This window comes from Oncorhynchus gorbuscha, linkage group LG14 (genome assembly GCF_021184085.1).
Source record: "Oncorhynchus gorbuscha isolate QuinsamMale2020 ecotype Even-year linkage group LG14, OgorEven_v1.0, whole genome shotgun sequence".
Taxonomy (NCBI): Eukaryota; Metazoa; Chordata; class Actinopteri; order Salmoniformes; family Salmonidae; genus Oncorhynchus; species Oncorhynchus gorbuscha.
The window spans coordinates 41,425,651-41,497,739 of NC_060186.1; the positions used below are offsets into that span (position 1 = coordinate 41,425,651).

The 72,089-nt window shown below is 43.6% G+C and overlaps 3 protein-coding genes across 5 annotated transcripts in view; all 3 read right to left on the bottom strand.

The window, feature by feature from the left end:
* Positions 1 to 20,681: 20,681 nt before the first annotated feature.
* Positions 20,682 to 37,229, bottom strand: LOC123994944 (translocating chain-associated membrane protein 2-like). The gene is made up of 11 exons (XM_046298079.1): positions 37,011 to 37,229; positions 34,792 to 34,855; positions 34,399 to 34,508; positions 33,160 to 33,276; positions 32,941 to 32,999; positions 32,357 to 32,441; positions 26,068 to 26,138; positions 24,187 to 24,291; positions 22,170 to 22,313; positions 21,907 to 22,064; positions 20,682 to 21,728 (listed from the first exon to the last, which is right to left on the bottom strand). Exons 1-11 carry the CDS (start codon positions 37,128 to 37,130, stop codon positions 21,652 to 21,654), a joined length of 1,110 nt encoding a protein of 369 aa, XP_046154035.1. The 5' UTR covers positions 37,131 to 37,229; the 3' UTR covers positions 20,682 to 21,651.
* A 3,025-nt stretch (positions 37,230 to 40,254) lies between these two features.
* LOC123994943 (XK-related protein 5-like) lies at positions 40,255 to 49,837 on the bottom strand. 2 transcript variants are annotated; one of them, XM_046298078.1, is made up of 7 exons: positions 49,599 to 49,837; positions 47,940 to 48,108; positions 47,184 to 47,368; positions 46,180 to 46,392; positions 44,548 to 44,717; positions 42,586 to 42,697; positions 40,255 to 42,156 (listed from the first exon to the last, which is right to left on the bottom strand). In XM_046298078.1, exons 1-7 carry the CDS (start codon positions 49,723 to 49,725, stop codon positions 41,117 to 41,119), a joined length of 2,016 nt encoding a protein of 671 aa, XP_046154034.1. In that variant the 5' UTR covers positions 49,726 to 49,837; the 3' UTR covers positions 40,255 to 41,116. The 2 variants fall into 2 exon arrangements, with proteins under 2 accessions (XP_046154034.1, XP_046154033.1); XM_046298077.1 differs by having other exon boundaries at positions 47,940 to 48,123.
* Positions 49,838 to 70,825: 20,988 nt separating this feature from the next.
* The window catches only part of LOC123995672 (PR domain zinc finger protein 1-like), a 15,703-nt gene continuing 14,439 nt past the window's right edge, over positions 70,826 to 72,089 (bottom strand). For both annotated transcript variants that reach the window (XM_046299332.1, XM_046299331.1), the window contains one exon: positions 70,826 to 72,089. This exon is cut by the window's right edge and continues 45 nt beyond it. In XM_046299332.1, the coding sequence (XP_046155288.1) occupies positions 71,751 to 72,089 (339 nt within the window). In that variant the 3' untranslated portion in view covers positions 70,826 to 71,750.

The following is a 72,089-nucleotide window of genomic DNA, read 5'->3' on the forward strand; positions in this document are numbered from 1 at the left end:
AGGGCTGCAGAAGGCGAAACACATACATTTTAAACATCACAGACCCCACCACACATATACAGGTGTAACAGTACTCTTCTTGCGTTGTGTACAATCAATCATCGGCACCAGTCATCGAGATTTATTCGGATAGAAACAGCACAAAATTGCACGTCATGCAATGCACAGCTCACCATCCAACTCTGCACTCACGCACTATATACGAACCCACCCACCAGACACAGTAAGTTGCTAGCTAGTATTAGCTGAAATTCTCTAGAACTAAATGCACAACAAATATGCACCAAAAAACACTACATCTCATGTGTGATGTTCGAATAACATTTACAAACTAATTGATAGAAATTGTACATTTCAATCATCACTTCGGAGTATAAAAATCACTTTTGACATATTGCTGTGCAACCAACAACTTACCGCTGGTTTGGTGCTTGTTCACTGGGACGATTCGAACTGAAACATCTTCCCTCGTAAGCAAGCTACGCAAACCAGCCAATAAGATCCCATGTTGAGTAGGTGAAGGCAAGACAAAACTAAAACCAAAAACCCATTGGCTTAACATTAAAGTGGCATTGGGAATCACCAATATAACCCTGTTACACTCCCCCTACTGAATTCCACTTGCAAACAAAAATAATAAAAATACAGAACTGCACTGTGCAAACATATCAAGTCGTAACAGTATAGATATATTTTTATACCTAATAGAGAAAAATAAAAGGTAAAGCTGTGTATATCGATGATGCAGACCCTGCTTTAAAACAGTCACTAAATATTCCCGGCATTAGACTATTCTCCTTGGGAATTAGAGTGAAAAGCGGTTGATCAATCCCCTTAGCCCTCATAGGTAAACATGCCCTGTCACATGTTAAGTACACTCGGTGACTTTAAAAACATCCAAGTAATAAAATAAACCACCATAAGTGACTATCATATCTGTCACATTACCATCCCGCAACCTCTAATCATGGTCACAATGATGTAAAATCAAAACAAATAAAAGATGTCAATACCATTGACCCTCTATTCACATATTAACCTTCAAGGGTTAACTTTCTGCTGATTCATTCATCAGGTAAGGAATGGTCTGCGTTTGGTAGGTCAGTACGGATATCGTAAGCAGACTGGTCAATTATCTCACTCACTACACTGTTACGGTCTCGGTCAGACTCTTGAAGACTATCTGATCGAGGCAGCTGCAGTATATCTTCCACAGATTCCAAAGGTGGAATATCCTGAGCATCCAAGGATCGCACATCACCCTCCAGGCTTGTGTCACCTGTTCCTTCAGAAGGCAATTCTGACACCCACACTCTGGTTCTGTACTCAGCATCATCATCCACTGCAGTGTCCATGGCAGCTGAGACCACAAGGCTGTCATTCATGTCCTCAGAGAAGAGGAAGAATGTTGACTGGCATTATCAGGTTGTGATGTACTGTCTTCTCCTGTCCAGTGGAGCTGTTCTGAATCTTAAAAGTGTGACTGTCAGCATTCAATCCAGTGACAAGTTAGACAGTATCCTCCCAGCGGTCAGAGAACGTCCGCTTTCCTCGCTCCCCCTTGTTGGCCAGCAACACTCGATCCCCAATCTCCACTGGTGCTCCTCTGACTCTTCTGTTATAAAGGTCAGCATGCCTCTTCAACTGCTTCGCGGCAGATGCCTGTGCTGTATTCATGGCTTATTTCAGATCTCTCCTCAAAGACTGAACAAACTGGTCATAGTCGACAACTTCTGGGTTCTCTATGACAGAGCCAAAGACTATGTCAACAGGCAGTCTTGGCGTCCTCCCAAACATTAACAGGAAAGGGGCAAAGCCTGTGGTCCGAGTGTACGGGGGCTGAGTCACTGGCTTGCTGGGGCTCTCTCATGCCGTCCCTGGGGGGGGTGCCTCACCTGGGTGGGTTGATTCACTGTTGTGGTCAGCCTGTCTGGGTTGGCGCCCCCCCTTGGGTTGTGCTGTGGCGGAGATCTTTGTGGGCTATACTCGGCCTTGTCTCAGGATGGTAAGTTGGTGGTTGAAGATATCCCTTTAGTGGTGTGGGGGCTGTGCTTTGGCAAAGTGGGTGGGGTTATATCCTTCCTGTTTGGCCCTGTCCGGGGGTGTCCTCGGATGGGGCCACAGTGTCTCCTGACCCCTCCTGTCTCAGCCTCCAGTATTTATGCTGCAATAGTTTGTGTCGGGGGGCTAGGGTCAGTTTGTTATATCTGGAGTACTTCTCCTGTCCTATTCGGTGTCCTGTGTGAATCTAAGTGTGCGTTCTCTAATTCTCTCCTTCTCTCTTTCTTTCTCTCTCTCGGAGGACCTGAGCCCTAGGACCATGCCCCAGGACTACCTGACATGATGACTCCTTGCTGTCCCCAGTCCACCTGGCCATGCTGCTGCTCCAGTTTCAACTGACCTGGGCCCTAGGACCATGTCCCAGGACTACCTGACATGATGACTCCTTGCTGTCCCCAGTCCACCTGACTGTGCTGCTGCTCCAGTTTCAACTGTTCTGCCTTACTATTATTCAACCATGCTGGTCATTTATGAACATTTGAACATCTTGGCCATGTTCTGTTATAATCTCCACCCGGCACAGCCAGAAGAGGACTGGCCACCCCACATATGCTCTCTCTAATTCTCTTTCTTTCTCTCTCTCGGAGGACCTGAGCCCTAGGACCGTGCCCCAGGACTACCTGACATGATGGCTCCTTGCTGTCCCCAGTCCACCTGACTGTGCTGCTGCTCCAGTTTAAACTGTTCTGCCTTATTATTATTCGACCATGCTGGTCATTTATGAACATTTGAACATCTTGGTCATGTTCTGTTATAATCTCTACCCGGCACAGCCAGAAGAGGATTGGCCACCCCACATAGCCTGGTTCCTCTCTAGGTTTCTTCCTAGGTTTTGGCCTTTCTAGGGAGTTTTTCCTAGCCACCGTGCTTTTACACCTGCATTGTTTGCTGTTTGGGGTTTTAGGCTGGGTTTCTGTACAGCACTTTGAGATATCAGCTGATGTACGAAGGGCTATATAAATAAATTTGATTTGATTGTACAATTGTATGCAAACCTGAGGGCCTTCAGCAACTGAGGCCATCTGTGCGTTGCTCTCGTCGGCAGGGCCCGGATCATGTTTCCCAACGTCCTATTCATCCTTTCGCAGGACCCGCTCCCCATCGGATGGTACAGCGTGGTGTGAGACTTCTGAACACCTGCAACACTCAACAGTTTGGTCATTAAAGCGCTCTCAAAGTTGGCTCCCTGGTCTGAGTATATATGGCGAGGCATCCAGTAGACACAGAAATAGTTGTTCCACAACTGATGAGTTACAGACTTAGCACACTGGTTCGGACACAAGAAGGCATGAGCCAATTTGGTAAAGTGGTCAGTAACAACGAGCACATCCAAGGACTTGTTTGAAGAATCTTCTGCAGACCAGAAGTCTATGCACACTAGTTCAAGAGGCTCAGTTGTTATTATGCTCTCAAGAGGAGCTCTTGCTTCCGGATAAGGAGTCTTGCTCACCACGCATCTACTACAGCACTTCACATAAGCTTTCACCTCCCTCTCCAGGTCATGCCAGAAGAACCTCTGTCTTGTCAGGTAGACTGTTCTCTGTTGGCCCTGGTGGCCAGCTTCATCATGGACACCCTTCAACACCATTGTTTTCATGGAGGCTGGAACCACATACAGATAAGTTTCTCTTTGTAACCACATTCTTCGAAACATGATACCGTACACCCATCTTCATGGTCAACTTGTCCCAACTTCTGAGAAGACACAAAACCTCAACACTCTCATGGGCACGCTCTCTCCAGGATGGTCTTCGCCCCCTCTCCACAAAGAAGATCACTCTGCTGATCATGTTGTCATCACGCTGCTTACTCATCAGTAGTTCTCGACATTGGTCTGCTCTGCTCTGTCTGTGCGCACAGCGTTAGCTTCAGCTAGTAAAGTTTCGTATGGGACCCTTGTCAGGCGATGGAGTGCACTGGGTCGTACGAAGGGCTCTCTGCACAAAGCATCTGCAACATTTATTTTTCCAGGGATGTACTTAATGTCAAACTCATACGGTGCCAGCTTGGCGACCCATCTCTGTTCGCAAGCATCAAGCTTTGCTTTGGTCAGAATGTATGTCAAGGGATTATTATCTGTCCATACTGTGAACTGCTGTCCCCGTAGCCAGTGGTGGAACTTGTCACAGATAGCCCATTTCATGGCAAAGAACCCGAGCCTGCGTGCAGGATACCTCGACTGCCCATAACTGAGGGACTTGCTCGCGAAGGCTATGGATCTCGCTGTAGCTCCCTGTTCCTGCACCTGGGACAGCACAGCACCTAAACCGTTGCTGGACGCATCCACTGAGAGTAGAAAGGGTTTGTTGAAGTTGGGGTGGGCCAACAAAAGCTGGTACAGTAAGGCTTGCTTTAGCTGGAATAAGGCCTGTCTGCATTCTGCTGTCCAGTAGGCAGCCGTCAACTTCCTGACAGGTGAGCTTCGCTTCTTTTTCCAGCGTGGAGCCTTGTGTCCAGTAGTCAATCCAAAGAGAGGCTTTGCGATGGTCGAGCAACCTTCAAGGAGCTGTAGATAATACACCACCAGCTACACCATCCGCACTAATGATATGCCCCAGAAACTTCACAGAACTCTGCAGAAAGTTACACTTTTTTGGCGCCAACTTCAGGTTGTAAGCCTTGAGACGCTCAAAAAACATTTCCAGGCGCTGTATAGCCAGATCTTCAGTGGGCGCATAGACCAAGACATCGTCAAGGTAACACAGCAGGCTAAGAAAGTTCTGATCCCCAAAGATGTTTAGCATCATCCTCATAAAGGTTGCAGAACTATTATATAACCCCTGTGGCATAGAATAGCCAGAGGTAAGGTCCATTGTTGAGAAAAAGGCATTTCCACCTAAAGCAGCCAGCATGTCAGCCTCGTGAGGGAGTGGGTGGGCATCTTTGATGGTGCGAGCTTTGATCAAATGAAAATCAGTACAGAGTCTCAGGTCTCCAGACTTCTTCCATACAAGGACAAGGGGAGAGGCGAACTCACTACTAGACTTCCTTATGATTTCATGTTCATCCATCTCATTCAATGCTTGTTTGAGCTTCTCATATTGATTTGGTGAAAGGCATCCGAAAGGGTTTCTCATCACTCAGTTGAAAGACATACGGAAGCTTTTCCACAATCCAACTAGTGCCTTGAAAAAATGGACTGGTACTCAGCTATGAGCTGGATGAGTTTCTTCTTACCAGCAGGAGACACTTGACAAGATCCTACGTCAATATCAGTCAAATCTAAGTCACGTAAGACCTCAGAACTGCTTGAACTGTTTGGTCCATCAGTATCGTGAAGTTGGCTGGAACCGTCATCAGTCAGTGTCAAGTCATCTTGGCAGCCGTTCTCTGCACTTGCTGCTGTAAAGCTGCTGATGAGTCATCATTCACACACGAACAGTCAAAGTCCTCAAGAGCCATGCAAGGAAAGACATCGGCTAGAGTGCCGTTTCGTCTCAATGTCACTGTCTTCTGAGAAGGGTTTATCACTCTAACGGGGAGCCATCCATCCCCCCGCAATAGAGCTACTGTCCTCCCTACCAGGATTGACCTTGGTGTTGACCTTGAACTGCTGGGCAAAATCAAAACAGCACTGTCCGCTGATAGATTCTGAGTGTTTCGTAGTCTGCCCCAACTAAGTGCTCCTGCATAGGCTCTAGAGTCACAGCCCCTTTTAGTCTCACATTTCCAACTTTGTCAGGTACTTCACTGTCTCTCCAGCTCTCCACATTAGCCATCATCTCGATTAGCTTGCTCTCCTCACCCCCGTCACACACAGGAGTGTAAACCCTCTTCCAGAGATCTCCATTAGTCTTCAGGTGGCGAATCAAGTGCTTTAGGAGATTGCTGCCCAAGGTCATCACTCTGGCCTTCAAACACCAGTGTAGGCATGGCAACACTACAGCCATCACAGCTCACATACTCCCAAAGGCCTCGTCTTCAACCCACCACAACCAACCAAGACTATGTATGTAGGACTCAATGATGGACTTTAACACTCCTGCATGCAGCAGTTCAGGTAAGACCCTAGAGCTCAAGGTACAAGCCATGGATCCACTGTCAAGCATAGCTCTCACTTCTACTTCTCCTCCTATTAACACCTTGGCATAGAATAAATCATCATACGGGGAAAGTCTCTGTGTGTTCTGCATTATGATACTCTTCTCAGTCTCTATTTCGTCACAAACCCTTTTATATACAGACTCCAAATCAACAGCTCTCACTGATGGGGACTCTACAAATGGCCCAACACTCTCCCCTTCTACATGCAGGCCTACTAGTTTTCCGGGAGCTGAGCAGTGGTTACTGTAGGGACTCCACCAGCTGTGCTCAGAGCTGCGGCCTTGGGGCACTGAGAGTGTGCGTGGCCAGCTACATGACAAAGAAAGCAGAGGTGATTGGCCCTGCAGTGAAAGTAAGTATCATGTCCAACATCGCCGCACACGTTACATGGCCCATTAGACTTCAATTTGCTCCTATTCCCTTTTTGGAACTTACGGTCAGACTGTTGTGGCCTCTACTCCAGCCCACACTCCAGCATTGCAAGGATACATTCCATCGGCTCAGCTGAGCCCTGAATAGTCTGGGCTGGGTAAGGCAACGTATTGGGTACTTCCATGTGGGTTCTCACAGCAGGCATGGTGATGGGCATGACATCACCAACTTCTTGCTTCATTGTTGCGATGGCTGGGGTCAACTTAGATAGGTGAGAGTACCTCTGCTTCCTCCTGTATTCATCCAACCTCTCATGAACATCTGCAGCGGTCCATTGCTGTAATGGCTTGCACTTAAAGATAAGGGACAGTTCAGCGTTAGGGCAATGTCTGATGAACATGTCTGTGAGCTCACGAGATGGGTCTTCAACACTTTTTTTTCTGTCTCTTTAGACAATCTTCAGCAACCTCCATAGCCCTGTTCAGTCTGAGCCAATATTCAAATGGTTGTTCATCAGTCAGAGGTAATGTGGCATAAAAGTCAGTGAGGGGCATGCTTGAAAAAGCAGCATCACTAAAATGTTGTTTCAGTATGTCAAATAGATAAATCAACGCAGGGATTGCTGCGTTTGCCCACTTTATTAACAACATCGCGGGCCCTTCCCATAAGCCTACCCAAAACCTCAACTGCTTGGTCCATCACAGATACGCCCCTTTTCCGCATGTAAACCATGACCATATCCTCCCACTCATGCACTGTGCACTTTTCAGAGCCATCCCCCCAAAAGTACACCGGCTCCCTGATAGACTTCAAAACCAGGTTCAGGCCTGACACATTCATACCCCTAAAGCTGCATGCATTCCCCATAACATTGTCCCTAACATATCCAACAATTGCCTTTGACTCCAAACAGGAGGAAATGTTCTCCCCAGACAATGGGAAATCAACACACTAATAAAAATTTAAATAGCAAAAAAAATGTTTTAACCTCACTTCAAAGTCTAACGTAAATCTAGTACACTGGTAAAACTCACCCTACTTACATCAGATACATGTTAGAATTGCAAATAAACAAGTAATACAAAAGTTATCGTTTATCTGTGGAGAGAGTCTCAGCCAGAGAAATCATCAATTCTTGATAATAAAACATTGCAAATGTGATATCGCCATAAACTGCACCGGCAAAGTCTTATCTGATTCTTCAACGGCGAAGTTCTGAGATGGAAATCCAGCGACGGATGATCCGATCCAGGAGAACGGTCACGGAACCACTGTAACAGTACACTTCTTGCGTTGTGTTTAATCAATCATCTACACAAACTCCAACTTGGACAGAACCTACTTCACCCCAATGGAACAGATGGATACTCCCTTCAGGTGGATAAAAATGGACAGCACCTAATTCACCTCAATGGAACAGATGGATACTCCCTTCAGGTGGGTAAAAATGGACAGCACCTAATTCACCTCAATGGAACAGATGGATACTCCCTTCAGGTGGGTAAAAATGGACAGCACCTAATTCACCTCAATGGAAGAGATGGATACTACCTTCAGGTGGGTAAAAATGGACAGCACCTAATTCACCCCAATGGAAGAGATGGATACTCCCTTCAGGTGGGTAAAAATGGACAGCACCTAATTCACCTCAATGGAAGAAATGGATACAACCTTCAGGTGGGTAAAAATGGACAGAACCTAATTCACCCCAATGGAACAGATGGATACTCCCTTCAGGTGGGTAAAAATGGACAGCACCTAATTCACCTCAATGGAAGAGATGGATACAACCTTCAGGTGGGTAAAAATGGACAGAACCTAATTCACCCCAATGGAAGAGATGGATACTCCTTTCAGGTGGGTAAAAATGGACAGCACCTAATTCACCCCAATGGAAGAGATGGATACTACCATCGGGTGGGTAAAAATGGACAGCACCTAATTCACCCCAATGGAAGAGATGGGTACTCCCTTCAGGTGGGTAAAAATGGACAGCACCTAATTCACCTCAATGGAACAGATGGATACTCCCTTCAGGTGGGTAAAAATGGACAGCACCTAATTCACCCCAATGGAAGAGATGGGTACTCCCTTCAGGTGGGTAAAAATGGACAGCACCTAATTCACCTCAATGGAACAGATGGATACTCCCTTCAGGTGGGTAAAAATGGACAGCACCTAATTCACCTCAATGGAACAGATGGATACTACCTTCAGGTGGGTAAAAAAGTTTCCAAGAAAATAGATGATTAGCTGTATTATTTCAAGTATTGAACATTGTAAACTCATACTAATCAGAATTTTGTGGCAATGCACTTTCTTATTCCTTCATTCAGACACAAGTGACCATGATGTCACAACTTGTGGACTTGTTACGTGCTGCTGCTGTGGGGTTTGTTACTAACGTTACTATGTTACCTGCCAACTTTTCGGTTTTTACTTTTTAATTACCGTTTTATATTTTTATTTTTTCCCCCTCGCTCAACTTTTTTCTTTCAACTTTTTCACCCTGGATGCTTTATCTGGACATGGTTTTATACGACCTTCACCAGCCGAAGCTAAGTAATAACATTAGTATTATGCCTTCTAATTGCAGTCGTTGTACTCATAATATATAGGAGAACGATCGCCTTACGGTGAAGATAGCCGTGCTGCAAGCCCAGCTTCAGACGCAATCGTTAGGCAAGGGTAACTTCAGTGTAGGAAAGGATGAAGTACAGATAGTAGTATAAATCCCATCGCAAGGCAGACAACTTTCTCGTGGCTTCTGGAAGGAAATGCTGTAGGAATATTCAACCAGTGTCATTCATTCAGCCGATAGAAACTTTCTACCGGTTTTCCCCATTAAGCAACTAGTCGGAGTCAAAGGCCAAGCCTTCTCTGGTCTCTCCTCCACCTGTTACGGGGTCTGGGACACCGAAGCCTCCCACCATTAGCTCTGACAAATTGAAAACCCTACTAATTGGCGACTCCATTACCCGCAGTATTAGACTTAAAACGAATCATCCAGCGATCATACACTGTTTACCAGGAGGCAGGGCTACTGACGTTAAGGCTAATCTGAAGATGGTGCTGGCTAAGGCTAAAACTGGCGAGTGTAGAGAGTATAGGGATATTGTTATCGACGTTGGCACCAACAATGTTAGGATGAAACAGTCAGAGGTCACCAAACGCAACATAGCTTCAGCGTGTAAATCAGCTAGAAAGATGTGTCGGCATCGAGTAATTGTCTCTGGCCCCCTCCCAGTTATGTGGAGTGATGAGCTCTACAGCAGTCTCACAACTCAATCTCTTGTTGAAAACTGTTTTCCCAAAAGATAGAATTTGTAGATAATTGGCCCTCTTTCTGGGACTCACCCACAAACAGGAACAAGCCTGGCCTGATGAGGAGTGACGGACTCCATCCTAGCAGGAGGGGTGCTCTCATTTTATCTATGAACATGGACCGGGCTCTAACTCCTCTTGTTCCACTATGAGATAGGGTGCAGGCCAGGCAGCAGGCTGTTAGCAAGGCCTGCCAGCTTAGTGGAGTCTGACACTAACTAGCACAGTCAGCGTAGTCAGCTCAGCTATCCCCATCGTGTCTGTGCCTCGATCTAGGTTGGGCAAAACTAAACATGGCGGTGTTTGCTCTGGCAATCTCACTGGAATAAAGACTTCCATTCCTGTCATTATTGAAAGAGATTGTGATATCTCAAAATAGGGCAACTTAATGTTAGATCCCTCACATCCAAGGCAGTTATGGTCAATGAACTAATCACTGATTATAATCTTGATGTGATTGGCCTGACTGAAAAATGGCTTAATTAAGCCTGATAAATTTACTGTGCTAAATGAGGCCTCTCGTCCTGGTTAAACTAGTGACCATATCCACCACTCATCGCGCAAAGGTGGAGGTGTTGCTAACATTTACGATAGCAAATTTCTTCATTTTATTTTTCAAATTTACAAAAATAAATGATAGCATTTTTGTCTTGAGCTTCCAGTCATGAAATCTATACTCACTGCCACAGTCATACTCTGGACCTGGTCCTGTGGAATAAATATTGTGGATGTTAATGTTTTTCCTCATAATCCTGGACTATCGGATCATCAAAAGCCATGCTATAAATTCTCGGACAACCAAAAGATTCCTAGATGCCCTTCCAGACTCCCTCCACCTACCCAAGGACGTCAGAGTACAACTATCGGTTAACCACCTAACTGAGGAAGTAAATTGAACCTTGCGTAATACCCTAGATGCAGTCGAACCCCAAAAAACTAAAAACATTTTTCATAAGAAACTAGCTCCCTGGGATATATAAAATGCACAAGCCCTGAAGCAAGCTTCCAGGAAATTGGAATGGAAATGGCACTACACCAAACTGGAAGTCTTCCGATTAGCTTGGAAAGGCCGTACAATGCAGTATCAAAGAGCCCTCACTTCTGCTCGGCCATCCCATTTTTCCAACCTAATTGAGGCGAATAAGAACAATCCAAAATGTGTTTTTGAAACTGCCGCAAAAAAGCAGCATTCCCCAAGGGAGGATGGCTTTCACTTCAGCAGTGATAAATTCATGAACTTCTTTGACGAAAAGATCATGATCATTTGAAAGCAAATGAGACTTTAAATATGTATATTTCTCCAATGCTCAGCTGTCCTGAGTCTGCACAACACTGCCAGGACCTAGGATCAAGGGAGACACTCAAGTGTTTTAAAAATTAATACTATACCTCTTAACACATTGATGAAAATAGTAATGGCCTCAACTTTCAAGCTGCATACTGGACCCTATTCCATCTAAACTACTGAAAGAGCTGCTTCCTGTGCTTGGCCCTCCTATGTTGAACATAATAAAACGGCTCTCTGTCCACCGGATGTGTACCAAACTCACTAAAAGTGGCAGTAATAAAGCCTCTCTTGAAAAAAACAAACCTTGACGCAGAAAACATAAAGAACTATTGGCCTATATCTAATCTCCCATTCCTCTCAAAAAAGTTTGATTTTTTTTTATATGTAATGCTTCAGTCTTGTTTTAGACCCAATCATAGCTCTGAGACTGCAATTGTGAAAGTGATAAATTACCTTTTAATTGATGATGTCAGACCAAGGCTCTGCATCTGTCCTCGTGCTCCAAGACCTTGGTGCTGCTTTTGATACCATCGATCACAACATTCTTTTGGAGAGATTGGTAACCAAATTTGGTCTACACGGACAAGTTCTGGCCTGGTTTAGATCTTATCTGTCGGATAGATGTCAGTTTGTCTCTGTGGATGGTTTGTCCTCTAACAAATCAACTGTACATGTCAGTGTTCCTCAAGGCTCTGCTTTAGGACCATTATTGTTTTCACCATATAGTTTACCTCTTGGTGATGTCATTTGGAAACTTAATGTTAACTTTCACTGCTATTTGGATGATACACAGCTGTACATTTCGATGAAACATAGTGAAGCCCCAAAATTGCCCTCCCTGGAAGCCTGTGTTTCAGACATAAGGAAGTGGATGGCAGGACATTTTTTAATTTTTAAACTCACAAAACAGAGATGCTAGTTCTAGGTCCTAAGAAACAAATATATCTTCTGTTGGATCTGACAATTAATCTTGATGGTTGTACAGTTGTCTCAAATAAAACTGTGAAGGACTTCGGCGTTACTCTGGAAGCTGATCTCTCACAAGACGTTTTCAAAGACAGCTTTTTTCCATCTACGTAACATTGCATAAATCAGACATTTTTTGTCCAAAGGTGATGCAGACAATTTAATCCATGCTTTGGTCACTTCTAGGTTAGACTACTGCAATGCTCTACTTTCCGGCTACCCGGATAAAGCACTAAATAAACTTCAGTTGGTGCTAAACACGGCTGCTAGAATTTTGACTCAAACCCAAAAATGTGATCATATTACTCCAGTGCTAGCCTACCTACGCTGGCTTCCTGTTAAAAGGCTAGGGCTGATTTCAAGGTTTTACTGCTAACCTACAAAGAATTACATGGGCTAGCTCCTACCTATTTTTCTGATTTGGTCCTGCCGTACATACCTACACGTACGCTACGGTCACAAGATATAGGCCTCCTTATTGTCCCTAGAATTTCGAAGCAAACAGCTAGAGGCAGGGCTTTCTCCTATAGAGCTCTATTTTTATGGAATGGTCTGCCTATCCATGTGAGAGACGCAGACTCTGTCTTTATTGAAGACTCATCTCTTCAGTAGGTCCTATGATTGAGTGTAGTCTGGCCCAGGAGTGTTAAGGTGAACGGAAAGGCACCGGAGCAACGAACCACCCTTGCTGTCTCTGCCTGGCCGGTTCCACTCTCTCCACTGGGATTCTCTGCCTCTAACCCTATTACGGGGGCTAAGTCACTGGCTTAATGGTGCTCTTCCATGCCGTCCCTAGCAGGGGTGATTCACTGAGTAGGTTGAGTCACTAACGTGATATTCCTGTCCGGGTTGGCGCCCCCCTTGGGTTCTTTGCCGTGGGGGACATCTTTGTGGGCTATACTCTGCCCTGTCTCAGGATAGTAATTTGGTGGTTTGAAGATATCCCGCTAGTTGTGTGGGGGCTGTGCTTTGGCAAAGTGGGTGGGGTTATCTTGCCTGTTTGGCCCTGTCCGGGGGTATCGTCGGACAGGGCCACGGTATCTCCCAATCCCTCCTGTCTCAGCCTCAAGTATTTATGCTGCAATAATTTGTGTCGGGGGGCTAGGATCAGTCTGTTATATCTGGAGTATTTCTCATGTCTTACCCGGTGTCCTGTGTGAATTTAAGTATGTTCCCTCTAACTCTTTCTCTCGGAGGACCTGAGCCCTATTTTCTTTATTTCACTAGGCAAGTCAGTTAAGAACAAATTCTTATTTTCAATGACGGCCTACGAACAGTGGGTTAACTGCCTGTTCAGGGGCAGAACGACAGATTTGTACCTTGTCAGCTCGGGGATTTGAACTTGCAACCTTCCGGTTACTAGTCCAACGTGTTATGAACCTATCACTACATTTTCCACCATAAGCCTCTGAAATTAACAACCATTCCTGTTGGAGCAGTTAGATATTTTACTGGCATAGTAGTGACTAAGATTCAGTTCTTGAGTCCAGATTTTTTGCCTTCTGCAAAACACTTTGTGCAGTCAATAACACAGATTGTGTTTTTAAAAATTCTCCTGAAAAACCTGCGGCATAGTAGCCTTTATCATTTCACGAGGCAGCCATGGAATGAGATCCTTGGTGTGCTCAGCAATGACATCTTTCCACAATTTCAATGTTTTACTGACCGGAAGACCTTTTGAAGGGTCTTGCTAAATCAGCTATAACAAAGTTGGGTCTAAGTTTCATTAGTGTCAACAGAATTTGGTCTACAACCAGCATTGTTGATGATGTGGGGGCAAAACCTTGTAAGCAAGACACAAGAGTGTCGAATTCTAATAGTGGAATCCCTGTGTACAGCAGACAGTCGGCACCATCTTTCAATGTAACATCTGCAACAGACAGTGACCTCTCAGGGGCTGGTGCAGTTGTCATGCCACATGTGATGATAGGTCCTTTGGAGTAGGTGGCGTCCACCTCTGCTGGGTCTGACTACTGTGTTTGGGCATCATGGAAGGTCTTTGAAATAGGACCTGGCTCCTCAGAAACCTCCACCACACCAGGCTCATCTGAAGGTGGTGATTAGTTGAATATGAATACAGATGATTAGTTAATGAGATTGGGTAAGGATCTGGAAAAGAAAATTAGGGATACATAGACTAGGTTTAATATTTTCTAAATAGGTTATTTGTCGATTAATATTATTATAAATTGAGAATCATGGATTAAGGTTCCACAATATGCACCTCATTTCTAATGTCAGGTAGCCTACCACTGACTCAGTGTTTACAATTATAAAGCTTTAAACAAAGATTTCATAAGTGGCAGATTAAAAAAGGACACTAGTCCTTTTCAGACCCTGACTAGAAGATTTCGTCGTCAGATTCTAGTAACAAAAACTGAAGACAAACACGCGATATCAAAACTAGTCAACATAGCTCTTCTTGTGGCATGTCTGTCAACCCTCCCGCTGAGGCGGTGTCTCTTCCCTGGTGGCCTCAACCCAGAAAGAGTTTTGGGTTATCCTGCGCTGGCGTCTTATCAACGAAGTGACACGAGGAAACATACAACTTTTTGGGGGGCTTTTTTAAAAGTTAAAGTTTTTGAGCAAGTTTCTTTTCGCTTCCTCGTCATTTGGGAGGTGATGCCAAGATGGCGGCTTGAACAGATGCTATTTTACAGAGCTCAGCACCAAACTTCAGAAATGTTGTGAAAAGAAGAAGTTTACAGTCATTACTATTTTTATTTGTTCAAGATATAAGACCTTTCCGGTGACTGGAATAATAGTATAATGTATTTTGGCATGTCCATACAAAGTCGTGACAAAAATATAAAAGAAACTAACCATTCTATTGCTAATCAACAAGAGAGAAATGTGCTAATAGACACCTGCCATAACTACGCTTGGCCTATGGATAATATCATGCTTTCGAATGCTGTTGAAGTTGACGAATTCCCCTCTTTACCGGTTACTCTGTGCAAACCTCCACCCTCCAAAAACCCCAACATGAACTCTGATATCGTGGCTACCCTCCCCTTCCTTACTCATCAACTCCAGGTCTGACGCCATTGACAAAATTGTTGGCACAAACACCACGGTTAACGAAGGCTTGAAAGACTGGAGTTTGCATGTGGTGAAATCAAGGATGTGAAAACGAGAGTAGCAAAAGTTTTTTTAAATGTAGAAAAGAATAACAATGTCTACCATAGACGTCTCACTGATCTGGAACAATACACAAGAAGATGGAACCTGAGACTCTACGGCTTGCCAGAGGTGGAGAATGAAGATGGAACCTGAGACTCTACGGCTTGCCAGAGGTGGAGAATGAAGATGGAACCTGAGACTCTACGGCTTGCCAGAGGTGGAGAATGAAGATGTGCAAGGAGAGGCTATCCGCATCTGCTAAGAAGTTTTGCCTGCAGTGAAGAACAAAGTTGGTGATACCATCGACGTTGTGAATCGCCTCGGCAACAGCAAAACAATTGAAGACCAAGGGGTATCATCATCCTCTTCACTGCCAGATTCTACAGGGATGCTGTTTGGAAAGCTGATAGGAAGAACGCCTTCCTTCAGAGCCATGGTATGCGTTTCACCGAGCATCTCAGCCCGGAGGACATAGAAAGAAGGAAAAAGTTGTGGCCAACGATCAAGATAGCACGAAATGAGGAGAAGGTTGCTTACTTCGTCGGAGGACGAGGCTACATCAACAGTTCAGAAATCCATATTCCTCCCTAAAATCTCACCAGAAGGAACAGGTTAATGGTTTCAGCCATGGTATTCTCATTTTCCTTATGTTGTTTACCAAACAAGCATCAGGTGACAATGTCAGTCTACTCGGGTACTTCAATTTATTAGTTTGTTCATGTATGACCAGAATAGCTATTTTGTTTACAAACTTATGATTGAAAGCTGTATTTATTTATGTATACAGTAACTAAGATTCTGTTTTAAAGGGCATACAGGTCTGCTCTGACTTTACACGGTTATTGTTCTATTTGGTTATTAATACTTATTTCCAAGTAAAAAAGGTCTTAGGAACATGTATATGTAAAACATTTTTTATTCAATTATTTTATGATAATAATATCCTATTGGTGAGCCAAATGGTAAACGCAGAGGATCTTTTACTAAGTTAGAATGAATACCTTATCACTTTATATGGTCCCTGTAACACCTAAAGATTTTGCAATTGTTTTAGATGCCATTCCCTCAGGTGTTGCTTTATTATTCAGGAACATGTCAAGACCTGACCCCCAGAGCCTAGCTTCTATTGACCCTGTTGACTCATCAGTAGGAAAGACCTGACCCTCGGAGCCTACCTTCTGTTGACTCATCAGTAGGAAAGACCTGACCCTCAGAGCCTACCTTCTATTGACCCTGTTGACTCATCAGTAGGAAAGACCTGACCCTCAGAGCCTACCTTCTATTGACCCTGTTGACTCATCAGTAGGAAAGACCTGACCCTCGGAGCCTACCTTCTGTTGACTCATCAGTAGGAAAGACCTGACCCTCAGAGCCTACCTTCTATTGACCCTGTTGACTCATCAGTAGGAAAGACCTGACCCTCAGAGCCTACCTTCTATTGACCCTGTTGACTCATCAGTAGGAAAGACCTGACCCTCAGAGCCTACCTTCTGTTGACCCTGTTGACTCATCAGTAGGAAAGACCTGACCCTCGGAGCCTACCTTCTGTTGACTCATCAGTAGGAAAGACCTGACCCTCAGAGCCTACCTTCTATTGACCCTGTTGACTCATCAGTAGGAAAGACCTGACCCTCAGAGCCTACCTTCTATTGACCCTGTTGACTCATCAGTAGGAAAGACCTGACCCTCAGAGCCTACCTTCCATTAACCCTGTTGACTCATCAGTAGGAAAGATTTGTTTCTCTTTTGGTCCATTCAACAACAGAGTGATTAAGAACCTTGTTTCAGCAGGATGTTGTATCTATCTATACCTTATGTCATGCCTTATTGGAATGGATTTATTGATAATATCTGTTGGAAAAAAGTTTGGATGATGCCACATACATACCTACTTGTTAACAAAATTAAGGAAGTTTCCATTAAAAGTATTAATAAATATTATCCTGCCAACCATTATATGAAGAAGTTTAAGAAAAACATAGTCAAATTGTACCTTTTGTAATGACTACCCAGAAACGGTGTTGCATTTTTAAAAACATTGTATTAAAGTCAGAAAACTGTGGCAAGACATCAGTAGATTTATAATTTAACGCATTTATGAAAATGTTACACTATTGTGGAGAGATGTACTGCTTGGATTGTTTACCTACAATAGAAATAATCGGAAACAATTTTATGTAATTTACTTCATTACCGTATTCTTTTGGCCAAATTTAATATTCACAGATGTAAAATAAAAAACAAAACACCACATTTTCTTACCTTACAAAAATAAATTTAACTGTATTTTAAATACTCTACTAACAAAAAGCTGTTGGAATTATACAGTTGAAGTCGCAAGTTGACATACACTTAGGTTGGAGTCATCAAAACTCATTTTTCAACCACTCCACAAATTTCTTGTTAACAAACTATAGTTTTGACAAGTCGGTTAGGACATCTACTTTGTGCATGACAGTCATTTTTCCAACAATTGTTTACAGACAGATTATTTAACTTATAATTCAATGTATCACAATTCCAGTGAGTCAGAAGTTTACATACACTAAGTTGAATGTGCCTTTAAACAGCTTGGAAAATTCCAGAAAATTATGTCATGGATGTAGAAATTTCTGATAGGCTAATTGACATAATTTGAGTCAATTGGAGGTTTACTAGTGGATGTATTTCAAGGCCTGCCTTCAAACTAAGTCACATGTTGCTTGACATCATGGGAAAATCAAAAGAAATCAGACAAGACCTCACAAAAAAATTTGTAAACCTCCACAAGTCTGGTTCATCCTTGGGAGCAATTTCCAAATGCCTGAAGGTACCACGTTCATCTGTACAAACAATAGTACGCAAGTATGAACACCATGGGACCACGCAGCCGTCATTCCGCTCAGGAAGAAGACGCGTTCTGTCTCCTAGCGATGAACGTACTTTGGTGCGTTAAAGTGCAAATCAATCCCAGAACAACAGCAAAGGACCTTGTGAAGATGCTGGATGAAACGGGTACAAAAGTATCTATATCCACAGTAAAACAAGTCCTATATCGACACAACCTGAAAGGCTGCTCAGCAAGGAAGAAGCCACTGCTCCAAAACCACAATAAAAAGCCAGACTACAGATTGCAACTGCACATGGGGACAAAGATTGTACTTTTGGATAAATGTCCTCTGATCTGATGAAACAAAAATAGAACTGTTTGTCCATAATGACCATTATGTTTGGAGGAAAAAGAGGGAGGCTTGCAATCCGAAGAACACCATCCAAACCGTGAAGCACGGGGGTGGCAGCATCATGTGGTGGGGGGTGCTTTGCTGCAGGAGGGACTGGTGCTCTTCACAAAATAGATGGCTCATGAGGAAGGAGAATTACAGTGGGGCAAAAAAGTATTTAGTCAGCCACCAATTGTGCAAGTTCTCCCACTTAAAAAGATGAGAGGCCTGTAATTTTCATCATAGGTACACTTCAACTATGACTGACAAAATGAGAAGAAAAAAATCCAGAAAATCACATTGTAGGATTTTAAATTAATTTATTTGCAAATTATGGTGGAAAATAAGTAGGCCTACAAACCTGACTCGATTACACCAGCTCTGTCAAGAGGAATGGGCCAAAATTCACCCAATTTATTGTGGGAAACTTGTGGAAGGCTACCCAAAACATTTGACCCAAGTTAAACAATGTAAAGGCAATGCTACCAAATACTAATTGAGTGTATGTAAACTTCTGACCCACTGGGAATGTGATGAACAAAATAAAAGCTTAAATAAATAATTCTCTCTACTATTATTCTGACATTTCCCAGGGACAGGGAATCTTTACAAGGATTAAATGTCAGGAAATGTGAAAATCTGAGTTTAAATGTATTTGGCAAAGATGTATGTAAACTTCCGACTTCAACTTTATATTAATTTGGGGACAGGTCGAAAAGCATTAAACATTTATGGCAATTTATCTAGCTGGCTTGCAGTTGCTGGCTAATTTTTCGTATTTAGCTAGCTAGCTTGCTGTTGCTAGCTAATTTGTCCTGGGATATAAACATTGAGTTGTTATTTTACCTGAAATGCACGAGGTCCTCTAGTCGGACATATACTCCACACATAAAATGGTCAAACGAATCATTTCTAATCATCTCTCCTCCTTCCAGGCTTCTTTTTCTTCATATGGCGATTGGCAATAAAGGTGCATTACCACAACCAACCTCAGTTCATCTTTCAATCACCCACGTGAGTATATCTTCCTAAAAACCAATGAGAATATGGCATATGGGTATATGCTTATAAAAACCAATGAGTAGATGGGAGAGGCAGGACTTGCAACGTGTTCTGTGTTACAAATATAATTAACTTCTATTTTAGCACCTGGCAACGCAGATGCTTGTTGGCACACGCAAGAAGTGTGGGTGCAATGATTGAATAACGTGTGTACATTTATTTTGCAACGCTCGTTCACGCGACGTGACCAGTGTGGTCAGCATGTTAGCCTAGTCCCAGATCTGTTTCTTGCCAACTCCTATGGCCATTGACGTGGCAGATCTGGGACCAGGTCTAATTCTTGTCTCATTGACATTTCAGCCCATTTGGAACAGAACCTTCTTCCAACCATTAAGATGTATTTATCAGATTGAGTGAAACAGAGAACAGTGATATTCTTCCATAAACCCTGTTGCCTCAGTTCACAAGTGTCTCATCTAAGATTTTTACCCATAGTACAACCACCCACATTGCTAGCCAACTCTTATGACCCCTTGTCTTTGTCTCACTTCCTCAGTTTTCAGATACCGCTTTGTGCTGACCACTACATGCTAAAGTGCCTGGAGTCCATCTCAGACCAGATCCACTCTCACACCATGACCTCCCTGAGGCAGAGGCTCGGCCTATGGATGGCTGACCAGCGAGCAGGGAGCCACGCTGGCCCTCCCTCAGTGAGGTAAGGGCCTACATTTCAACAGCTGTTGCCAGAGTGACACATTAACCTGGATTACTTGATTTGGGATTATTTTGTCAGATGAGTGTGTGTGGGTGCATGCATATAAAGCAGACTCCTCCAACAGTATACTCATTCCTCTCCCTTCTTTCTTCAGATGACATCAGAGTGGAACCCTCTTCTTGATGTCATAAAACATATTACTCCCCTAAACAATTTTCTCCATAAGAGAACATCCTTACTACCTTCCCTCAGACTATGAACCAAGTTAAGTACACCCTTGTTGCTTTGACAAAGTCATTTCTGAAGATAATGAATCACTAACCACATGAAATAAATTAAGGTAAAAAAAATATATGAACTGTCCCTCACCTGTCCAGCTCCCCCCATCAGACCTCCTCCTCCTCCAATGAGCTATCAGACACTTTGAGGAAGCAAGGAAGGAGGTTGCAAGGATTTGACAGCCACACAAAACAGATTTGCATCATGGCAATTGCAAATTATCAGTTATTTTAATATTTTAGTGTGTAGTGTACCACACATCAGTTTTATGGTTGAAAGATTCAACAAAATAACAGTCCAGACCATCACAATTGAGAAAAATGCATTATTTAATTAAGTAATAATAGATACCTCTTTAACAAAAACAATGGGAATGGCATGCGGTATTATCCAACATACATGGTCATCAGGATGGGCATGGTTTGTGTCAAGTGACCACAGCATGAGCACAACGCGGTCCGAGTAACGGCGACCATGACCAATAAGAAAGGGCAAAGGAGTAACCAGAGCCCCATGATTGGTCCAATATCAACCTTGTCCCGCCCATTCTACACACTACCTATCACTGACTGGGTAGCATCAAAGCCAGCACATTTGTATGTTCCTCTAGGGCCACCGTAGTATCATCAACATCCTTCCTGCACCACATTACCAGGGTCTTATTTATTAGGGCCCGAAACATTAAAACATTTATCAACGGAAACCCGAAAATGTGCGTTTCTTATTGGACAAGTCCAGATAGTGCCTCAATGTTTCATTCCATTTGGTGCCTAATGAATATGACCAATGTTAAAAACAAAAAGCGAAGCCTGCTCATTCAACAGCGAAAACAGAGCTCAAAATCAGCTGCGGTGACATTTCGACAAACACCACACCAGTATGGTACTTAACGCATGAGGCATCACATTCAATATGACACATACAGTGTGCCAAACAAACATATTCATCGTTCTGTATACAAAGGGAGCTCCAAAAACAGAGTGGCCATAGCAGGCGGTGTGGGTGTATAAAAAAAATACTGATATTAGAGTAGAGAGAGAGAGTAAATGTCTGTTCAGGGCTCATGGGGGGGGGGGGGGGGGGTTTGGTTTTGGATTTTCATCCAGCATTTTAAAGCCGTGTTGTGTCCATAGCGACAGACCCAGGCCCCGCATCACCTCTGGAACACGCAAAACAGGAAGAGGATGAACCGTGTGGGACCAGTTTCCTGTTCCTCTGATTGATAAGCCATATAAAAATCAGGGCCACTGTTAGGGCAGCCATTCCGGGTAGAGCCATTAGGGGGCCTTGATCTTCTTGGGCCGAGGAGAGGCTCCATTCTCGGCTTTGATCACGCCATTTTCATGGTGGCCAACTGTAAGAGGGAGGGAGGAGGGCATACACACATTAACATGTTATTGTTGCTGCAATAGAATGGCTGCAACTCTTACCATTGACCATCTTCTAACTTAAACTGTTATAAATCCCCTACTGATCTTGAACAATGGCGTAAGAGGTGCTATAAACCCATTCTAAAGTGTGTGTACACTCACGGGAGTCTCGCTTAAGAGGTCGGGGGGTTTGCTTGGCAGCGGCCCTCTTCCTAGAGGCTTGTTCGTGTCTGAACTCTCGCCACCGCCTCAGCTGGAAACGGATAAACTTCCACAGGAGCCAGGACTGGGTCAGACACACCAGCAACAGCACAGTCATCCTATACAGAGGGATGATAGAGGGTTAGGGTGTGTGTGTGTGTGTGTGTGTGTGTGTGTGTACATTAGACATAGGTACGCTGTTCAAGCCATCAAAAATCTCTTACCGTATCAGCACAGTGTTAAAGTTGCCCAAGTCCCAGTCCAGTCCCTGGTTTTCAGCGCGGGCCAACCCAAAGCCCACAGCCAGGAACATAAGGGTAAGGGTCACCATCCGCGTGAACACAAAGCACACCGCCCACACGTCAAACCTGGAAAGTGGATAAGTGGATTGTGATTATGCTAGGATTGATTGCATTAAAAGGTAGAGTCAGCAATAAGATATCATTATACACATCAGGGAGATTCACAGCATTTTTAGAAAACAACACAATTGAGATTTGCCAAGAATGTAGATATTGGGAAGAGCCAATAGTGAGAGTCTTGGCAGGTAGTATTTCAGGAAGTCACCCCACTGTGTCTGGTGATGTCACATTGCATAGTTTAGCTTTAATGAAGTGATGTTTATACAGATGAAGTCGGAGGTGGACATACACTAAGGTTGGAGTCATTAAAACTCGTTTTTCAACCACTCCACAAATGTCTTGTTAACAAACTGTAGTTTTGGCAAGTCTGTTAGGACATCTACTTCGTGTATGACACAAGTCATTTTTCAAGTCATTTTTCCAACAATTGTTTACAGACAGATTAATTCCCTTAATCACAATTCCAGTGGGTCAGAAGTGTACATACAGTAAGATGACTATACCTTTAAACAAAATGATGACATGGCTTTAGAAGCTTCTGATAGGCTAATTGACATAATTTGAGTCAATTGGAGGTGTACCTATGCTTTGACATCATGGGAAAATCTAAAATAAGCCAAAACCTCCGAAAATAAATTGTAGACCTCCACAAGTCTGGTTAATACTTGGGAGCAATTTCCAAATGCATGAAGGTACCACGTTCACCTGTACAAACAATAGTATGCAAGTATAAACACCATGGGACCACGCAGCCGTCATACCGCTCAGGAAGGAGACGCATTCTGTCTCCTAGAGATGAACGTACTGTGGTGCGAAAAGTGCAAATTATTCCCAGAACAACAGCAAAGGACCCTGTGAAGATGCTGGAGGAAACAGGTACAAAAGTATCTGTATCCACAGAAAAACAAGTCCTATATCGACATAACCTGAAAGGGCGCTCAGCAAGGAAGAAGCCACTTGACTACGGTTTGCAACTGCACATGGGGACAAAGATCGTACTTTTTGGAGAAATGTCCTCTGGTCTGATGAAACAAAAATAGAACTGTTTGGCCATAATGACCATCGTTATGTTTGGAGGGAAAAGGGGGAGGCTTGCAAGCCAAAGAAAACCATCCCAAACGTGAAGCACGGGGGTGGCAGCATCATGTTGTGGGGGTGCTTTGCTGCAGGAGGGACTGGTGCACTTCACAAAATAGATGGCATCATGAGGAACGAAAATGATGTGGATATATTGAAGCAACATCTCAAGACATCAGTCAGGAAGTTAAAGTTTGGTCGCAAATGGGTCTTCCAAATGGACTATGACCCCAAGCATACTTCCAAAGTTGTGGCAAAACAGCTTAAGGACAACAAAGTCAAGGTATTGGAGTGACCATCACAAAGCCCTGACCTAAATCCCATAGACAATTTGTGGGCAGAACTGGAGAAGTGTGTGAGAGCAAGGAGGCCTACAAAATGTACCCAACTTATTGTGGGAAGCTTGTGCAAGGCTACCCAAAACTTTTGACCCAAGTTAAACATTTTAAAAGGCAATGCTACAAAATACTAATTGAGTGTATGTAAAGTTCTGACCCACTGGAAATGTGATGAACAAAATAAAAGCTTAAATAAATAATTCTCTCTACTATTATTCTGCCATTTCACATTCTTAAACTAAAGTGGTGATCCTAACTGACCTGAAACAGGGAATTTGTACTAGGATTAAATGTCAGAAATGGTGAAAAACTGAGTTTAAATGTATTTGGTTCATGTGTATGTCAACTTCCGACTTCAACAGTATATCACATTCAAATATGAATAGCACTTCATTAAAAAGGTAGACCCCGCGTCATGTTGTTTTGGAGTTGGAAGTAAAAGTACGTTGGAAGTATGAACGCACATTTTTTGGTGGCTCTCATCAGTGAAGTAGAACATCCGTGCGATGTGGAAGCCCATCTCAGACAGGTACTGGAGGCAGAGGAGCACCAGGCCCACACGACTCAAACTGAGGGAGGGGAGAGAGGGGGCGGTGAGGGAGAAGGACATGGTTATGCATGTGTTATGAAGTCCTTATGCAAGTACACATTTGGAGTAAATATGAATATGGCAACTCAGGTGCTCTTAATTAAGTATAGGTGTTTATATATGCTAATGTAAAGTGTCGTCAGAAAGTTCATACCCCTTGACTTATTCTACATTTTGTTGTCTTGACAAAGATTTTCTAGCTGATTTAAGTCAAAACTAAGTCCTTAAGCAAGTACAACTCCATTGTTAGTATTATGGAGTAACTACAATGTTGTTGAGCCATCCTCAGTGTAATGGATGTGATAGGAGAAAACTGTGTAACTGTTTTAAAAAGTCACCATTGGCCTCAGTGACATCCCTGTATCTTTGTAGTTACTGGACATATTGATACACCATCCAAAGTGTAATTAATAACTTCACCAGGCTCAAAAGGGATATTACAATGTTACAATATTACAATGTCTGTTGACCCATCTACCAATAGATGCCCTTCTTTGTGAGCCATTGATAACCTCCCTGGTCTTTGTGGTTGAATCGGTGTTTGAAATTCACTGCTCGACTGAGGGAACTTACTGATTGTACGTGTGGGGTACGGAGATGAGGCAGTCATTCAAATCGAATGTAAAAACACATGTTGCACACAGAGTGAGTCCATGCAACGTGTGACTTGTTAAGCACATTTTTACTCCTGAACTTATTTAGGCTTGTCATAACAAAGGAGTTGAATACTTATTGACTCAAGACACTTCAGCTTTTCATTATTAAATGAATTTGTAGAAGTTGTGAAAAACATAACACTTTGACATTATGGGGTATTGTATGTATACCAGTGACACAAAACCTCAATGTAATACACTTTAAATTCAGGCTCGAACAACAAAATGTGAAAAACATTAAGGGAAGTGAATAAATTCAGAAGGCACTCCATGTGCTTATCTATGCTTCTTTGTGTTGGGTGCTCATGCGATTATATATGCATTTGTGCTAATATTAGGAGCTTATGTGCACGTGCTTCTATTAGGGATGTCACGTTTAAATTAAATTGTTAAGGTTTTAAAAGAAAAGCTAACCGAAAAACATTCAAATCACAGGGCAGTTACCAAAAAACTAACAGGTCCCGATCATCATCAAGGGAAAAAGAAACATTCAACAAATGCCTAACAACAATGCTGTAACGAAAGGAGATATTCATCTTTCAAATGATTTGCTCAGCAAGTTATCCTCTAACAATTGAAAAAAATTGCAGCGTGAGACAAGGAAGTGACTGCAGCGAAGTGCTGTAATGGCGATACTTTGAGAAGTTAGATAAGAAGGTTGTGAAATGCAAACTTAGTGAGGTGGAATTTAGCTACAGTGGCAGTACAGCTGCTGAAAGGGAGGCACCGCGAGACCCAGCCGGTTGCTGGCAGCAGTGCGATAAGGGATGGAATGAGAAATCACACCGCACTGATTACAGAAAGGATTGCGGTTGATATGCAGCCATTGTCAACGGCATGTCTAGAACCAGACTACAAGATGCCATGCATCTGGTCCTTCTGTAGCTCAGTTGGTAGAGCATGGCGCTTGTAACGCCAGGGTAGTGGGTTCGATTCCCGGGACCACCCATACGTAGAATGTATGCACACATGACTAAGTCGCTTTGGATAAAAGCGTCTGCTAAATGGCATATATTATTATTATATTATTTAAAAAAGTGGCAGTTTTAAACATTAAGAACATTTGTCCCATCCCAACTGTAGCTTGTACATGTGCTTACTTGAGCAGGTATGCTGCAGAGACGTGCAGCAGGTAGAGACAGATGTACTGCAGCTGGCGAGGGATCTCTTCCTGAGGACAACAACACAGAGCAGTCACAACAGGAGTGGGTTCCCAACCTTTTTGGAACCATGGCACAACTTGATGGCCAGGGGTTGGAACCGGTTCAGGGAACAGAACACCAGAATATAACAAAAATGTCATGAAACAGATTCAGAACCGTGAAGGAGATTGATCTATACAGTTCCAGAACAGAACCGTTACTTTAAAAACAGGGGAAATCAGCTAACGTTATTTTACTTTCCGGCAACAAAGTGCCGATGATCTGAAAAGTCAGTCAATCGATCAATAATATAATAATACTTCAGCAAAAAATATTTATTTTCAATTTACAATCTATAGAAACAATGAGAGTGGAAAGGTTCAGAGCTTTTGTGAAACATCACAACACAGTTGAAAAAGATATGGCAAATAGAAATCCAATAAGGATGGTGTTAAGAGATAGAAGAGAGGGGTTGAATGGAGCTGAAGGTTGGGACAAATAACAACTAATGTAAAACATACTATGCCCGTAAAACATATATAGGGTTAGGAACTTTTTGGAAAGACTACAGTTTGAAAGATATGAAAAATAGAATCAAACTGGATCGGCATCATAAATATATGGGAGAGGTTGAGAAAGGACGAGTTAAAAACAAACAAAATAAAACTATCGTAAAATAAACTGTCCATAAAATGTATATAGCATGTACAAGCTGGAAATACAGGCCTAAATGTTGTTGTTCACTAGTTTGCTCCAATGGGGGGAGGGGTGGTAGGGTAATAAAGGAAATAAATAAACTCAGCAAAAAAGATACGTCCTCTCACTGTCAACTGCATTTATTTTCAGCAAACTTAACATGTGTAAATATTTGTATGAACATAAGTGTCAACGACTGAGACATAAACTGAACAAGGTCCACGGACATGTGACTAACAAAATTGAATAATGTGTCCCTGAACAAAGGGGGGGTTCAAAAGTAAGCCAATGCAGCTGGTGGCCACACCAGATACTAAGTACTGCAGTGCATCTCCTCCTCATGGACTGCACCAGATTTGCCAGTTCTTGCTGTGAGATGTTACCCCACTCTTCCACCAAGGCACCTGCAATTTTCCCAGACATTTCTGGGGGGGAAATTGCCCTAGCCCAACGATCCAACAGGTCCCAGGCATGCTCAATGGGATTGAGATTTGAGATCTTCGCTGGCCATGGCAGAACACTGACATTTCTGTTTTGCAGGAAATCACACACAGAACGAGCAGTATGGCTGGTGGCATTGTCATGCTGGTGGGTCATGTCAGGTTGAGCCTGCAGGAAGGGTACCACATGAGGGAGGAGGATGTCTTCCCTGTAACTCAGAGCGTTGAGATAGCCTGCAATGACAAGTTCAGTCCGATGATGCTGTGACACACCGCCCCAGACCATGACGGACTCTCCACCTCCAAATCGATCCCGCTCCAGAGTATAGTCCTCGGTGCAACGCTCATTCCTCCGACGACAAACGGGAATCCGACCATCACCCCTGGTGAGACAATACCGCGACTCGTCAGTGAAGAGCACCTTTTGCCACTCCTGTCTGGTCCAGCGACGGTGGGTTTGTGCCCATAGGCGACGTTGTTGCCGGTGATGTCTGGTGAGGACCTGCCTTAGAACAGGCCTACAATCCCTCAGTCCAGTCTCTCTCAGCCTATTGAGGACAGTCTTGAGCACTGAGGGAGGGATTGTGTGTTCCTGGTGTAACTCGGGCAGTTGTTGTTGCCATCCTGTACCTGTCCCACAGGCGTGATGTTTGGATGTACCGATCCTGAGCAGGTGTTGTTACACATGGTCTACCACTGCAAGGACGATCAGCTGTCCGACCTGTAGCACTGTCTTAGGCGTCTCACAGTACGGACATTGCAATTTATTGCCCTGGCCACATCTGCAGTCCTCAGGCCTCCTTGCAGCATGCCTAAGGCATGTTCACGCAGATGAGCAGTGAACCTGGGCATCATTCTTTTGGTGTTTTTCAGAGTCAGTAGAAAGGCCTCTTTAGTGTCCTAAATTTTCATAACTGTGACCTTAATTGCCTACCGTCTGTAAGAAGTTAGTGTCTTAACGACTGTTCCACAGGTGCAAGTTCATTAATATTTTATGGTTCATAAACCAGATAGGATGGCGTATCGCTGCAGAATAATGTTAGCCATGCTGGTTAAGTGTGCCTTGAATTCTAAATAAATCACAGACCATGTCACCAGCATAGCATAGCACAGCAACACTATCACACCCCCTCCTCCATGCTTCACGGTGGGAACCACACATGCAAAGATCATCCATTCACCTACTCTGCGTTTCACAAAGACACGGCGGTTGGAACCAAAAGTCTCAAATTTGACTCATCAGACCAAAAGGACAGATTTCCACCAGTCTAATGTCCATTGCTCGTGTTTCTTGGCCCAAGCAAGTTTCTTCTTTTAGTAGTGGTTCCTTTGCAGCAATTCAACCATGAAGGCCTGATTCACACAGTCTCCGCTGAACAGTTGATGTTGAGATGTGTCTGTTACTTGAACTCTGAAGCATTTATTTGGGCTGCAATTTCTGAGGCTGGCAACTCAGAGATAACTCTGGGTCTTCCTTTCCTGTGGCGGTCCTCACAAGAGCCAGTTTCATCATAGCGTTTGATGGTTTTTGTGACTGTTCTTGTCATAATATGGACTAATGAAGCTGGTTGAGAGAATGCCAAGAGTGAAAAAACGTTCATCAAGGTAAAGGGTGGCTACTTTTTGTATTTGAGATTCTTCAATATTTTGATTTAAATAACACTTTTTTTGGTTACTTCATGATTCCATTTGTGTTATTTCATAGTTTTGATGTCTTCACTAGAAAAATAGTCAAATAAAGAAAACCCCTTGAATTAGTAGGTGTGTACAAACTTTTGACTGGTGCTCTATATAGGGGATACAACCAACCCCGCTCTGCAGAAATTGCTGCAAAGAGACAGAATCAGTAGATAATTTGTTTTGTTAAGAATGGTTGAAGAATTGCAACATTTACCTGGAGTTAACTCTGTAAATAGCACTGCTGGGCGACTTGAAAATTCATAAAATCTAAATCAATCCTATAATACTCTTGGCAAAAATGTGTGTCTTTAATTTACAATCTTTAGAAACTATGAGAATAGGAAGGTTCGGAAATTATTCAGACATCTTCCCTTTTCCTACATTTTGTTACGTTACAGCCTTATTCTAAAATGGACTAAATAAAAAATGTCCTCAATCTACACACAATAACCCATAAATGACGAAGTGAACAGTTTTTATTTTTAATCAAATGTATTACAAATAAAAAACTGAGATAAGTATTCGGACCCTTTGCTATGAGACTCAAAATTGAGCTCAGATGCATCCTGTTTCCATTGATCATCCTTGAGATGTTTCTACAACTTGATTGGAGTCCACCTGTGGTAAATTCAAAAGATTGGACGTGATTTGGAAAGGCACACACACCTGTCTATATAAGGTCCCACAATTGACAGTGCATGTCAGAGCAAAAAACAAACCATGATGTTGAAGGAATTGTCCATAGAGCTCCAAGACAGGATTGTGTCGAGGAACAGATCTGGGGAAGGCTACCAAAACATTTATGCAGCATTGACGGTCCCCAAGAACACAGTGTCCTCCATCATTCTGAAATGGGAGAAGTTTGGAACCACCTAGAGCTGGCCTCACGGCCAAACTAAGCAATCGGGGGAGAAGGGCCTTGGTCAGGGAGGTGACAAAGAACTTGATGGTCAGTGACAGAGAACCAGAGATGTTCTGTGGAGATGGTTTTCCTTCTGGAAGGTTCTCGCAACACTCCACCAATCAGGCCTTTTTGGTAGAGTGGCCAGATGGAAGCCACTCTTCAATTAAAAAGGCACATAACAGCCCGCTTGGAGTTTGTCAAACGCCACCTAAAGGACTCTTACACTATGAGAAACAAGATTATGTGGTCTGATGCAACCAAGATTGAACTCTTTGGCCTGAATGCCAAGCGTCACATCTGTAAGAAACCTGGCACCATTCCTACAGTGAAGCATGGGGTGGCAGCATCACGCTGTGGGGATATTTTTCAGTGGCAGGGACAGGGAGACTAGTCAGGATCGAGGGAAAGAAGAACTGAGCAAAGTACAGAGAGATCCTTAATGAAAACCTGCTTCAGAGCACTCAGGACCTCAGACTGGGACGAAGGTTCACCTTCCAACAGGACAATGATTTTAACCAGGCTGGTGTGACCGAAGTGAAATGGCTGGCTAGTTAGCGCACTAATAGCGTCTCAAAATTCACTCGCTCTGAACCTTGGAGTGGCTGTTCCCCTTGCTCTGCATGGGTAATGCTGCTTCGAGGGTGGCTGTTGTCGTTGTGTTGCTGGTTCGAGCCCAGGGAGGAGCGAGGAGAGGGACGGAGGCTATACCGTTACACTGGCAATACTAAAGTGCCTATAAGAACATCCAATAGTCGAAGGTTAATGAAATACAAATGGTATTGAGGGAAATAGTCTTCTAATAACTACAGCCTAACACTTCTTACCTGGGAATTTTGAAGACTCATGTTAAAAGGAACCACCAGCTTTCATATGTTTTCATGTTCTGAGCAAGGAACTGAAACGATAAGCTTTCTTACAAAGCACATATTGCACTTTTACGTTCTTCTCCAACACTTTGTTTTTGCATAATTTGAACCAAATTGAACATGTTTCATTATCTACTTGAGGCTAAATTGATTTTGATGTATTTTATTAAGTTAAAATAAGTGTTAATTCAGTATTGTTGCAATTGTCATTATTACAAATACATTGTGTGTGTATATATATATATATATACGATGTATCTTTTTTCTTTTCTTTTAAAATCGGCCGATTAATCGGTACCAGCTTTTTTTGGACCTCCAATAATCAATCGGTATCAGTGTTGAAACATAATCGGTCGACCTCTAGTCTGAATACCTTCCAAATGCACTGTAGATGGGAGGGGTTGAGTGGAGCTGAAGGATGGGACTAAAAATTCCAGGCTGTATCACAACTGGTCGTGATTGGGAGTCCCCTTGGCCCAGCGTTGTCCAGGTTAGGGATTGGCCGGGATAGGCCATCATTTTAAATAATAATTTGTTAAATCGACTTGTCTATTTGAATAAAGGATAAATCATTAAATCAAATATTTTATTTTTTATGGGGGATTGGGTGATGCAAACAATTACATTGATGGAAGCCACAATCTACCATATAACAGCTGATCTATTCCCCCAACAAATCTTTTTTTTTGAGGGTGAACCACTGCTTTGTGCACGGTAGCAAAGCGTTTTGCAATGGAAAAACTAAAACATGCGTTTCTAATTGGACAAGTTCGGGTAGGTCCCTCCCCTTTTCTGCCAGCTTGCTTCCGTTCGGTTCTTATGGAATGCAACTTGGTTACATCATCCTACTCTCAATTCATAAAGAGCGTCTGCATCTCGTTCTCTGTCAACGGGAATGTTAATGGTCAGAATGAGGTAGTGTGGGTGCAAACTAATGTTGTATTAAAAGGATAGTTCGCTCAAATGACACATTCACATATTTGTTGCCTTACCTTCAAAGCAGTCTATGGACGAGGATTGAAACTTTCAAGGTGAGGAAGTAATATGTGATTTTGGTCAAAAAGCACTTGAGAAAAAAAGAAACCTGCACACTGCTCTTTAATAAACCTTACGTATCGGCCCCACGGCCTTCATCAGAGCTTTTGAGAGTTAACTTTTCTTTTTGCACCCTTATGTAGACCTAGCCCCACCCACATCCATTCCACACATTGAATGGGGTTGGAGTTGAGGTTTTACCTACATAGCACAGCCAACGTGGACATGTAATAATGTAGATAACATGGGTGGTGGAGCACGTAATAATGTAAATTATTTGGAACCATTTTCCTGTATGTGGGTGGCAGAAATATTCACACATCACCATATCATTACACTGTGCGCAACCTCTGCATCTATAAGAGGGTGTAAAAGAGCCTGGCTGATAGTCGGCATGGACCAATTATTGCAACCTCTCCTATTAACAATAAGTGGTGGATTGTTAAATTCTGCTGGCAAGGCTGGGTCCGCAAAGAAGACAGCTCCGGTGCCTTTAGAATGGTGAAAAATCCTTTACATTTGGGTGGAAAATGCTTTTTATGAGGAATATGATGTGACAGAATTCCTTATTCAGACTAAAGGAAGATTTCATTCATTTTCACTTTTCTCACAGCTTCAGCACTGACCTTGCGTACTTTCTGGAAGTAGAGCTCAGGAAGGGAGTGAAGCCAGTAGGCCAGCTGAGTGAGGTAGAAGAACTTCACCTGAAACCTGCAGTGGGACACACACACACACACACACACACACACACACACACACACACACACACACACACACACACACACACACACACACACACACACACACACACACACACACACACACACACACACACACAGTTTAAGGATATGATGCAGAGCAGGGTTCTCCTGACAACTCTGGTCCTGGAGATCTATTGGGTGTGCAGGCTTTTGTTCCAGCCCTGCAGTAACATACCCAGTTCAGCGTAGAGAAGGGTTGTTTAACCCATCATGAGAGGCCTACTAATAGTTACACCTGAGAAGAATACAATCTTACATGTTTACTGTACTGGAAGATAAACTAAGTTACATTGCCATTTTACTAATTGTTATGGTTATCACAAGACATCTTGTTCGTGTCTGCGCCCTACAGATCCTGGTCGAGAGTAGTGCACTACACAGGGAATAAGGTGCCATTTGAGACACAGACAGGAACAAGATACCCCTGTAATAGTGCCGAGTCATCATACCTGAGATGGACATGTGGGTAGTTCTCCCAAAGGCTGCTAGGGTGAAACAGGTATCCTTCCTGAAAAGGGAGACTTTAGTGGAAGTCTTCATGATGATTTGACTTTACACTACACTTTGGTGTGTGTGTGTGTGTGTGTGTGTGTGTGTGTGTGTGTGTGTGTGTGTGTGTGTGTGTGTGTGTGTGTGTGTGTGTGTGTGTGTGTGTGTGTGTGTCTTACTGTTATGAGTATGTAGAAACTCCACACGCTAGACACCAGATGAAACACACACAGCTGGCCTGACTCATTAAACTTGGTGTTCTTGCTTTTTGAGAGATGGAGACGCCTATTCACTTTCTGAAAACAGAACAAAAAAGCATTTGATTACAAATAGGTTCCAGATATCGTGGGGTTGTGTCAAAATGGGGTTCATTTCCTGGTTCCATAGAAACATTGTCATAATGATACACAAGGAAGTGTACAGAAACAAAAGATGCAAAGTGCCATCTTTAACCACTCTGACGCACTTTGAGCAGAGACGTACAAGTGTTACCCCAGGGGGGACAGGGGAACACAGTCGGTCTTCAACGAGCTTCGGGGGACCGCATTGAAAGTGTGTTATATTTCCTCGCTGTCAAAGTTGGGAGAAAAAAAACGTCCTCTAGCCATATTTTGGGAATTGTTTTATGCTCCCTGATTGTCTTTCATTTCGGTGATTGTTAGCGAGCTGAATAGTCAAGAAACTGTATGAATGTAGGTCCATTCTTTCAGAGTTTCGATTTGGATTTATTCATAAAATAAATATGTCTTAAACCACAGGTTTGACACCCATTGTAGAACACAGTTGATGATAGAGTGTGAAATAATATTACAATCCTTTTCCTGTTAGTCAGGGTCCCAGATCTTTTTGTACAGTCTTGCCAACTCTTATGTTTAGCATTGCAGTGACCATAAGAGTTGGCATGACAGCACAAACAGATCTAGCACCAGGGTCCCTAACCACAAAGCACTCCTACTCGGAAATGCTTTGTGAATACGGCCCCAGGCTACATCCCTGTATTCTGGAGGTTTTGTATAGGAGAGGAGACATAAAGACAACCCCATTTGACCTTGTGACCTCATAATGAGTATGTGTGCAGTAGGCCCAACAACCTTGATCTAAGGTCTGTTTTGCATTTCCAATTTAAATGGTTTATGCTACATTTGTCTGATCCTAGCTCTGTGCATACAAGGGCAACTTCTACTCAGATCAGTCAGTCTCCATTGTTCCAGAGTTTAATCTCCATTTTACCCATCGGTGTTCCCCTATCTACCGTTGTATCGACAAGGCGGGCCACCCCACCTAGCCCTATTGCCTCCAGTCTACAAGATTGTGGCATCTATTGGATTGAAATTACAGACAGTTAAGATGCCAGAGTTTCTGGATGTTGCATTTAGAACACAAATACCCACAATGCAGTGAGGCTTGGTATTACTCACATCCAGGATGTACTCCTGCACCACAGCGTGGAGGATGATGGTGATGAAGAAATAGAAGAGGATGGTGGCCCAGTCCCGCCAGCCATACTGGTACAATGTCACCTCTCCCTCTGGACAGACAGACAGTGGAGGGCAGGTAGGCATAATGAGTGACAAAGTACACACAAAGCAGGCTACAGCGAAGAATGCACCGATGACGACAGGTATGACAGAAATGGCAGATAAACCTACTCTGGTAAACAGGCTATGGATGTATCCCAAATGGCAACCTATTCCCTACACAGCGCACTACTTTTGACCAGAGCCCATTGGGCCCTGATCAAAGTAGTGTACTATATAGGGTATAGATTCATAGCTGACGTGGTAGTGTTGAATGGGGGTTGTGGCACAAACCTGGTGACTGGGTGCTGATGTTGTACTGGGGTTGAATGAACAGTATTGCAGTTTTTGCTGTTGCCTAGAAAAGAGAAGCATAAGCACATTTAGGTTAGATATATGCTGAGATTAGATATCTAATGTTTTATGAAACTGCCGAGCGACTTGCCTATGAATTACTTTCTTGTTTACAAAAGCAAGTAGACAGACACATACGGAGTGGATACATTTATGTTAATGGACATTTGTGTGCGTATGGCTGTCTTTCTACAGACTGTTTCCATATAGCGTCATGTCGATTGACACAATTGGCATGCTGACTGCAGGAATGTCCACCAGAGCTGTTGCATGAGGATTTTGTTAACTGCTCTACCATAGGCCACCTCCAATGTTGCTTTAGAGAATTTGGCAGTATGTCCAACCGGCCTCACAACTGTTACACGTGTAACCATGTCAGTGGGGAAAAACTCATTCTGATTGGCTGGGCCTAACTCCCAAGTGGGTGGGCCAATGTCCTCCCCCGCCCACCCATGTGAAATCCATAGATTAAGGACTAATTCATTTCGACTTAATGATTTCCGTAAATGTACTGTAAAATCGTTAATTGTTGCGGTTATATTTTTGTTCGGTATAGTTCGCGTGTACTAGCTACCTAGCATGTCCTAGCTGGCTAGCGTGCATGTAGTGACGCAGAGCGTCGTGGGCAAGGCACGTAGAGAGCTAACGCTAATGGGCGTGGTACTGTTACAGTAACCCTCAATGGCAGAGGGCGAGTAGGTACTGTAGTCCACAGATACTTTGGGAAAGGAAAGCTCTCTCAAACACCTCACACGCTTGGGGCGGTAATTTGACGATGTTCTTCTAAAGTGAATTCCGAGGGGGGCGGTGCTGTGTTTATACATATAAAAAACGAGTTGTCTCGCCAGGACGAAGGGATACGCCGTTTATTTTACGGTAAACTCGAGCGCACTCACAGGTTGACAACATTCCACGCGCGCCAGGGCCACCTGGTGTCAAAACTAAACCCCACCGAGTTCTAGTTTGCATGGGTCAGAGTTAACTGTTACCACAGTGACTTTCCGAGTCGTGAAAGCTCAAGGAAACCCCCTCCATAGTCTATATATAGCCTTCACACCAAGGGCAACAGCGCGAAGGAACTGAGAATACCGGATTGATACCTGAAACAGTCACAGCAATGCAAACGATTTAGCCAAACCAACCGTAGACTAGGTTGTTTATGGCAGATTAGACTACAGCAAGGGTTTCCTTACGTGCGAATTCATCAGCCGGCCTATGACGACCATGTTTTTGTCGAGGCATTAAATTATCTACCCAAATCGAAGGGGTACAACGCCAATCTAACATTTGTAATTTAATTAAGATGACAGGTCGGGCGCAAGTAGAACGCAATTCGTGTCACGGTCAGTGCACGGAAAAACAAACACTTCCACTCTTTCACTGCAACACAACCCGCTGCAGCAGCGCTCAAACATTGAGACGTGGCAGTTAACGCGATCAAATTGGTGCAACGGGCTTCCTTCGTCGAACAGTTTTGTCAACGGGAACCAAGGGGCACTGAACATGTAACGTTATTCGTTTATGGCAATTAGTTGTGCCTTAAAATGAGCCTTCCTTGATTTCAAATACACCGAACTAGTTTGCTCAAGTTTAACGTCAATGAAAAAAGTGCCATACTCTTACATTTTCAATTCTTACCAAACACACTAAGTTGGTTACTCGTAGGCTATGCAAAAACTTCTACATTTCAGACTGAACGAGTTCCGTTGCAGCTGACAAAATGAGCTACTTTAGATGAACTACTGTAGCCTAGAAACAGAGCGATGTCGAGATGAAGGAAATGATAGGAAGTTATGCTGTAAAAAAATGTCCCGTCTTTCACTTCCACTTCACCGCTGTCAACTTGCACATAAACCGTGATCAAACCACGATAAATTGTGACTTTGCAACCCTAGGTAGCCAACGCTATTGTGTTAACAAAAACTGCAACATTGTATCTACCAACCACCGCCATATCGTCATAACACAATGAGTAACAGTGTAGCCAACAGCGGCAGTCAAAGTTAGTTGCAACTGCTTTCACGTGAAACAGATGAAAGATATTACATGACGTTCAACTACATGCCATGGGAATATCTCGTGGTTGAATCTGTAGTGGACCTTCCAACAAAAAACAGCTGAGGTAGACGAGGGAAAATTGGAATCAGAATTCATCTCACCTCAAACATCAATCCAATCAGAATGAAAATGACCAAACTAAAGACGATATCAGCATGATTCTGTATTAAGAATTCCTGGCTGAAGAAGGGATAACTCTTGTTTCTCCTCCGGAATGCCATTTCAGCAGAATGACTTTTTCCCGACTTTTTACTTTATCCAACAAAAAAAAACTGACTGCGAAGTTCAGGAGTTAACTTTCTCCTTGCTCTGCGCATGTGCAAACTCTAAAAGGGGACGTTTTGAGAATTCCTCATTAAAGGTAAGGCTAAGTGAAATTCCTTCCTTTCTAGCAACTTCAGAATTACACAATGCTGCAGAACATTCAAAGCATTTTCTTATTTACAACAAAAACAACATATCTGAAGAGACTTGAATGTAAAAATATTTCAATGATCGAGCTTGTTTAAGTCACCCGCCTCTTTTCATAGGACAAATAAGGACACAAAAGTTACCACATATTACCTATGCATTTCTATGTAATGCATACCATAACTAATTTGCTCTTACTGTAGATATAAAATTATAATATAATTCATACATTAATTTGTGTACATTGAATTAAATGAAAGTTGAAATAATTACAAGACATTTTTGCATCAAGTCCACCCAATATAACCTTTATTGCTTGTTCGTTATTACATCAACTGTGGCCTTGACCTATGTAACAAAATGTTGAATAGGCAAAGCACCTGAGAGGGGGGAAAGTATGAAAACCAGCATAATATCAGTGTTCTGTACGTGTTGCCTATGTACAGTGCCTTCCGAAAGTATTCACACCCCTTGACTTCATCCACATTTTCTTACAAAATGGGATTAAAATAGATGTAATTTCCTTTTTTTTGTCAACGATCTACACAACACAGTCTGTAATGTGAAAGTGGAAGAAAAATGTAAAATGTGTAAAAAATGTATGAAAAATAAAAACACTAATATATCTTGATAAGTATTCAACCCCCTGAGTAAATACTAATGTTAGAATCACCTTTGGTAGCGACAACAGCGGTGAGTCTTTCTGGGTAAGTCTCTTCAGTTTTCCACTCCTGGATTGTGCAACATTTGCCCATTTATTCTTTTCAACTTTTTTCAAATTCTATCAAATTGGTTGTTGACCATTGCCCGACAACCATTTTTAGGTCTTGCCATAAGTTTGCAAGCAGATTTAAATCAAAACTGTAACTCGGACACTCAGGGATATTCACTGTCTTCTTGGTAAGCAACTCCAGTGCATATTTGGCCTAGTGTTTTAGGTTATTGTCTTGCTGAAAGGTGAATGCATCTCCTAGTGTCTGGTGAAAAGCAGACTGAACCAGGTTTTCCTCTAGGATTTAGTCTCTGCTTAGCTCCATTCCATTTCTTTCTTACGTTGAAAAACTCCCCAGTCCTTAATGATTACAAGCATACCCATAACATGATGCAGCCACCACTATGCTTGAAACTGTGGAGAGTGGTTCTCAGTTATGTGTTGTATTGGACTTGCCCCATAGTTAAATTGCTTTGCCACATTTTGTGCAGTATTACTTTTATGCCTTGTTGCAAACATGATGCATGTTTTGGAGTATTTTTAATTCACTCGGTCAATTAAGTTATTATTGTGGAGTAACTGCAATATTGTTGATCCAGGCTTAGTTTTCTCCTATGCAGCCATTATACTCTGTAACTGTTTTAAAGTCACCATTGGCCTCATGGTGAAATCCCTGAGCGGTTTTCTTCCTCTCCGGCAACTGAGTTAGCGTGAACGCCTGTATCTTTGTAGTGACTGGGTGTATTGATACACCATCCAAAGTATAATTGATAACTTCACTATGCTGAAAGATATTCAATGTCTGCTTCTTTTTCTTTTCTTCTTCTTAAAAAAAAAAAACCTATCTACCACGAGTGGCGTAGCATTGTAAGGTACTGCAAGGCGTCACTACAGACCTTGGTTTGAATCCGGCTGTATCGCAACCAGGCCGTGATCGGGAGTCCCATAGGGCAGCGCACAATTAGCCCAGCGTCGTCAGAGTTAGGGAAGGGTTTGGCTGGGGTAGGCAGTCATTGTAAATAAGAATGTGTTCTTAACTGACTTGCCTAGTTAAATAAAGGTTAAGTAAAAACATTTTGAAAAACAAAGGAGTTGAATACTTAATGACTCAAGACATTTCTGCTTTTCATTTTTAAATAATTAGTAAACATTTCAAAAACATCATTCCACTTTGACATTATGGGGTACTGTGCGTAGACCAGTGACCAAAAACATCTCAATGTAATCAATATTAAATTCAGGCTGTAACAACAATGTGTAAAAAGTGAAGGCGTGTGAATACTTTCTGAAAACACTGTATCTTACCCTGGGTCATTTATAGAGCATTTAATCAACAATACAATGATCCCTTATAAGGGATGAAAAAATGAGCACAGCAAAACATTGTCACAAAATATGTCTTGGATATCCCTTATTCTTCCACTTACCTTCACATTTGAGGTGTGAAAACGGTTTAAAACACAACCACGCGCCTGAGACAGTACAATACAACATATTTTAGAGTTTCTCAATTGGAAAAACTGCATTTAGCAAGTTAACATGTTCAACATGTCTTTAAGACAAAGAATAAAAATAAAAAAAGTTATCTTTGCAACAATGTACCTTAAAAATATGAATTAATTAGCTCAATAAATAAGTTTGTTAATATGAACAACTTCGCAAAAGGCAAAATGGGACATATAAAATGTGGGACAACTGTATGATTTCACCATCAAACAGTTTTGTCGAGTTGACTATGAAGCCCTGTCTGTCCTAAGCGGTGTCAGCAAGTGAGTGTATACGTTCACCTGCGGTGTAGTCATTAGTGCACAGCACACCATAGCATATGAGTGTATACGTTCACCTGCGGTGTAGTCATTAGTGCACAGCACACCGTAGCATATGAGTGTATACGTTCACCTGCGGTGTAGTCATTAGTGCACAGCACACCGTAGCATATGAGTGTATACGTTCACCTGGGGTGTAGTCATTAGTGCACAGCACACCGTAGCATACCTGGGGTGTAGTCATTAGTGCACAGCACACCGTAGCATATGTGTGTATACGTTCACCTGGGGTATAGTCATTAGTGCACAGCACACCGTAGCATATGAGTGTATACGTTCACCTGGGGTGTAGTCATTAGTGCACAGCACACCGTAGCATATGAGTGTATACGTTCACCTGGGGTATAGTCATTAGTGCACAGCACACCGTAGCATATGAGTGCACCTGGGGTAGTCATTAGTGCACAGCACACCGTAGCATATGAGTGTATACGTTCACCTGCGGTGTAGTCATTAGTGCACAGCACACCGTAGCATATGAGTGTATACGTTCACCTGGGGTGTAGTCATTAGTGCACAGCACACCGTAGCATATGAGTGTATACGTTCACCTGGGGTATAGTCATTAGTGCACAGCACACCGTAGCATATGATAGCTAAACATTTTGCAAAGGACAAGTTCAGTTTAGTCCTTCCCCGTTTTGGTCGTTTGCTTACGTTTGGTTCCGAGTGAACCCTTGACCTGTTCAATGTGTTTGGGGGTATGGGGAGTGAGTATCTTTTCAAAGGAATAACAAAAACAAAACAGGAAATTAGAGGTGCACTGATACTATCAATGATGGTACTCTGGCCGATACGGTATCTGTAAATGCCAGCCAAAACACAGTTCAGATACCAAGCTGACATATTGCAGTGAGTATCTTCACTTTAGCCGAGATCATGTCACCACTTCTTAGAATTATTTTTTTAGAAGCATTTAAATAGGTTTTTATGTGGTATTATTTGTTTATTGTATTATATTTGGTTGATTAGGAGGTAGCGTTGATTGAACTGGGTTAAAGTTACTGATGTAAAAAGTAAGTACCGGTACTCGGCGGAATATGAAATCCCCAATAGAAAGTACTTGGTACTCGGAACAATCAGCAAGAAATGGTAACGGACAGCTTTATAGGAAATGTATATTACTTAAGATACTTGTGCTTCAAATGAGCGAGCTTTGAGCTGGGCTTGTGTTTGATTATGCTTCCTCTCCATTGACTTTTCAATCTCTTTCCACCATCTCTTTTTTTTTCTCCTCCCTCTTTTCCCTCCCTTGTTCTTAAAATCCATCGTCCTGGTCTCGCCGTGACAGTATCAGCTGCCTCCTGGGACCACTCAGATGAGGGATGCTGGGCGGTGCGTCCCCCTGCACCCCAGAGTCCAGTTTGGGTGTGGAGGTGTAGCGAGGCCCCATCTGACCCATCTGCAGTCCCCTGACGTCCCTGTGCAGGGCGGGGTCGCTGGGGATGGAGCCGAGGCCTGCCATGCCCATGGGGGGGCTGGCCCGGTCCAGGCGGGGGTTGCTGGTGCTGCTGGGGGACTGGGGGTCAGCACTGAAGTACAGTGTGGAGCTGGACAGGGTGGTGCTGGGGCAGAAGTATGGCTCGGGGCTGTCCCCGAACACCGATTTGCCCTCGGGCGAGCTACGCTTTAAGGAGTCAGACACCGGCGACTCCAGTGGGCTCTGCATGTCCTCCAGGCTGTCCTCGCTCTCCTCCTCGCCAGGCGTCTCGGCGGATATGGGCTCATCGCTGGCGCTCTGAAACTCCTCCTTGCAGTCCGAGAGGGGTGCTAGGCCCACCTTCGTCCCCTGCGATTCGGACACCGAGGCCCCGGAGACCCCGTCGTAGTTGCCCCCACACGCCGTGGTAGTCCTGCCGCCACCTGTACCCGTGGCCTCCGAGTTACAACAGTAATCGTCCTCGTCCAAGTTGGCCACCACGCCACCGGAGCCATAGGCCCGGTTGATCTTTCCTATGTCACTCGTTTTTAGTGCCAAGCGAATCAGGAGCCAGTGGTGGTGGTGGCAGAGGCACGAGTTACCCAGCCTGGGACCACAACTCCCAGGATGCTCCAGGAGGGAGCCGGCCACGCCAGAGAGGGAGAAGCTGCCGTGATTGTGCAGGGAGGAGGGTGCGGCCTGGGGGAGGCTCTTGTCACCTCCCCCACCCCCCAGGGAGTAGGAAGACTCGCCCTGCTCTAGGCCCTCCAGGCAGGTGGAGCCCATGTGGTGGTTGCGGTGGCCGAGGCCATGGCCTGTGGCGATCTCAGTGGACTTGGGGTGGAGGAAGCGGTAGTACAGGACTAGAGAGGTGGCGCCTGGAGTAGCGAGAGATAAGAGAGGGGGAGACTTAGAAACACGCTCTGTGTGATGCAGAGTATTTGAATGGACAGTGACGTACAATACTGAACAAAGTATAGTATTCATTAAAGGTTAAGGCTTAGGGTTAAGGTGATGGTATTGAAAGTTCCTTATGGGGTTCAGTTGCTTGTGTCTGAAGCTTGACATGGTGCCTTAGATAGATGTATCCCTTACAGCCATGAATATAACTAAATATGTCATATTTTAGGTTTCTCTTGTATCAAACATTTGCCTTAAATGAAATGTAAATATGAATTTTAGAAGTACTTTTTTTCTTTTAACACAATAGGTTTTTAACATCCTCTTTGTTCTGTGCACAGGCATCAGGCATAACAGGGGCTTAAACTAAATGCTACATAAGGGGGAGAATCCAAAGAGTGACTCACCAAGCAGGAAGCTGCTCAGCACAGCGATGGGGAGGGTCATGCTATCCCATGATTTCTCACTGAGGAAGTCGGACGCTGCCACTAATAGGGTGGTGTTCTCCAGTAGCATGGCCTATAGGAGAAGAGGTCAGAGGGAGGTCAGGAGAAGACAGGACTAAGACGGGACAATGGAATGCAAGGACAGAAAGCGTGTGTGTGTGTGTGTGCGCATCTGCAGCTGTGTGTGTGCCCATATGAACATGAGTGAAATAATAGGCCCCCCCAAAAAATACAAAACATACAACTCATCACAAAGACACAGGGGTGAACGCATAAGACAACGAATGACACCAAGCAGCAGGAGATTCAAACAGAACTCAATTAAATTCAATAGATCTTTATTGTCCCTGAATGGCAGTCCTCGTCCTCCTATTCATCATATGTACCACTTAGAAGCAGGAAATTGAATAGGAACATGCACAAAAATCTGAATGAATAGAATTAAATTAAACATATATTTCCTATTGTCTCCAAAGGGCAATTCAGTTGCAGCATACTGAATTTCTCCTCTACTGAATTATTTCTTCCTGGCAACTGAATTCTTCCTGGCAACTGAACCTTTTTTGGAACACCATTATTTTTGTCTTACTGAGATTTACTGTCAGGGCCCAGGTCTGACAGAATCTGTGCAGAAGATCTAGGTGCTGCTGTAGGCCCTCCTTGGTGGGGGACAGAAGCACCAGATCATCAGCAAACAGTAGACACTTGCCTTCAGATTCTAGTAGGGTGAGGCCAGGTGCTGCAGTCTCTCTCTCTCCAATTAAAGTCCAAGGGATGTATTGGCATGGAAAACATATGTTTATATTGCCAAAGCAAGTGAAATAGATCATTAACAAAAGTGAAATGGAATGGCAGCTCAGTTTCCACCTCATTTTGTGGGCAGTGTGCACATAGCCTGCCTTCTCTTAAGAGACAGGACTGTCAATAGCAAGGCTGTGCTCACTGAGTCTTCACATAGTCAAAGCTTTCCTTAAGTTTGGGTCAGTCACAGTGGTCAGGTATTCTGCCACTGTGAAATATCTCTTTAGGGCTAAATAGCATTCTAGTTTGCTTTGTTTTTTTGTTAATTCTTTCCAATGTGTCAAGTGATTATCTTTTTGTTTTCTCATGATTTGGTTGGGTCTAATTGTGTTGCTGTCCTGGGGCTCTGTGGGGTCTGTTTGTGTTTGTGAACAGAGCCCCAGGACCAACTTGCTTAGGGGACTCTTCTCCAGGTTCATCTCTGTTTGTTGATAGCTTTGTTATGGAAGGTTTGCGAATCGCTTCCCTTTAGATGGATTTACAATTTAGAGTCTCTATTCTGGATTTTGATCATTAGCGGGTTTCGGACTAATTCTGCTCTGCATTAATTATTTGGTGTTTTATGTTGTACACAGTTATGTATACAGAGTCTCGATTTGGTGTTTGTCCCATTTTGTGAATTCTTGGTTGGTGAGCTGACCATAGCACTCACAACCATAAAGGGCAATGGGTTCTATAACCGATTCAAGTATTTTTAGCCAGATCCTAATTGGTATGTTGAATTTTTTGTTCCTTTTGATGGCATAGGCCTTTTTTGCCTCGTCTCTCAGATTGTTCACAGCTTTGTGGAAGTTACCAGTGATGTTTAGGCCGAGGTATGTATAGTTCTTTGTGTGCTCTAGGGCAGTGGTGTGTCGATGGAATTTGTATTTGTGGTCTTGGCAACTGGACCTTTCTTTGGAACACCATTATTTTGGTCTTACTGAGATTTACTGTCAGGGCCCAGGTCTGTCAGGGCCCAGGTCTGTCAGGGCCCAGGTCTGACGGAATCTGTGCAGAAGATCTAGGTGCTGCTGTAGGCCCTCCTTGGTGGGGGACAGAAGCACCAGATCATCAGCAGACACTTGAATTCCGATTCCGGGTGCTGCAGTCTCTGTGTCTCTCTGTCTCGTACGTACGTACCACGTAGAAGCCGGCCATGCGAAAGCGCGAGGGTCCGTCTTTGACGTTGAGGAAGAGGAAGATGTGGACCAGTCCCAGCGCGACGTTGAACAGGCGCCAGCGCCAGGGTCCGGTGCAGATTTCCGGTTGCTGGGCGACCAGCCAGAAGGAAGCCGTGAGCCAGTGGAAGCCTGGAGATCAGTGTAAAAATAGATAACTAGCTGAGATTACTGGTTAAAGTTGATTCTGATATGATTAAGATATATTTTTTTATTATCCCAATTAGGGTGTGGTGCCTGGCCACAAACAAATTGAGATTTTAAAAAGGATGTGCAGAGAGAGAGAGAGAGAAAAGAAGGAGGAGAGAAAGAAAGTGGACCGGTGTTATTTTGTTGTGTTTACTCAGGGAACTTGGTTGTAGTAAATAATGCATAAATGCAGATTCCAGATCCTTTACAATCATCTGACAGCACAGCCAATGAAAATGGTCAATTATAATCAACTGATTTAATAAACTCATTTGATCTACAATTGATCTCTACGTGCATTATACCAAATTTACAAAGCCTCGGGTTAAATGAGAAATAAATACATATATATTAAGTAAAATCAATAAAGGGCATCTATCTTCTTGATACAACACATGTTGTCCTTCAAAGCTTGTTCCTTGGCAACCAGTTTTCACCCTCATGACTAACTAGGCAAGTCAGTTAAGAACAAATTCTTATTTAAAATGATGGCCTACCAAAAGGCAAAAGGCCTCCTGTGGGGACGGGGTCTCAGGAGTCTGGTGGGAGGAATGGAATAACCCCCGTTTCCTGAGCAGAAGTCTAATTAGCATGATACAAAAATCCCTATACAAATCTGTCAGTTTAAGCTATCTGTTTGTTTAACATTGGCTGCGTCTCAATCCACCGCCTCCGCCTTTGTAACACTTCTACATCTGTGGTGAAAGGTGACAGAGCCAGAGCGGTGTTGTCAAACCATGAGACATCCTGAAAATCTGTCTGCTCACAAAGTCCTCTGTAGCGTCCGAACGGTTTGGAATACAAACTACAATGAGATGACTCTCACAAACACGACGGTGTTCTCTGTTTTGCTCGACGACCCCCACAAGCGTCTTGGGTCTCGTCTGAAGTCGGTTCAGCCGATCTGCCAAATTCTTCTGTCTGTAGCGTCCGAGCAGTTTGGGCTACACACTAATATGACCTCTCTGTAGAAAGGTGAGACTCTCAGGATGTTGGTTGTTTTGCTCTAGGAGCCCACGGACCTCACAAGACTTGTCTGAAGGTCCCTCAGTACTAGTTGACAAAATGAATGGAAGTATACAGTATATGGAGACTAATCTTTCTTATATCTCTCTGATATGGGATAGACACTTCGGAACAAACTTCCATTCGATTTTTGGGGGGTAATATCTGTTTCATGTAGTGAATATGTTATTAAATGCATTTGTATGGGCTAATAGCAGTAAGGCCAAAACAAAATTTTTATTCAATTTTTTTATATATTGTTTTTATACTTCAAGGGGTCTTAAAATTCAAAAACAAATAGAAAAATGATCCTTCTTAAATAATTCTCTACCCTCCCTCCCTCGTTCTCTTTGTCTCCCTCCCACCTTGCTCTCTTTCGCTCTCCCTTTCTCTCTCTCACCTGCCACTCCGCAGGTCCACCAGTGGAAGTAGCGGGCGAAGGACATGAGGCTTGCCACGCGGGCGCCCAGCATGCCCGCCCTCCACAGCAGCTGGCACAGCAGGGCGGCCGGGGGCATGGCCAGGTGGCCCGGGCGGATCAGGCAGCATGCCCGGCTGAACAGCACCAGCGCCCAGGACAATGACAGCAGGCACAGGCCTGCGCACACCGCTACTGTGGAGATAGATGGGTGGGTAAGGGAGTGGGGGAGAGAGAGAGAAATTTAAGACATGTTTTAAAGTATACAGACATTTTTGGGTACAAAAATGACCCGGTATTTACTAAGAAAATGGCATGTATAGTAATAGAACATGTTGTTTAAGTGACTGGCTGTAACAGCCTTCTCAAAGGGTCCCAGCCTAATTCAATTCAATGAACATTCAGGAGTCATCAGCTCTTTAGGATATGAAAATATATTTACCCAACATTATTACATCATCACAGACATATGCAGGGAAAATGTTCTAAGTAATTATTCAGGACAGGGCTAGTATAAACTACAATAGTACCTCACCACAGGTTACAGACAGCTTTTTCATTACTCCCAATCCAACTCAACCCTAGATCTGGGGCCATATGCTTCTCAGAGTGCTGATCTAGGATCAGCTCCCCCACTGTCCATGTAATCTTATTCATGGTGATATAAAAGGATAAACTGATCTTAAATCAGCACTCATACTCTGCAGCACTTAAAAAACATACCAGTTAGGAGACCAGGGTTGTATGTATCAAGTGTCTCAGAGTACGAATACTGACTTAGGTTCAGTTTTAACTTGTGGATCATAATTAACAAGATCACATGGATGGGACCTGATCTTAGATTAGCACTCTATGAATACCAACCCACTAAGAGATGGTAAAATTGTAATTATTACATAGTAATTAATTAGATATGATGTAGGCTACATGTTTGTTTCTTTGTAATGAATGAAATGAATCATCACCTGGGTACAGTGGTGTCTTACCTGGGGAGTGGAGTTCCACATCAGTGACAGCTAAGACGTAGGTCTGCAGCAGTGTCTGAGGGAGGGTGAGGACCAGGGCCTCCAACAGGCGGAGGGCAGACACATCGGCCTGCTGCATCACAGCCGCCCCGAGCTCCCCCGCACTACCCTGCATGTCCCATACGGATATCATGCAGTCCCACAACCTGCCAGATGGGGGAGACAAAGAGCAATGGCTGTAATACAGAGCTGGTGCAATGGGGGCAGCGCTAGAAGGTAGTTGGTTATGTATAGTGGATGTGGATGATGATGTGTGTTGGTGGGATTGTGTGTCTGCAATTTAGATATGTAGATTCTAAAGATGATCTACACATAAAATGCAAAAATTGTAGGGTTAATGACGTAAACCTCTCAAGGTAACCTCTAATGCCCATCACTTACAGTATAGTACTAGAGGGCAGATAGGACAGGAGATCTTATTTATCCAACTAAGTAAATCAGTGGCTGGTTTCAAAATGATTGTTACTTTGAAATATTCTGAGCTGAAAGCAACTTCTCCGTCAATTTATAATTCTGAGGCAGATCGTTCTGTTGTCAGGGTCCTGTTTTTTAAGGCACACTGTAACAAAACGTTCAAAAGCATTTTGCAACAGAAAACAAAGGCGGACATTTCTAATCGGTCAAGTTCAGCTAGTAACCTACACATTTCAATCAGTTTTCTTACATTTTGTGCCTATTGAACATACCCAGGTGTAGCGATTGTTCAGGTGGGCTCACCTTTGGAAGATGCCCAGTTGCAGCACATGTGTGAGGGTCAGGAACCAATAGTGGTCTTCCCCATCGTCACGGTACCACCTGAGACTCAACACCTGGACCAGTATCCCCGGCAACAGGAAGGCGAGGGTCATCCCCGCCCACTGCGTTTCTTCATTCCATAGGTAGAATCCTACACAATAGATCACTTTATAGATCACACACACAGAGGGAAGAAATAGGTATATTATACATTTGTATCAATGTAATAGTGTATCAGTGTGCTACAATGTCTATTTATCTACATACAGAATATATTGGTTACATTCTGTACAGTCTATGGTGGGAGTGAATGGTGATGCATTCCATTTGCACACATTGCCAGCTACATAAATGAACAAGTGAGGTGAGTGACTTAGTGAGTGGATGGCTGGATGAATGAATGAATGGTATATTTGGAAACAATCCCCTCGGCCTTTATTTCACAAAACAAAACAGACATGTCGAAGACATATCAAATGTATTGATCATTAATTAAATGCTATTTATGTGTATGCCTCTTGGCCACACACTTGGCAAGGGGAGAGAAGAGCTCTTGATGGCTAGATCTGGATTATTTCTGTCTTATCCATCAGGACTGACTGTCTCTGTTGGTGGGGCCCTAGAGAGGCTCTCAGGCTAGTTTATTTGGATCCACATTATCTACTGCACATGCAGCAGCTCCTCTTCCTGGGGTCAACATAAAACGTACAAACACATGACAAAGTACAGAACCGTTATAGACGAGCATAAGATATTAAATTCCCCTGAAAATAAATATGAGTTACATATTGAAGGCACGGTAGTTTTATCCGGTGAAAGCCATCTGTGTGGAGGCCAAAGTTGCTTTGCGTGCAGTCCGTTGCCTTCGCTGGGGCTCTCTGACTTGTGCTACTTGTCCATTGGGTTTCCAAAGGCACAAAGTCAAAATTGTCTATCCTAAAAATGTATGGAAGCAAAAATGTGCTTTTTGGTCTTAAGGTAAGGTTAGGAATACGTTTAGCAGTGTGATTAGGTTGGGGTCAAGGTCAGGGTGAAAATGACATCTTTAGAACGCAATTGTAGAAATGGGAGGGGTTTGTGACTTTGTGGCTGTGGTAACTAGTGACGACCTTGTCATTGATCTGCTTACTCTACACAAGGATGCACGGCGCCCCTTTCCCGGATAACGGCGCGGAGGAGACCTCATCTCTCTCTCCGTGCCCTTCGACTGACCCGCGTGTGATATGCATACAAAAACTAAAAACATCTCGGTAGAAATAAAGGCTAGCCTTCAACTTACAACACCGCAATGAAACTGGCTATACACGTATAGAGAATGATACAGAAAGGTCGGTGGTAATTCGTGCAATGTTACCGGGCCACATTCACATTAACGTATGCACATATAGTAGCTCGCTAGCTAATGTGGCTAACGTTACTAGCCTAATGTTAGCCAAGTGATGCTGAACTGTACTAGACGAGTAACGTTAGCTAGCTAAATACGCATTCCATGAAGTCCATAATAACACACTTTCCCGGAAAAACAAGAGCTCTACGATTGCATATAACTAATTGAAGGTCACTAACGCAGTCCACTGAACATGCTGTGAATGAGGCAGAATACAGTGGCTAGGCTACTGTAGCGTTTGGTATCCCACTTACGCGCGGTCCTTTCAGCCAGTATCACCAGCCCCGACACACCAAAAAGGATAGCCTGGCACCACGCAATCCAGGACCCACTCCGGGCCGCCACGGGCATCATATGGGCGACAGGCCCAGTGTTTATCATGATACGGAGACTTGGGCGCCGCGGGAACCAGTCGGGGACATTATTATTGTCATCCTTCTCCCTTGGTGGATCCCGTTACCTACCAGTACTCGTCCTCCGGGCTGGCTCCCGTTAAAAATATTTGACGTCACTGCAGTTTTTAAAGAGGCAGTACACTACACGGTAAAGTACGTGTTGTTTAAACTCCTTATTGTCACATTGACGTTGAGACGTTACACCTTTTCATCTGGTGGCTATCCTGATTTAGACAGAGCCGGCCCTGGACGTTCTGCCGCCCTAGGCGAGACAAACATCTTAGCTAAAAGTCGGAGGAACAGAACATAATAGCAGCCCAATTAATAGGCCTATGCTACAAGTGAAACACCATTTTAGCACATCTGGTTAGTAGGCTATATAATCAGTTCAATGTCAATAATATAGCCTAATATTTTCAATTGAATTACATTGTTAAAATCACCAATGTCCTGGACGTTCTGCCGCCCCAGGCCAGACAAAAAATAATTACATCTTAGACATCCTTTATTTCAAAAGTTACCTTTCCACCCAGACAGAGGCTCTACTGACGCAGAAAACTGTAAGCTTCAACAACAGAAGTGCTTCCCTAAAAGCTGCCTGGGTTTAAACAAACATATTATATTTTCAGAAAGAGAAAAGCTCAATTAATAGGGACAGAATAGCAAAGTACATTTTTTATCTCCTCGAATATTATAGGCTGCGGTTTAGCTTCAGATTGTCATAGAGAGGAATCAATATATCCCCATATGCATCGGAGTCCCGTCTTTCGCGGGCATTTTCGAGCTTGTTTCTACCATAAGGCATCGTTATAGAACGCTTGCTATAATCTGGATACGTTATATGTATTTATTTAAAATACACAAAACAATAGATATCCTTTTTGCCTTTTTCTTTAACCAAGGGTATGTGATACCCTCACTCAATTCGAGCCCTGGTTTTAGTCAAACACACCAAGCCCTTCCCAGACACGGAGTTATTTAATCAGTACATGCGACAGTATTGGATTATTTGGCTATACCGACATCTATGGACAGGATAATTGTGTCTGTCAAACAGGTAGGCTGAACACTTATTGTTTGGAAGATGAAGAAATAAGTTCCAATTATCTATGTCATTCTATGTTTATGCCCGTAAACATTTTTGGTGCACTTTAACCCCTGCATCGGAGAGTTACATTGTTGCTATCACTATGCAACCTATAGTTGGAAAACGAAGTTTTTTATTAATAATATCCCACCTGTTATCACACATGGGACGACCCCATAATTGTTACAATTACAATAAAAACAACAAGTGTATATAACATATTTAACGTATATTTTATATTACTGTAGAACTGTAAAACAGTAAGATAATTTGAGTTTTGGAAACAACTGCTGTCATAAATTCATGGCGGGCGTCGTTTCGCTGGAGCAGTGTAAAATAACCTTTATGTCAATGACCCAGCCTTAATGAATTTAGTTTATTTACATATCGAATGTTATTGTCCAACATCAGTTTCAGAATGTATTTATTTCGTCTCCACCGAGAGAGGCCTCTTTCCCTTGCAGTGGTGCTGCATTGCAGTCAGCGATGTGTCCTCTCGGTAGCTGTCCATGGTCCTGATTCTTCCAGTCCCTGGTTCCATCCCTAACCAGCGCAGATTTGCACTCGTGTGAAAAAAGTTTGCAGCAAAAACAAAATGCTGCATCGTTTTGCTTGGAAAAGACTCTCCCCGCTCGCCATCCTCCTATAGTAGTGGGCCACCGAAAACTTTCGTTGCCCCTCATCTCTTGTGAAATTCCCCTCCTTATCCTGATGTGGCCCTGCCTGCCTGCACTAACATATCCTGTAAAGATCCACTCATTTATTTTGGCCACTCACTGGGCTCTTTAATGTTTTTTGTTTGGGAGTCGGATTTAGTAGCAGCACCACCACTGTCATCGGGCGACGAATCTGAGTGTGGGTCCAAGATAGTAGGGTCTTCGCCGGCATTGTTTGGAGGTGTGGCTAGGCCTGGTGCGACCACCTGTTCTTGTCCAGCCAGGGAGCTGTCATCATCATGGCTTGGACTCCTCCGGTTTGCCCTCTTCGAGCAGGGGCTCGTCGTTCTCGGCGAATGAATGGCCTGTCCTCGTAGGCTGGTCATTATCCACACCGGCTGGTAGACATTGCTGCCCACTGTGGTCCTTCTGTAGCTCAGTTGGTAGAGCATGGCGCTTGTAACGCCAGGGTAGTGGGTTCGATCCCCGGGACCACCCATACGTAGAATGTATGCACACATGACTGTAAGTCGCTTTGGATAAAAGCGTCTGCTAAATGGCATATATTATTATTATTTTGATACATTTCACCAGCGAATGTCTTTGGTTTAGAGATTGTGCCTCTTTTCCCATTGTTTTCTAAATATTCGCTTCCTGGTCGTTTTTGTCTCTTAGACATGATAGCAAATGGTTTCACATCTCTATAGATTACTTTTAGTTAAAATTATATCCACTAGTAGTTGCTAGCTAACTTTACAGGCTACTGCCTTAGCCACCAATCGTCTTCGTCACATATTAACATAAAAAATACAAGTATTTAATTGGCAGATTCATTTTGATTAATGTTTCACAATTGGATAATCCCATATAACCAATTTGTAAGTCGCTCTGGATAAGAGCGTCTGCTAAATGACTTAAATGTAATGTAAATGTAAACACACACATCATCACATAGCTACCAAGGACAGTGCGAGTGAACTTCGCGAGAAGTGGGAGGGGGCGGGAACTGCAGCAACGCTATGAGCTGGTGGCTGGGGTGCCGCGGGCGGTGAAGCAGTGATGCCAATTTAGCAATGTTGTTGCTAGATTTAGCAACTTTTCAGGCTACCCTGGCAAATTTTTTAAACAGCACCTAGCAACAAATTTAGCTACTTTAAAAAAATGTATTTGGTACTTTTAGCAACTTGTGAAAAGTGACTCAAACGCTAAAATGCACACATTTGCCCTCAAAATGACACAAACACGATTCTCTGTCACACACTCAACACACGTGCCTGGCTCAAAAGTGCACTGTGAGTAACGTCAGCAGCAGGCGCTCAACACACGTGCCTGGCTCAAAAGTGCACTGTGAGTAACGTCAGCAGCAGGCGCTCAGCTCGGGCACGGAAGCAGCAATTTCAGGTAGGTGAAACACTCGATGTCCAGCATGTGCACCTCGTCCACAAACAGCACCTCAGGGACCAGCTCAGCCACACCCTGGTCAATGTAGCGGTTTACCACCTTGTTGATCTCAGCTCGCAGCTTGTCTGTGATCTCGGTCTTCTTGGGCTTAATCAGCTGTCCCATCATAGACAGGATGTCTTGACCTCCCTGTGGTCTAGCATTGGCAATATCCAGGTCGTGTAGTGTGACGTCTTGGATAATCTCATTCTTCTTTGTGGATGTCCCCCTTAAGCAGCTTGATGGGGCACAATTATAACTGATGAGTTATGGTGATGCCCATCTCCTGTAGGATTCCAGTTCAAGAGCAAATGCAGTTCAGTTTAAAAGTCTAAAGATGAATTTAATGGAGATGATACCTGGCAGGGAATGATTGACAGTTGACATGACATTGTCTTGAATTGAGGCTTTCTTGGCTTTGTGTGAAGTGTGGTTTATCTAAAAGGAGACAAATGTGCAAATAATATCGGGCAATAACAGCAATGAACAAACATAATCGTCTGGCCATAATCAATGACAATATGGAAATGCAATAAGCATATGAATGGGTAAAGCTATGCATAAATATAGCAGCAGTTAAAGAATGGCAAGATAGGGGGTGCAATAGCATGCAGCATTGGAAGGCCGATGCTATAGCAGTCAAATTTATCAATGGCTACATAGCATAGCAAGCAAATAAACAATACAATGCTAACAAAAGTAGAAAGTATAGCCATTAAGCAGGCCTAGTTAGCATAACAAAGGGAATGCACAAAAAGTGCAAATTTTTGCAAATTAACATGTGTCCATTAACACAAGTACCAAAGAGAACAGATCAATACTCAAAATGACTGTTTGACTGAGCGCTAGCATTTCGCAGCCATTAGCAGCCGATATCAACTATACAAAATGAATGGTGAGGGATTCCTCTCATCCTCTTATTATAAGATAAAAGGCTTGTACTCCTATTTCAATGACACATAATGGTTGTTGTTTGTGGGGGTTGTTTGTCATGCTCAACTACTCAGCTCTGTCTGGGTGAAGGATCAAGATTTAAAGGAGGCACCTTCGAGTTATATAGAGGGCACATCTGTCACGAGTGCCCTAATCCGCCTCCACGTCACTGAGCAGGGAATTCTGTACAAAGATATACAACCTTTTGGCTTTACCAATATAAACATATATATGCCATTTAGCAGATGCTTTTTTCCAAAACAACTTACAGTCATGCGTGTTTAAATTATAAGGAGTGGTGGTCCCAGGAATCAACACCACTATCCCGGCATTGTAAACACCATGCTCTACCAATACCCCAATACATACCCAATACATACCCATTTATATACCCATTATCAGCCTGAAAACGTCATTCGGGCACATTTTTGCAAAAAATAAACATGTCACAGTAACTGACGTTTTTCCCAATACATTGCAGTGAATGGGAAGAAATGATTGTCACAGGATTGATATTTTTTCTCAGTACATTGCAGTCAATGGAAAAACATGCATAAAGGCATCTCCCTCTCCCGCAAGTTCGTTATTACTTACATTGTCAAAGTATACATATCGAAAAATATATATTTATATATAAATAAATGGTGGGACCAACAGCAATAATAATAGTAATAGTGGACATGGGATTACCATTAACAACAACTACAACAACAATTTTAATGAGAACAACAATACATTAAATCAATGCTAGTTGACCAGTGTCAACATGACTGAGAAGAGACATGACATGGTATGAAAGACAAAACAAAACCAGATGGGAAATATTATCGACATTACTTTGCACTTTTCACTGGCTGTCCCTCAGGTTGTGGCAGGAGGATACAAAACTGCACATTTTGGCTTTTCACCCAATAAATATTTGATTTTTTTCATCATCTTTTATAGTTTCAAATTCTTTGTATTGAATTATAATTTTGGGAAAGAAATCATCTCTTAGGTCTGAGTATTTGTCACAGTGTAATAGGAAATGCAGCTCTGTCTCTACCTTTCCCCTGGAGCAGAGTGAGCACAGCCTCTCTGGGCAGCCAGGTTTGTCTGTGACTCTATAGCCAGACTGTGCTCACTGAGTCTGTACCTAGTCAATGTTTTCCTCAGTTTTCTATCAGTCACAGTGGTCAGATAGTCTGCCACCATGTACTGTCTGTTTAGAGCCAAATAGTTTGAGTATAGCCAATTTGAATTTGTTGTCTGTATATTTAATCATTTCATTTAAAATACCATCAGCAACACGTGTATTTTTTGGGTTGTAGAGTGTATAGTTCTTCCAATAATTATTCTTCTGTAATTGGGGTATCCATAGGATTATGATAGTCGTTGACTGCTTATTCAAGGATTTGTCATTTTTCTTGAATATCTTTTCATTCTGTGCTCTTTGTTATATTGCTGTAGAGGTTTGCAAAGTGATTTCTCCACATATCCCTATTTTGGATAGCCAGTTCCTCCTGATGAGGTTTGTTTCATGTATTCCAATTCTCCCAGAAGTGGTTTGATTCTATGGATTCCTCAATTCCACCCAGCTGATTTCTAATGTGCTGTTCCTTTTCTGTTCTAGGGTGTGTTTGTATTGCTTCAGTGGTTCCCCATATTGAAGCCTTATATTTCTGTTGTCTGGTCCTCTGTGTTTTTGATTAGATATATTTCTCAATTACTTTCTTAGATTTTTGCAATCATTATCAAACCATTTTTCATTATCTGTTATTTCTGGTTGGCTCTTGTGTTTCTTTAAATTAGCCAAGGGGGACAATTTGTCAAATATAAAGTTTATGTTCCAAACAGCCAAATTTACACCTTCATTGCTGTAGGAGAATGTTAAGGCTAAAAAGTTGTCCAGGAGAGATTGTATTTTTTGGCTACTAATTGCTTTTTGGTAGATGTCTGTACTGTTTGCACTCCATCTATAGGCCTTTTTCGTAACATGTAATTTATTCGCCCATGATGCTTCATGGTTGGGTTCTGCTCTTCTCAGATACACTGTGATTTCACTGTGGTCTGAGAGAGGTGTTAGTGGGCTGACTGTGAAGGCTCTGAGAGACTCTGGGTTTAGGTCAGTGAGGAAGTAGTCTACAGTGCTGCTGCCAAGGGATGAGGTGTAGGTGTACCTACCAAAAGAGTCCCCTCTCAGCCTACCATTGACTACGTACAGACCCAGTGTTCGACAGAGCTTCACGAGCTGTACTCCATTTGAGTTTTTCACTTTGTAGTTGTTTCTGTGGGGGTATGTGGGGAGGGAAAGGTTGTTGCATCCTGGTAGGTGTTTATCTCCATGACTGTTAATAGTGTCTTGATATTCTGCTGTTCTAGCATTCAGGTCTCCTCAGACCAGACAAACTTCCCATTTGAGTCCATCAACAGGGATATGAATGGAGAAAGTCTCTTCATTGAAGTAGGGTGACTCTGAGGGGGGAATGTATGTGGCACAGAGGAAGATGTTTTTATCTGTAAAGATAGCCTCCTTGTTGATTTGAACTAGATAAAGAATTCTCCTGTTTTGATAAATTCGATTGAATTAATTAGTTCAGATTTGTACCATATTAGCGTTCCCCCTGAGTCTCTGCCCTGTCCTGAGTCTCTGCCTTGTCCTGAGTCTCTGCCCTGTCTGATTCATTTTAATTTAGTGGATGGTATGATTATCTCCCAATAACATAGTGGACAGCCAGTGGAAACATCACCTCTGCACCATGTTTCCTGTAGTACTACAATATCAACATCATCAATTTCTTTCAGGAAGTCTGGGTTTCTGCTCTTTAGCCCAAAAGCAGAATGCTTGTAAATTCCAACAAGCAACATACAAATATTTCTCTTTACTTACTTTCTTAATGAGACAAACACTCACAATCCAACAAGAACTATTCGATTTTTCATTTAACGTAAAAACGTATTATGCAAATGTGATGATCATTTAAGATAGCATTTGTGTCATGCCACTTTTTATTTTGACCTTTATTTTACTAGGCAAGTCAGTTAAGAACAAATTCTTATTTTCAATGATGGCCTAGGAACAGTGAGTGGGTTATAACTGCCTTGTTCAGGGGCAGAACACCAGATTTGTGCCTTGTCAGCTTGGGATTTGAACTTGCAACCTTGTGGTTACTAGCCCAATACTCTAACCACTAGGCTACCCTGCCACCCCACTTGGGTTGATGTAGTGTGAGGATGGTGGAGTTCTTGTGCTCATTTTACCATGACCCTCGGCCTATCACATGTGAGCATAGCGGACTCAGCAATTGTTTAACTTCTTAAGGTATAGGGGGCAGCAGTTTCACTTTTGGATAAATAGCATGCCCAATTTCAACTTCCTGCTACTCATGCCAAGAATATAAGATATTCATATTATTAGTACATTTGCATAGAAAACACTCTGAAGTTTCTAAAACTGTTTGAATCATGTCTGTGAGTATAACATAACTTATGTAGCAGGTAAAACACAGAGGATTGTTTTTTTTAGGTCTCTGTCTGTTCAGTGAGGTCTCATTGGGAAACGGTATTTCTTAGGAACTTGTTTTCAGTTCCTACCGCTTCCACTGGATGTCACCAGTCTGTAATTTGGTTGAGGTTATTTGTGCGATGAAGAAGTACGGCCATCTAGGAACTGCGTAACACTGTTAAGAGTTGCGCAAGATTTGAAAAGTAGCTTGGTTTGTTGTCTTCCTGTATTGAACACAGATAGACCAGTCTTCAATTTGATCAATTATTAACGTTTAAAAATACCTAAAGTTGTAGTACAAAAGAAGTTTGAAATATTTTGGCAAAGTTTACAGACAACTTTTGAAAAATGTTGTATTGACGTTGTGCAATTTGGAAACGTTTTTTTTCTGGATCAAACGCGCCAAATAAATGGACATTTTGGATATATATGGACGGAATTAATCAAACAAAAGGGCCAATTGTGACATTGGAGTGCCAACAAAAGAAGCTCTTCAACGGTAAGGCATGTTTTATGTTTTCTTTCTACGTTTTGTGTAGCGCCTGCAGGAGGGATGGAGATTGCTCCGCTGTTCCTGGGTGGAGAGGTCGGGCTGCGGTTTAAAGCAACGTCCTTGAGAGTCTTGGCAAGGATGGGGGACTGTCTCCCTGTACAGGTGAACATGGTCATAGAGACATTCCAGATCGAGGGTGGAATGGTGGGCCAGGTGTACAATAGGTCGCAGGGCACAGTCCCGGGTGAGGCTGGCGTTTATTCTTTGGATTGTGGCAGGGTGGAAGTCCTTCCTCTGTAGAAGGGTTGACACCACGATTCTTGAGTTGGGGAAGATTGTGGAGGCCTTCTCAATCACTTCCCGTAGTGAAGTCGCCACCCTCTCCTGCTGAGCACGCAGCTCATTATTTTCCACCATAATTTGCAAATAAATCCATAAAAAATCCTACAATGTGATTTTCTGTTTTGTTTTTTTCATTTTGTGTACCTATGATGAAAATGACAGGCCTCGTCTTTTTAAGTGGGAGAACTTGCACAATTGGTGGCTGACTAAATACTTTTTTGCCCCACTGTATATAATAGGCGGTGTCAGAGGAAAGCCCATAAAATTGTCAGAGACTCCAGTCTGTTTTCTCTGCTACCGCAAGGCAAGTGGTACCGGAGCGTCAAGTCTCGGACTAAAAGGCTCCTTAATAACAGCTTCTACCCCCAAGCCATTAGACTGCTGAACAATTCATCAAATAGCCACCGGATTATTTACATTAGTTTTGTACACTGCTGCTATTCACTGTTTATTATCTATGCATAGTCACTTCACCCCTACCTACATATACAAATGACCTCGACTAACCTGTACACAGACTTGGTACTGGTACCTCATTATTGTTATTTTATTGTTACTTTTTCTTATTTTTTACTTTAGTATATTTGGTAAATATTTTCTTAACTCTTCTTCAACTGCAATGTTGGTTAGGGCTTGTAAGTAAGCATTTCATGGTAAAGTTGTTGTATTCGTGACAAATAACATGATTTGATTTGACACATCCATCATGCATGATGATGTATATGGGTAAGATAGTCGAGCTAGCTACATTTTCAGATAGTACACGTTTCAAATTTTTACAGAAAGTGGTTTCAAGTTCAAATGTACTGTTAGCTGACTGGCTCCCGGGCTAACAAATCAAATTTTATTAAATCAAATGTTATTGGTCTCATACACGTGATTAGGAGATGTTATTGCGGATGTAGCAAAATGCTTATGCTTCTAGCTCCGACAGTGCAGTAATATCTAACAAATTACACAACATATACCAAATTTACACAAATCTAAGTAGGAATGAATTAAGACTATATACATATGGACGAGCGATGTCAGAGTGGAACAAACTAAGATACAGTAGAATAGTATAGAATACAGTATATACATATGAGATGAGTACTGCCAGATATGTAAATATTATTAAAGTGACTAGTGTTCCATTCCTTCAAGTGGCCAGTGATTTCTACTCTAAGCCGATAGTGTGCTAGTGATGGCTGTTTAACTGTCTCTCGGTGTCACGCTCTGAACTTTAGTTGTATTTGTTTTCTTTATTATTTTGGTTAGGTGTGACGAGGGTGGTTTGTTTAGTTTTTGTATTGTCTAGTTTGTTTTTGTATGTTTAGGGTTTTTGTAAGTCTAAGTGTTTATATGTCTATGGTTGCCTAGATTGGTTCTCAATAAGAGGCAGCTGTTTATCGTTATCTCTGATTGGGGACCATATTTAGGTAGCCATATTCCTTGGGTATTTTGTGGGTTCTTAGTCCATGTTTAGTTGCCTGTCTGCACTAGCCATAATAGCTTCACGATTCGTTTTGTTGTTTTGATAGTTTGTTCAGTGTTCTTTCTTTAATTAAAGAAGATGTACGCTTACCACGCTGCGCCTTGGTCTCCTCATTATGGCGACCGTGACACTCGGTCCCAGGTTTGATGCACGTGTACTGACCTCGCCTTCTGGATGATGTAGGTGTCCTGGAGGGTGGCTAGTAATGCGTTGGGCAGACCTCACCACCCTCTGGAGAGCCTTGCGGTTGCGGGCGGTGCAGTTGCCGTATTAGGCGGTGATACAGCCCGACAGGATTCTTTCAATTGTGCATCTGTAAAAGCTTGTGAGGGTTTTAGGTGACAAGCCTATTTTTCTTTAGCCTCCTTAGGTTGAAGAGGCTCTGTTGTGCCTTCACCACATTGTCTGTGTGGGTGGTCCATTTCAGTTTGTCAGTGATGTGTACACCAAGGAACTTGAAGCTTTCCACCTTCTCCACCCTCCTGTTGATGTAGATAGGGGGGTGCAGCCTCTGTTTCCTGAAGTCCATGGTCCTCCCTGTAGGCTGTCTCGTCATTGTCATGTTTTGTCATTTATTATCATGTCTTGTCCCTGTGCTTCCCATTCTATTCGTTTCCCTCTGCTGGTCTTATTAGGTTCTTTCCCTCTTTCTATCCCTCTCCCTCTCTCACTCTCTCGCTCTCTCTTCTCTCTATCGTTCCGTTCCTGCTCCCAGCTGTTCCTATTCCCCTAATCATCATTTAGTCTTCCCACACCTGTTCCCGATCCTTTTCCCTGATTAGAGTCCCTATTTCACTCCTTGTTTCCCGTACCTGCCCTGTCGGATCCTCATTTATAATTCACCGTGCTGTGTCTATGTTTTGCCCTGTCGTGTCGTGTTTCCCTCAGATGCTGCGTGGTGAGCAGGTGTCTGAGTCTGCTAGGTTCAAGTGCCTTCCCGAGGCAACCTGCAGTTCTCGATCAAGTCTCCAGTCTGTTCTTGTCTTTACGTGTAGTATTATGCTTTTTGTTTTGTAAAGTTTATTCTGGATTAAATACTCTGTTTTCGCCAAGTCGCTTTTGGGTCCTCATTCACCAGCATGACAGAAGGATCCGACCGAGGAATGGACCCAGCGACTACAGACGCTCGTTACACTGCCGTCGAGATCCAAGGAGCCATGCTCGGCAGACACGAGCAGGAATTGTCTGCTGCTCGCCATGCCGTGGAGAACCTGGCCGCTCAGGTTTCCGACCTCTCTGGACAGTTCCAGAGTCTTCGTCTCGTGCCACCTGTTACTTCCTGGCCTGCCGAGCCTCCAGAACCTAGGGTTAATAACCCACCTTGCTACTCCGGGCAGCCCACTGAGTGCCGCTCCTTTCTCACCCAGTGTGAGATTGTGTTCTCTCTCCAACCCCACACATACTCTAGAGAGAGAGCTCGGGTTGCTTACGTCATTTCACTCCTTACTGGCCGGGCCCGAGAGTGGGGCACAGCTATCTGGGAGGCAAGGGCTGATTGTTCTAACAATTACCAGAACTTTAAAGAGGAGATGATTCGGGTTTTTGACCGTTCAGTTTTTGGTGGGGAGGCTTCTAGGGTCCTGGCTTCCCTATGCCAAGGTGATCGATCCATAACGGATTACTCTATAGAGTTTCGTACTCTTGCTGCCTCTAGTGACTGGAACGAGCCGGCGCTGCTCGCTCGTTTTCTGGAGGGACTCCACACAGTGGTCAAAGATGAGATTCTCTCTCGGGAGGTTCCTTCCTGTGTGGACTCTTTGATTGCTCTCGCCATCCGCATAGAACGACGGGTAGATCTTCGTCACCAGGCTCGTGGAAGAGAGCTCGCATCAACGGTGTTTCCCTGCTCCGCATCGCAACCATCTCCCTCCTCTGGCTCTGAGACTGAGCCCATGCAGCTGGGAGGGATTCGCATCTCGACTAAGGAGAGGGAACGGAGGATCACCAACCGCCTGTGCCTCTATTGCGGATTTGATGGACATTTTGTTAATTCATGTCCAGTAAGAGGCCAGAGCCCATCAGTAAGCGGAGGGCTACTGGTGAGCGCTACTACTCAGGTCTCTTCATCTAGATCTTGTACTACTATGTCGGTCCATCTACGCTGGACCGGTTCGGGTGCTACATGCAGTGCCTTGATTGACTCTGGGGCTGAGGGTTGTTTCATGGACGAAGCATGGGTTCGGAAACATAACATTCCTTTCAGACAGTTAGACAAGCCTACGCCCATGTTTGCCTTAGATGGTAGTCATCTTCCCAGTATCAAATTTGAGACACTACCTTTAACTCTCACAGTATCTGGTAACCACAGTGAGACTATTTCTTTTTTGATTTTTCATTCACCTTTCACACCTGTTGTTTTGGGTCATCCCTGGCTAGTATGTCATAATCCTTCTATTAATTGGTCTTGTAATTCTATCCTATCCTGGAACGTATCTTGTCATGTGAAGTGCTTAATGTCTGCCATCCCTCCCATTTCTTCTGTCCCCACTTCTCAGGAGGAACCTGGCGATTTGACAGGAGTGCCGGAGGAATATCATGATCTGCGCACGGTCTTCAGTCGGTCCCGAGCCAACTCCCTTCCTCCTCACCGGTCGTATGATTGTAGTATTGATCTCCTTCCGGGGACCACTCCTCCTCGGGGTAGACTATACTCTCTGTCGGCTCCCGAACGTAAGGCTCTCGAGGATTATTTATCTGTGTCTCTTGACGCCGGTACCATAGTGCCTTCTTCCTCTCCGGCCGGGGCGGGGTTCTTTTTGTTAAGAAGAAGGACAGTACTCTGCGCCCCTGCGTGGATTATCGAGGGCTGAATGACATAACGGTTAAGAATCGTTATCCGCTTCCCCTTATGTCATCAGCCTTCGAGATTCTGCAGGGAGCCAGGTGCTTTACTAAGTTGGACCTTCGTAACGCTTACCATCTCGTGCGCATCAGAGAGGGGGACGAGTGGAAAACGGCGTTTAACACTCCGTTAGGGCATTTTGAGTACCGGGTTCTGCCGTTTGGTCTCGCCAATGCGCCAGCTGTTTTTCAGGCATTAGTTAATGATGTTCTGAGAGACATGCTGAACATCTTTGTTTTTGTCTATCTTGACGATATCCTGATTTTTTCACCGTCACTCGAGATTCATGTTCAGCACGTTCGACGTGTTCTACAGCGCCTTTTAGAGAATTGTCTCTACGTAAAGGCTGAGAAGTGTTCTTTTCATGTCTCCTCCGTTACTTTTCTCGGTTCCGTTATTTCCGCTGAAGGCATTCAGATGGATTCCGCTAAGGTCCAAGCTGTCAGTGATTGGCCCGTTCCAAGGTCACGTGTCGAGTTGCAGCGCTTTTTAGGTTTCGCTAATTTCTATCGGCGTTTCATTCGTAATTTCGGTCAAGTTGCTGCCCCTCTCACAGCTCTTACTTCTGTCAAGACGTGTTTTAAGTGGTCCGGTTCCGCCCAGGGAGCTTTTGATCTTCTAAAAGAACGTTTTACGTCCGCTCCTATCCTCGTTACTCCTGACGTCACTAGACAATTAATTGTCGAGGTTGACGCTTCAGAGGTAGGCGTGGGAGCCATTCTATCCCAGCGCTTCCAGTCTGACGATAAGGTTCATCCTTGCGCTTATTTTTCTCATCGCCTGTCGCCATCTGAGCGCAACTATGATGTGGGTAACCGTGAACTGCTCGCCATCCGCTTAGCCCTAGGCGAATGGCGACAGTGGTTGGAGGGGGCGACCGTTCCTTTTGTCGTTTGGACAGACCATAAGAACCTTGAGTACATCCGTTCTGCCAAACGACTTAATGCCCGTCAAGCTCGTTGGGCGTTGTTTTTCGCTCGTTTCGAGTTTGTGATTTCTTACCGTCCGGGTAGCAAGAACACCAAGCCTGATGCCTTATCCCGTCTGTTTAGTTCTTCTGTGGCTTCTACTGATCCCGAGGGGATTCTTCCTTATGGGCGTGTTGTCGGGTTGACAGTCTGGGGAATTGAAAGACAGGTTAAGCAAGCACTCACGCACACTGCGTCGCCGCGCGCTTGTCCTAGTAACCTCCTTTTCGTTCCTGTTTCCACTCGTCTGGCTGTTCTTCAGTGGGCTCACTCTGCCAAGTTAGCTGGTCATCCCGGTGTTCGAGGCACTCTTGCGTCTATTCGCCAGCGATTTTGGTGGCCGACTCAGGAGCGTGACACGCGCCGTTTCGTGGCTGCTTGTTCGGACTGCGCGCAGACTAAGTCGGGTAACTCTCCTCCTGCCGGTCGTCTCAGACCGCTCCCCATTCCTTCTCGACCATGGTCTCACATCGCCCTAGACTTCATTACCGGTCTGCCTTTGTCTGCGGGGAAGACTGTGATTCTTACGGTTGTCGATAGGTTCTCTAAGGCGGCACATTTCATTCCCCTCGCTAAACTTCCTTCCGCTAAGGAGACGGCACAAATCATTATCGAGAATGTGTTCAGAATTCATGGCCTCCCGTTAGACGCCGTTTCAGACAGAGGCCCGCAATTCACGTCACAATTTTGGAGGGAGTTCTGTCGTTTGATTGGTGCGTCCGTCAGTCTCTCTTCCGGGTTTCATCCCCAGTCTAACGGTCAAGCAGAGAGGGCCAATCAGACGATTGGTCGCATACTACGCAGCCTTTCTTTCAGAAACCCTGCGTCTTGGGCAGAACAGCTCCCCTGGGCAGAATACGCTCACAACTCGCTTCCTTCGTCTGCTACCGGGTTATCTCCGTTTCAGAGTAGTCTGGGTTACCAGCCTCCTCTATTCTCTTCCCAGCTTGCCGAGTCCAGCGTTCCCTCCGCTCAAGCGTTTGTCCAACGTTGTGAGCGCACCTGGAGGAGGGTGAGGTCTGCACTTTGCCGCTACAGGGCACAGACTGTGAGAGCCGCCAATAAACGCAGGATTAAGAGTCCTAGGTATTGTTGCGGCCAGAGAGTGTGGCTTTCCACTCGCAACCTTCCTCTTACGACAGCTTCTCGTAAGTTGACTCCGCGGTTCATTGGTCCGTTCCGTGTCTCCCAGGTCGTCAATCCTGTCGCTGTGCGACTGCTTCTTCCGCGACATCTTCGTCGCGTCCATCCTGTCTTCCATGTCTCCTGTGTTAAGCCCTTTCTTCGCACCCCCGTTCGTCTTCCCTCCCCCCTCCCGTCCTTGTCGAGAGCGCACCTATTTACAAGGTACATAAGATCATGGACATGCGTTCTCGGGGACGGGGTCACCAATACTTAGTGGATTGGGAGGGTTACGGTCCTGAGGAGAGGAGTTGGGTTCCGTCTCGGGACGTGCTGGACCGTTCACTCATTGATGATTTCCTCCGTTGCCGCCAGGATTCCTCCTCGAGTGCGCCAGGAGGCGCTCGGTGAGTGGGGGGTACTGTCATGTTTTGTCATTTATTATCATGTCTTGTCCCTGTGCTTCCCATTCTATTCGTTTCCCTCTGCTGGTCTTATTAGGTTCTTTCCCTCTTTCTATCCCTCTCTCTCCCCCTCCCTCTCTCACTCTCTCGCTCTCTCTTCTCTCTATCGTTCCGTTCCTGCTCCCAGCTGTTCCTATTCCCCTAATCATCATTTAGTCTTCCCACACCTGTTCCCGATCCTTTTCCCTGATTAGAGTCCCTATTTCACTCCTTGTTTCCCGTACCTGCCCTGTCGGATCCTCATTTATAATTCACCGTGCTGTGTCTATGTTTTGCCCTGTCGTGTCGTGTTTCCCTCAGATGCTGCGTGGTGAGCAGGTGTCTGAGTCTGCTAGGTTCAAGTGCCTTCCAGAGGCAACCTGCAGTTCTCGATCAAGTCTCCAGTCTGTTCTTGTCTTTACGTGTAGTATTATGCTTTTTGTTTTGTAAAGTTTATTCTGGATTAAATACTCTGTTTTCGCCAAGTCGCTTTTGGGTCCTCATTCACCAGCATGACAGTCATCATATATAATCAAGCCTACTGTTCTGTCATCTGCAAACGTAATGATTGTGTTGGAGGCATGCTTGGCCACACAGTCATGGGTGAACATGGAGTACAGGAGGGGGCTGAGCACACACCTTTGTGGGGCACCAGTGTTGAGGATCAGCGGAGTGGAGGTGACGTTTCCTACCTTCACCACCTGGGGGCGGCCGTCAGGAAGTCCTGGACCCATTTGCACAGGGCAGGGTTCAGACCCAGGGCCTCGAGCTTAATGATGAGCTTGGAGGGTACTAATGGTGTTGAATACTGAGCTGTAGTCAATAAACAGTGTTCTTACATACGTATTCCTCTTGTCCAGATGGGGATAGGGCAGTGTGCAGAGTGATGGCGATTGCATCGTCTATGGATCTATTGCAGCGGTAAGCAAATTGAAGTGTGTCTAGTGTGGCAGGTAGAGGTGATATGATCTTTGATCTTTCAAAGCACTTCATGATGACAGAGGTGAGTGCTACGGGGCAACAGTCATTAAGTTCAATTATCTTTGCCTTTTGGGGAACAGGAACGATGGTGGCCATCTTGAAGCACGTGGGGACAGCAGACTGGGATAGGGAGAGATTGAATATGCCTGTAACACACCAGCCGGCTGGTCTGCGCATGCTCTGAGGACACGGCTAGGGATGCCGTCTGGGCCGGCAGCCTTGCGAGGGTTAACAAGTTTAAATATTTTACTTACGTCAGCCAAAAGCGTAATGAAATGGTTGCCAGTTAGGCAGTTTTCATGTTATCCAGAGGTAAACAAATCATCGGCCAGAGCGTCAAGTGTGCTCTCTGAAGGCTTCGAGAGGGAAACGAGATGGCTGTGGCTAACGCTTAACAGGGTGTGAATGATGCTGAATGGTGTAGACAAAGAGGAGCTTTTCACTAGATACCAAAACATTCAAAGGCCAATTTCTCAATAGTAAGTTTACAAGTTTAATAACTTCCAAAGTAGAATTAGTTTCCCATTGTTCCTCAAAAATGCAGTTCCTGAAATACCATTTTGTAGCTCTGAGTCTCTACTTTTATCCAATGTAAAAAAACACAATTTTAAATTTTGCTACATTAGACCAAATCTAGGTGGTGAGTCACATGAGATTGCTTGGATACTCGTGTGAAACAAGAAGGCCTTCACATACGCAGAGATTGCCAAATAATGTATTTTGGCCTAAAGAGCGTGTGCGAGCTTTGTGATGGCCACTCCAATACCTTGACGTTGTTGTCCTTAAGCCATTTTGCCACTACTTTGGAAGTGTGCTTGGGGCCATTGTCCATTTGGAAGACCCATTTGCGACCAAGCATTAACTGATGTCTTGAGATGTTGCTTGTAAGTCGCTCTGGATAAGAGCGTCTGCTAAATGACTTAAATGTCAAATGTAAATGTAATAAATCCACATAATTCTCTTTCCTCATCATGTCATCTATTTTGTGAAGTGCACCAGTCCCTCCTACAGCAAAGCACCCCCACAAAATGATGCTGCCACCCCTGTGCTTCGCGGTTGGGATGGTGTTCTTCGGCTGGCGAGCATGCCCCTTTTCCCTCCAAACCTAACGATGGTCATTATGGCCAATCAGTTCTATTTTTGTTTCATCAGACTAGAGGGCATTTCTCCAAAAAGTACAATCTTTGTCCCCATGTGCAGTTGCAAACCGTAGTCTGGCTTTTTTATGGCGGTTTTGGAGCAGTGGCTTATTCCTTGCTGAGTGGCCTTTCAGGTTATGTCGATATAGGACTCGTTTACTATGGATATAGATACTGTTGTATCTGTTTCCTCCAGCATCTTCACAAGGTCCTTTGCTGTTGTTCTGGAATTGATTTACACTTTTCGCACCAAAGTACGTTCATCTCCTTCCTGAGTGGTATGACGGCTGCATGGTCCCATTGTGTTTATACTTGCGTACTATTGTTCGTACAGATGAACGTGGTACCTTCAGGCATTTGGAAATTGGATGAACCAGACTTGTGGAGGTCTACAATTTTTTTCTGAGGTCTTGGCTGATTTCTTTTGAATTTCCCATGATGTCAAGCGAAGAGGCACAGAGTTTGAAGGTAGGCCTTGAAATACATCCACAGGTACACCTCCAATTGACCTAAATGATGTCAATTAGCGTATCAGAAGCTTCTAAAGCCATGACCAAATTTTCTGGAATATTCCAAGCTGTATAAAGCCACAGTAAACTTAGTGTATGTAAACTTCTGACCCACTGGAATTGCGATACAGTGAAATAATCTGTCTGTAAACATTTGTTGGAAAAATTACTTGTGTCATGCACGAAGTATATGTCCAAACCGACTTGCCAAAACGAGTTTGTTAACAAATCATTTGTGGAGTTTTAATGACTCCAACCTAAGTGTATGTAATCTTCTGACTTCAACTGTATGTAATGTCCTGTAGTACCACAATACAGACAGCTGTTGGTGCTCAGTCTGTGCAAGTGTTCAACAGGAGAGAATCTAGCCCTGCCCATTTGCATGGGATCCGGAGGAGACGAGTCCACTGCCCTCAGTGGTTCCCGTGGGAACTCGGGTGACATCAGATTCTCCGGGATTCCCCGGAGGCGAGGTGGACGAACGAGTGTGACTGGGAACAGACCTTTTCTCCCTCCTACGTTCCTGTAGCCACCCATCAATCCATATGGTCAAGGCTATGAGAGAGTTGAGGTCCATGTGTAGCTCCGGGCTGCGAGCTTGTATTTAACCACCTCCGATAATCCATGAAGGAACGTGTTGAACAGGGATTCCAGGTTCTAGGCACTCTCGGCAGCAACGGATGATCTTTGCATGTGTGGTTCCCACCGTGAAGCATCTAGGAGGAGGTGTGATGTTGTGGGTGTGCTTTGCTGGTGACACTGTCTGTGATTTATTTTAGAATTCAAGGCACACTTAACCAGCATGGCTACCACAGCATTCTGCAGCAATACACCATCCCGTCTGGTTTGAGCTTAGTGGGACTATGATTTGTTTTTCAACAGGACAATGACCCAAAACATACCTCCAGACTGTGTAAGGGCTATTTGACCAAGAAGGAGCATGATGGAGTGCTGCATCAGATGACCTGGCTTCCACAATCACCGGACCTCAACTCAATTCAGATGAGTGTGCTCAGTATGTGTGGGAACTGTTGGAAAAGCATTTCTCATGAAGATGGTTTGAGAGGGCCAAAAGTGTGCAAAGCTATCATCAAGGCAAAAGGTGGTTACTTTGAAGAATCTCAAATATACAATATATTTTGATTTGTATAACACTTTTTTTGGTTTCTACATGATTCCAAATGTGTTATTTCATAGTTTTGATGTATTCACTATTATTCTACAATGTAGAAAATATTAAAAATAAAGAAAATCCCTTGAGTGAGTAGGTCTGTCCAATTTTTTGACAAGTACAATGTATTTCCTGAGTTTTCATACATCTCCTAGATATAGGACAGACACTTTAAATCCTTATGATTTATTTTGCTACTGTCTTTTGCCATTTCTAAATGTGTTATTCAATGCGTTTCTATGGGCTATAGTTGTAAAGAGCAAATTCTATATTTGATCAAATAATTAAAAAATATATTTTAGGAGGTACCTAAATATATTTTGGAGGGTCCTAAAATTCAATATCAAATAGCTAAATGATCTATTGTATGACCATCGAAAAACATTTCTATATGTTAGCTTAGTAATGAAATATGTCTAATGAAATATGAAATTCAACATGATTTAAACCACCCAATATATATTTAATATACTGTAGGATGAAAAGACATTAAACAGTGAAAATATGCAAAAATGTCAGCATGTAAAATATAATGAAAATGTGATGAGGGGTTGAGTGAAAAGGGGAAAGTGAGGACAGAACTAAATCCATACCCTGTAGCAATTTACTGGATTGTTGGAGGAAACTGACTGAATCATTTACCCATGTGTAATACTCTGTTTCAGTTTCCATACGGAGTGATATTGCATCATTTACACCTCTGGGGAGTCCGTAGATTGGTCTCATTGGTAGTGTGTGGGCGATAGAGTGTGTGGGTGTGAGCAATTTCCCGTATCAATGAGTTCAACTACTGCTGGCAACTGGAAGTGATACACTTAAGAGAAAATATATACACGGTCGCAAACAAACCCACACGAACTCTGCTTATCCCATTTCAAACACTGAATCCTGATCAACATCCGATCCTGAATTATTATATGAAAACCGGATTTCCCCAAAGTGCCAGTGGTGTCCTGAAGGGAGAGAGGGGGAGAGAGAGAGAAAGAGAGCTCATGAGCCTGTGCAAAAGAGAGGCCAGCGCGTGTGTGAAAGAGAGAGAGGGGGAGACTGTCTTTGTGAGTGTGTGCCAGCGATGTCATTCCTTACCAGAGCTCTGAAATACAATGTGGGTAACAGCGGTAGGAAGGAGAGGTTATCAAGATAACAACTTCCCTAATGGGGCACACATGGGGCACACATGCACATACAAGGTTGGGGAGAACTGATTACATTCAATGTCATCTGATGGCAATTTATGAATTTATCAAAAATATTCTAAATCAGTTTACAGATATTTTTGAAAAACAAGATGAATACTTCTTGGGTTACTTTTAAATTCAGAAAGGATGTTTGTGGTTAAGTGTGGTAGATGGAACGGAAAGGATGCTGGTTCAAATCCCCGAGCCGACTCGGTGAAAAACCTGTCAATGTGCCCTTGAAATGCACTTAACCCTAATTGCTTGTGTAAGTATCTCTGGATAAGAGCATCTGCTAAATGACTACAATATAAATGTAAAATAACATCTTTCTGTTTTCTCAATGACATTCAATTCATCATTGAAAAAGGCACACGTTTAAGTTTGTTCCACCTGAGCGAGTCTGACCACAAGTCAGAGACCAGTACGACACACCAAATGCGTTTGATGGATCCTTTTTGTCTTCTTTTAATGCTCTTTAAGGGGAAAGTAATCTAAAATGAATGGAAAGTAATCAGATTACATTACTGAGTTTGGGGTAATCCAAAAGTTACGTTACTGATGACAATTTTGGACAACCTACTACTACTAGTAACTGTAACAGATGACATTAAGAAAGTAACCTACCCAAGCCTGCACACACACACGCACGCACGCACCACCCACACACACACACACACACACACACACACACACACACACACACACACACACACACACACACACACACACACACACACACACACACACACACACACACACACACACACACACACAAATGTGAATAAACACATTCAAATGTAAAGTAAGGCACATTATTTCTTTATGCATGAATTGTTTATTTTCAATTATTGCCCCACATCATCAAGAAATAAGAAATGACAAGAACAGATAGTAGGAAATAAAACTCTGTTATAAACATTTGATCACAAGTCTCTGTCTTTGTGGCTTCCTCAGGTTACAAAAAACTGCATAATAAATTAATAATAAGGCTGAGGATATCATAGGTACAATACAATGTTTATATTCTCTGATAATAATGTTCTCCTAGTAAAATCCCACTTATTCACCACAAGAGGATGGTGTAAGCTTAATTGGGGAGGACGGTCTTGTGGTAATGGCTGGAGCGGAATTTGTGGAATGATATCAAATACATTAAACACATGGTTTCCATGTGTTTGCTATTCTATTCGCTCTGTTGCAGTCATTTGTATGAGCAGTCCTCCCCTCAGCAGCCTCCACTGCTCTTCACATTGCCCTGAGAGTAAAAATCCCTGTAATAGAGACAAAGCCTTGCTTCAAACAGTAAAGGTCACTATCAGGCCACTGTCACCCTGATGGATTATCAGTACGCTGTCTCTTATACTCTTTCCACACTATCATTACTGAATCAAGCTGTACTGTGCTGGCTTGGATATTTCATTTTCACATGGTCCTTTCCAGTACATTGCAAACACTATACATTGTATGTGGATGCATAACCAGGCCAGTGCAGTACAACACGTTTTGCCATGGCTTACCTCGGCTCAGTAGTTTGAAAAGGGTATTAGTGGACTGTCACATGACCCGACTCCTGTTTGACATAGCCAGGATGCAGAGGTAGAGGTCGGCTGTGATACTGCAACCTAAGGACAGAGGATTCCCTCGCTGCTGCATAGTAGGCCATGCTCGACTAGTGACATATTCCCATTGGCGCCGTTAAAATGGTTGGAGCTCTTCCGCCCCAACTCCATCTCCTGCAGCAGGACGCTAGTGCTGCTGTTCCCCTTTCTCCGCCTCAGCTCCCGCTGCCATTGCCTCCAGGCGTTCCGCAGCCTTGCTCAGGTCGAACTGCTCAATCGCCGCATTGACACGGTGCAACTCCTCAACAGAGGGAACAGGGCCTGAGGGGTCGGCTCCTGAGGGGCAGAAACCCTGGAGGTGCACCTGGAGGCTGCAGTAATTGAGGTAGGCGCATAGGCAGTGTGGGCAGTGGTAGGGGCGCTCGCCAGTGTGCAGGCGCTTGTGGAGCTTGAGGTGGGCATACTGGGTGAAGCGGGCCAAGCACAGCTTACACTGATAGGGCTTCTCACCTGAGTGGAGACGCAG

Coding starts and splice junctions, on each gene's coding strand:
- LOC123994944 (XM_046298079.1), bottom strand. CDS start 37,130: ATGGCATTCCGGAGGAGAAACAAGAGTTATCCCTTCTTCAGCCAGGAA. Junction 34,856..37,010: donor TGATTGGATTGATGTTTGAG/GTGAGATGAATT, acceptor TCTCTTTTCTAG/GCAACAGCAAAAACTGCAAT. Junction 24,292..26,067: donor TCTGCAGCATACCTGCTCAA/GTAAGCACATGT, acceptor CCCCTCCCTCAG/TTTGAGTCGTGTGGGCCTGG.
- LOC123994943 (XM_046298077.1), bottom strand. CDS start 49,725: ATGATAAACACTGGGCCTGTCGCCCATATGATGCCCGTGGCGGCCCGG. Junction 46,393..47,183: donor TGTGGAACTCCACTCCCCAG/GTAAGACACCAC, acceptor CTATCTCCACAG/TAGCGGTGTGCGCAGGCCTG. Junction 44,718..46,179: donor GTGGACCTGCGGAGTGGCAG/GTGAGAGAGAGA, acceptor ACTGATCTCCAG/GCTTCCACTGGCTCACGGCT.